Source organism: Lagopus leucura, unplaced genomic scaffold, assembly GCF_019238085.1.
Source record: "Lagopus leucura isolate 7727_CA_CO unplaced genomic scaffold, USGS_WTPT01 Super-Scaffold_100001, whole genome shotgun sequence".
NCBI lineage: Eukaryota > Metazoa > Chordata > Aves > Galliformes > Phasianidae > Lagopus > Lagopus leucura.
Genome location: NW_024962262.1, coordinates 71,816,305 through 71,887,846, shown reverse-complemented (window position 1 = coordinate 71,887,846; position 71,542 = coordinate 71,816,305). Strand labels below are relative to the sequence as shown.

The window sequence follows — 71,542 nt, the reverse complement described above, 5'->3', positions numbered from 1 at the left end:
TCCTCTCCTCTCCTCTCCTCTCCTCTCCTCTCCTCTCCTCTCCTCTCAACTCCTCTTTTGTGTGATTACTCCCTTTTAAGAACCATTTACTGTTTTCCCAAGTTAATCTCTCAACTTTTCTACTTTATTATTCCTTCTTATTTTCTTGTGGAAAATTGAAAATATCCATTTTGTTGGTCAGAATTTCTCCTCTGACATCAATACATTAAAACATACAAACAAACAAAATTACAGAATCATAGAATGGCCTGGGTTGAAAAGGACCACAATGATCATCCAGTTTCAACCCTCCTGCTGTGTGTAGGGTCGCCAACCACCAGACCAGGCTGCCCAGAGCCACATCCAGCCTGGCCTTGAATGCCTCCAGGGATGGGGCATCCACAGCCTCCTTGGGCAACCTGTTCCAGTGCCTCACCACCCTCTGAATGAAAATGTTCATATATACTGCTTTAAATTCATTGCTTTCAAAGGACTGACCAAACAGTACCTGCAATATCACTGATTTATAGATGGGATTTATAGATGATTTATACTGATTTATACTGATTTATAGATGGGGTTTATAGATGATTTATACTGATTTATAGATGAGAGAACTCAGAAACAGAACAATTTAGATATCTGTAATGCAACCTTCTGTTTATATGAATAATTTTATGATAACATTTGGTGCAGCTATGTAGATACGTGCAAAAGTGTTTGAGGAGTAGATGTTTATCACCTATAGCAGCTGCAACTGCTTCTTCGTCTTCCTTGAAAAAAAAAAAAAGGTCTATTGTGGGGAGTACACCATCTTTATAAATAATTCATCAAAAGAAGAAGAGGGAGAAAAGCAGTATAATCCAAAACTATGATAAAAATATTTTTACTCATTTGTAAAATTTCAGGCTATACTTTTTTTTTTTTTTTTTTTTTTCCATTTAATCATTTTTAAAAAACCAATTAAAAAAAAAGATTCCATATCTTTTTCACATTGAAAAGTCAAATCTTCTGAAATTTGGTAGCAGCAACGCATTCAAGATTACACGTGAGGTTTCACTGCATGATGTTTCAAAAGTTGAGAGATGTGTCTAATGTCAAAGATTTGCCTTGACTGGATGTTTTGCTCATAGCAAACTCAAAAATATTCACTACATTACAAATGAGAAATATAACTGACCTTTGGAAGGCCAACAGACATACTCCCAAATCAAACATATTTTTTAGATACATAGCACACATAGGAAAAACCTGAGTAACTGGCTTCTTATCCCAATTCTCCTGAAGCAAGTTTTTTTTTTTACCTAGACTTATATGAAATAAATGTAGGTTATAAACAACACAGGGAAGGCAGAAGCTTGCCAAAGCCTGATGAATAAGAAAAATGCTGCTTCTCTCCCTCCTGGACTTTCAGGAGTGTAGCAAATAACTCTTCCCAGCTACAGAAGGAAATAATAATTGCCATCTTAGAAAGAAGAACTGACATTACTATACGTACTGATAAGAACAGGTTTTTTTTCCTCTTTGGGTTAAATAAGAGGTAAAAGCAAATGAAACAGAGATCTAGCATTCTACAGAAGGAAAATGATTGGAAGCATAGTCTTCGTATCTTCTAACAAAGATCATCTGGACAAATTCTGAAATTAGAGCTGAATTTCTCTATAAAGTTGAAATCACTTCCAAACAACATACCCTTCTACAAAATATATGTGGGGTTTTTTAAGTATTTTTTCAATCCTAGACTAACAAAAACTTGGAGGGTTACCCTGCCTTAGATTTACAAGAGGCAATTACTGCTGTGACTAATTCCCTCTCTAAAGCAGAAGTGCTCTGAATGAAGGTGAAGGTACAACACTGGTGGTGTCAGTCAACAAGTATGTGTGTGTTTCTGAATAAATATTAAAATATGTGTATAAATAAAAAATCTATTTATTTATCTTTCATTTTTTTCTTCCTAGAATGCAAAGAAAGCTATGAATGTCTCCAAGTGAATAATCAGACTGACTATGAGTTTTCTTGAAAATGAGGAAATGTCATCACAATTTGCTTCTTGGTTTGTTCAAAAAAAATATATTTTTACTTCTAGTTTCCTGATGAGGAATCACACACAAAAAAAGATATCCGCACAGGGAAAATGATCTCACTTCTGCACACTTTGACATGCTAGTCATTCCCACTTGGTTCCTCTTGTTCAGTAGCTAATCCTTGCCCAACTTAGGAAAAATTAGTTGAATTAGACTTTATCAGCTACCAGATAGGGGTTTCCAGTAGAGAAATAGTTCATGTTTCTCTTTGACATTGTGCCACTCTACTTGTTGTAGCCAATCCACCCAACAGATACTCGTGGACAGTCTTACAGAAGTTCCTCAATCGCCACACTGTGGACAAGTCACCATGAATTAACATGCTTTGATTTAACGTAGACTTTAAGCAGCTGTCTTTATGTCAGACTTATTTCTCCAGCTCTCTTGTTTCTCCTCCGGATGTGTCATCTTCTCCAGCAGTGGTCAGATGAAAAGGAAGAATTAGGAAGAATTGCACAATTTGCTAGTAATGTAACGAGGATCACCCAGTAGCGGAATTAAAGGATGCTGTGCTCTGCAAGCCTTGCCTGGACATCTGTGCATGCTTTACTGAGGGCTCACCATGAGAATCAGGAGCAAGACCACCAGTGCTGCAAGCAGGAGCAGGATTTGGCCCCAGTGAGGTCACCTTTTCACAAGAGGACTGTAAGCAGGAGCACTATCAGGAAGAGCACCAAATCACGCTTTTGAGATCTATCTCATGTGCTAATCTTGTCTCTTCTAGAAACCCAGGAAAGTCATTTCTTTCCCCAGATTTAGTCATTACCTTCCTCATTTTACAGCACTTTTACAGTTCATGCTAGCCAGTGATGCAAACTCAACAGAGCTCCAGTCTGAAATGCTTCAATAACATTTTCTCTGAGTACTCAACTCTTGTCAGGCCAAGTCCCCTCCTACACAGAGCTCAGACAAGAACAGCTGTAGGAAACATCATTTTTCTGTCTTCTGTCATTTTGTGATGCTTGATTCAGATTAGCAACAAGTGTGCCTCTGCAAGGCATGTCCACTGGGTAGGGAGCAGCACTCTTCAAGCAGTGGGTACTGGAAAGCTCAGGAGGACTACCTGACCATCCTTCCCTGAGCTGCAGGCAGCGTATAAGGGTCATATTTCTCCATCAAAACTGGGGAACCACACAAACCCCATGGGTTGCCTGCATGGGTAAAACACAGGGACTCTAAAGCCTTGGAAACTGCCCAGAGACAGCCCCCAAAACCCTGGTGTTTCATGATAAAGCAGTGAAGTAGAGCACATCCAGCAGAAAAGCACCTCAAAATCAGGTGAACTGGAGGTTTCAGAAACTCATGAAGACCCTGCAGATAAGAAAGGCATGGATTGCTCCAGACCTTATTTCACAACATTTGTCTTATCTGGAGTTAAGTCTTAACACTAGATTATATCACTAGGCAGGACTAACTTCACTCTTATCTTCAAGTAAATGCTGCAGTATAGGCTCTCAGAAGAGTGCTGGTTTGTTCAACTTGCAGTGTTATGTGCACTCAACCTTTGATTCACTGTTTTCAGCAGCATTGTGATTCCTGCCCTGTCCTCCTTAGGGCCAGGAACCCTACAGATCTCCTCTACTGGAGAACACAAACTCCTTGGGAATAGATGACCCCCTGAAGCCCTGGAAATGCCAGGCAACTGTGCCAAATTGATGATCAAACTTGAGAAGGGGTAGAAGCAATGCTGCACAGGGTACCTATATCTCAGGAAGAAAGTCAAATCTAGCAGAGATTTCAAAGAGAATGAAGAATTGATTCTGTCCACTATGGATGCAAACCTAACTTTGGAATGATCCATGAACTCAGAAAAAAAAATACTGCTTTTTTTGTTGGTTTGGTTTGGTTTGGTTTTGCTAGGTTTGCACATAAATACTAAAAACTCTCTAAACAACAGCTCTAAAACAGAACTGGGATAATTCACCACAATCATCAACACTCAGGAAATAATACATATCTTCTAGTGGCACCTCAAGACACAAAATCCAGCTCTCCCTGGTGCCATAAATCACAGAAAGTGAATCTAGATGAAAAATATAGGCTGTTATTGTGTAGTTTCACTGCCAGGCTTCAGCAGAACTAAATCATCTTTCTGTAACCCAGAAAGCAACCTCAGCTAAACTAGCTAAAATAACTGAATGCAACCTAGCAGCAGAGAAGTGACTGAAGAAAGAATATAAAAGCCCCTGACAAGAGAAACCTAGGCTGTCACACAGCCCTTCAGCAGCAGGCTGATTGTAGACAGGACCCAAGCAGGGTCTCTGTGTCTTAAATAAGAGGCAGAAAGGGAAAGATGAAGCCTGCAATAGAGGCAAAGGGAAACAAGCGTGTGACAGCAGTGACAGAGGAGAGGCTGTTCAGGAGAGCTGTTTTCTGTCTGAGTGTTGAAAATATGAAGGAAGACAAGACAGAATCTTTTCAAGACACCTGGGAAAAATGACAGAATTTTAATTAAAGTATTTGTGTATCAGAATCACAGAATTACAGAACCATTATGGTTGGAAAGATCACTAAGATCACCTAGCTCAACCAGCAACGCATCCAGCACCGTGCCCACTAACCTCAGTGCCACATCTACACAGTTCTTGAACACAACCAGGGACAGTGACTTCACCACCTCCCCGGGCAGCCTGTGCCACTGCCTCACCAATCCTTATGAGAAGGAACTCTTCATAACTTCTAACCTGAACCTCCCTGGCACAACTTGAGGCCATTCCTTCTCATCCTATCACTGTTACCTGGGATAAGAGACTGACTCCTACCTTGCCACAACCTCCTTTCAGGTGGCTGTAGAGAGCAATGAGGTCTCCCCTGAGCCTCCTCTTCTCCAGAATGAACAACACCAGTTCCCTCAGCAGCACCCCAAAAGACTTGTGCTCCAGATCCCTCACGGCTCTGCTGCCCTTCTCTGAACACTCTCTAGGACCTCAATGTCTTTTTTGTAATGAGGGGCCCCAAACTGAACAAAATACTCAAGTAAGAGCCTAGGAAATATATATATGGCCCTAAAAAGTGGGAAACTTCTTGCTAGGTGTGCTGCCTCGCGCCAAATGAAGTCTCAGGAAATGGCAAACAGGCATGGGAAAAAAAAGGCCAGCATGAAGGCTTGGTGTCCTGGCAGCTACATCTGGCACCTCCTGTGGCCTTCTGCTTTTCCCCTTTTGACATCATGTGTGGCACTGTGTAGCACTGAGCTGAACTGGACTCCTCTTGAGTGCACATGGAGATGAGGCCATGTGCTACACCACAGCTCCAGAAACTGAGAGGATCCATGATCTCTACAGGAAGCTCCTTTTTCATTTCAGATACAGGTCAGTAATGGTACAGTAGAGTTGATAAGCAACCCTAGGTTTTATAATCTTGTTTTCACTTGCATGTGCATTCCTGATGTTCCTGCTGACAATGAGGACATAGGTGAAGAATTTCCACGCTGCCCTAGTGGCCTTAATGACTCTACAGAAGAGGCAAACTGCACTCAACTATTGGAAAGGGCATTCAGGGCTCACACCAATCTCACACCAGGGATGGAGCCAGACGTGATGGGGGGTTCAACATGCCACTTTTCTGAAAACTAAGTACATCCCAAGAAATCCAGGAGAAAAGACTTACTGGAGATGGATAATGTAGACAGAGGAGCTCAGAGGAAAATTCAAAGGTGTTTTCTTCGGAAAATGTGAACAGAAATATAGCTTATTCTTACTGCACTTGAAAGGAACCTAACCCCAGGGACAGAAATCTGAAGGATTAAGAAAGAAACTCAGCTAGGAAGAAGCTGGAAAGAGAAGTGATTATTTTATTCTGCACACTTCTGCCTGACTTTTGAATAGCTATGAAAAAAAAAATCTTCATTTCAAAACTTCCTGAGGCAGGAGCCACACCTTCTGTCACAGATAAATGCAGGCAGGTAATCCCATCAAAGCCAAATCCCATTGAGCTTGTTTGCTATACAGAGACCTGCTGATTCCAAGCCACTGTTTCCCTCTTCAGTTCATCACCTCTGCAACTTCTGGAGTGCACATGTATTATTACTACCACACAGATCCATGTCTAAGGCATAAAAGCCCCCTCCAGCCTTGCCCTATAGTTACCTATGGCAATGATTAAAACCTGATTTAATATGTCATAATGAAATGGAATATTTGCACTGAGTATCTGACATTAGGCAGCAGAAGCTCCAGTCAAGACTAGAGGATGTGATGTGACTTACTGACTGTCAGAAAGCTCTTGATGAGCCAAGAGTAACTGGGCTGGAAAACCTCTCTGCATCGTGAGGAGGAGGCACAAGTCAGCAGGCAAAGAAGTTCAGAGGTACCTGGAGTTTGTAGACTCTCAACTGCACAATTGTAAAGAGAGGGAAAGGCAGACAAACGGAGCTGCTAGTATAGTCCAAAAGCCAAGGGAGCTCCTCAGTAAGCTTAACTGACCTTAGTTCATTCATAAGCCAAGAGGAATAGTCAGGCAGGAGGTTGAGAAGGGGAAGGTAACATATTTATATTAAAGAAAAATGTATTAAGGCTCACAAGGTGCTAAGATATTAAGGGACTGGGACTATGCACCCTCCTCTAAGGCATGGGTGTCCAAACTTTTCACTTGTCTGGACCACATTGAGTGAAGAGGAATTGGGGCCAGGCTGGGCCCCACAGTGGGGCAGAACAACCACCATGACGGTGTGGAATAGTTGGCAGCTGCAGAATAGGCTGGGCTGGGCAGTGTACAACCCATGGGTCAAGGGTTGGGCATGCCTGCTCTAGAGTGACCTATTAAAAAAAAAGATGTCTGCATCACATCATTGTGTGTGGCAGTGTGCTGCTGTCACACACTCTGTACTGAGTAGCGCAAACTCTGTGTTGAAAGTCAGATTTGATGAGTGTGACTAGGCATCATTCAAATGAGCTATTAGGAAAAGGGATAGATATGATTTGTCTGGAAGATCACACAGAAAGACATGAGAAGAGCAGGGAAGATACAGTTTGAATATCACATCAGAGCTTTGTTGATTTGGTTCTACAAGTGTGCAAAACATTTCTTCAATGGCTAGCTTCCAAAACAAAGGCAGGGCTTCCATGTGTCCTACCTTTATATGACAACAGGTAAGATACCTGCAAGTCACACAGGGCTCCTTTCACAGCTGGTGGAGAGAAACTAGCAGGAGGCAATTCATCTGATCTGATATGTGCAATAGATGAGTCATGCTCTACAGGTGTCTGAACCTCCCCATTGACTGCAGATGGAGCCTAGATGACTAACTCTGACATAGTTACTGTGAACACTAATTTTCAATCAGATGGATACCTTCCTATCTCCCACCTCCCAAAATACTTCCTTCCCCCTAAGAGTCCATGTGCCTCATTCTTGAAGGTATGGTTGGTGCTGTAACTCTTTTTTAGAATTCAAATCACACCTGCTCTTCCAACCTGAAGATCAAGGCTTTCATTTGCATCTTCCTTCACCACCCTAAGGTGGCATGTGACAAGAGGACATCACTCCATCATGTCCATCATGTCACTCTCCCTGCTCCTAGCATGGCTGCTGAGCGCTGGCCATGCTTTCTCACGTTGAGCTCAGTGAAGCAAAGGGGCTCTGCAGAAAGTTGTCTCTTCTAGGTGATGGAATGGGCATCCAAATGGACCAAGAAATCATACAGACAAGCTCAGATAAACAAAAGTCCATTGTATCTTAGCAATCCAAACCTCTCTAAACTGTCAGACTCATCATCAATTTCAGTGCCTGGTTTAGCACAGTAGAGAAGTGAATACTTAGTTTTGAGAAGATATTGTCAAAGAAAAGACTGAAGAAAACAGATTGCTCAAATGAGACCTCCACAGTGTCCCCTGTACAGCACTTCAGCTACAAATACTAAAATACCTGGCTATTCTGAAATCTGCCACTTATTTGACTGTGACCAGAACTTCACCTCAGCCATCTCGTTGTTTTTGTGAACAGCCAATTGGCAAATATTAAAGTTTGAAGTCAGAGTATTTATTATCCTGTAAACACCATTTTGATAAAGCCATTCCCTTGCCCTTCCCTGTTCTTAGTTGAAAGACTACCTCTCTTTTACAACTCAGTAAAAATAAACCTGTATCAGATTCAATTTCTTTCATACCACTCCATCAGAATGTTTATTCTTCTTTATCACTGAGATCAATATTTATCCATGTGGGAGGAAACAGTTCTCTCTGTTCAGCAAGCTGTTATTGTGTTAAAGTTTAACGTCACTAAGGAGGCAGTAAATGACAACTAAGCCTACATCACCAAACAGGCTTTATTTATTTAATCAAATAATGTACTTTACTAAGAAAGCCAACCATACTGTTCCTAGGCGGGATCCTAAACACATTTTTCACAGTAATGAGCCTTTAATAGCTACCCTCGTTTTAATAACATATCTCTACCTTAAGCATGATTGGATGTGAGCTGGTCTTACGCTAACTTTCACACCACTGCGACAGGTAACTTTGTAGTGTTGATGCTGACACACAAAGACATACAAGAACTGGAATCAGAGCTGCCACCTATGTACAATATGCTTTCTTTCCAGCTTCACAGTTCCCCAACAGTCTTTTCAGCTTTGTAGTGTCCCAACAATCTTTAAAGATGAAGAGAATTAACAATTTTTTTTTATTTTTTTCTCATCCGAAGTTTTTCTTGACTCTGTACTGAGAGGAATATCTTCGAAACTCCCAGTACAGCACAATTCCCAGAAGGGTTTTGTTTATGAATTAATTCATGATTAATATTACTTTCTAATTTTAACAAGCATTCTACATAGTAATTATTAGCCACCACTAGGGAAACTCTGAAGTGGCTTGGAGTTCGAGTTCAGTTCAGATAAACACACAAAAGTTCAGATGCTTATCCAATTGCTTGCACTTCTTGAATCAGCAGGGCAAGTCTGGAAACCTATCAGGTTTCCCATCTCTATGCTCCCACATGTCAAGTCATGCCAAGAATGTTCCAGCTGCATTTTGTTTTTTTTTTTTGGTAGTGCTTCTGCATGCCTGGTTTTGGTCCTGAGCTGAGCTAAGAAATACAAAGGTTCATGACAGGGAAGGTGAGGCCCAAAAGGCAGTCCTGTTCCTCAGAAACCAGAGTGCTTTCAAGAACCAGCTGTACCATAGAATTGTAGAATCATACGATCATTTGAGTTGGAAGGGACCCTTAAGAGTCATATGGTCCAACCCCAAAGCAGTGAACAGGGACACCTACAGCTAGTCCAAGTTGCTCAGAACCCCATGCAGCCTGGTCTTTAATGCCTCCAGGGATGGGGCATCCACCACCTCTCTGGGCAGCACAAACTATCCCAAGACAAAGGGCCATCTTAAGAAATGGCCATACAGCTAATGGCCCCACAAAACCTTCCTCCAAAACAATCCCCAGAAAGGATGCCCATCTCTTGTACTGATCTGGAATGTCTAGGTACCTCTCTGCTCTTTGCACGTCTCTTCTCTGGTGTCATCAGCTTTCACTTTAATTCCACAGGTGTCAGAAATTGAGCTTAATCCTCTGGAGCGCTCCACCAGCCAACCATGCTCAGAGTACAGCTAACACGGACTCAGTTTCCTCATCAAAGGAATTTAAAAACATTTCTTTTAAATAGCACTATAGCAGGTGGAGGTGCACAGCTTGTTAGTGTTCAACCATGCCTTCCAAGGAAATGAAAGGGCTGGAAACAACACACTCTGCAGCCTGTGGGGAGTCGAATGTGCTTTCCGAAAGAGCACATTAATCTCCAGGTTGACTGAGGAACGCCATGCCCTCCTGTTAATGCTGCATCTGTGTGAATCCGGGAAGGCGTGTGCTATCAGGGCTAAGACATGCAAGCAAGCAGTGGAACAGCACTGTGGGGCAGAACGATTTATGAGACGAGGGTTCATAACTGCTTCTGAGTTCTCAAACCCTCATATAACCTCATGATACTACGAAGAAAAGAAAGATCTATCTGCAGTAGTATTGAGACAATTTCCAAAATGTTCTTGCTTAGTTTTTTTTTTTACAATTTGTTAGTATGAGGTCTTGCCTTGTCCCTGAAGATGTTCGTGGCCAGGTTGCATGGGGTCCTGGGATGTAGTGCATGGCAACCCTGCCCAGATCAGGGGGTTGGAACTAGATGATCTTTAAGGTCTTTTACAATCCAACCCATTCTATGATCCTATGTTTCCGTAATAATATGATTCTATATTTCTCTGGTTTTATTAGTCCTCAAAAAGCAGTTTATTCAGCCTCAGAAGTGATAGACTTACTGTGTTTTGATGGAAGACATTCAAGCAGCCACAGTGCAGGCTTGAAAATGTAAGGAAAACTGAATTACTGAGCCCTACACAGTCTCACCCATGAGTACAGTATGCAGATTGACTGCTACCTGTGATCTCCTCACTACTTCACCTACTGTGAATGACTGTTCTAATTTGTCTCAGAAAAGCTCAGGAAGGCCTTGGGAGAGGCAACACAAAGCAGGCCTGATGTGCATTACAATTGTTTCTAAAAGGAACTATGGAATTAAATATGGAATTGGTCAAAATTGCTTTGCATGTATTAGTAATCTGTGTGCACAGGTATGATTAATATCACTAGCCAGTTCAGTTTTCTCCTTTAAATTTCAAAACCTGAAAAAACTAGTTGGTGTCATGACATCTGTGAGAGAAAAGAGCAACCCAATAAACCTTGGCACATTTTGATGGGAACAGATTTTCCCTGAAGGAATACATATATAAACACAAATTGCAGAAGTAGGCACTATGGCTAGGCATGCTTGCCCATTCCATTTCTGCAGTAGCATGGATGGGATAAACATGCATTGCCTTGTGGAAGGTGTCTACCCACACTAACATCCCCCCCTGCCATGCACAGGAGATCACCGCCAACATTTGTAATCTCAATACAACCACCCCAGTGTTTGCTCGCTTCTCCACTCCCCTTCAAATTTCAGTTTCAGAAACCGAGAAATTGTGTGAAGGTTTTCATTTTCATATTGTTTTAAAGACGTGGGGTTTGGAGCTTTTAAGGCTTCAAAAAGTAGCTCAAAAGGATAAGACAAATTCATCATACAGGCTCTGAAAACAAATTCAAAAGCCTCAGCCTATGTAAGAAATAAAATACAATCTTAAGCTCAACTGTACTTCCAAGGAAATGCCATGTTTTTCTCTCTCTTTTTTTTTTTTTTTTATATAAAACATGGCCATGTTTGTTCTAATGATTTATCACATCCATCTCTTCAAATATATTAAAAAGCCTCTGAAAAAATGCTAAACAGAATGCATTATTTTGTCACAGTGAATTGCAAGCCACAACTCCTTAAGGAGGAAGAAAAAAGCTGCTTTCTTGAAAGACTGACCTATCTCATGTGACCTCTATTTTACTCCTAAGATAGAGAGAATAGAACATCTGCTTTCATGCAGATATCATTTCTTTCCCTCTCTGAGGCAAAGAAACCAGAGCAAGACAAATCAAGAGTGTGTCTTGCATTGTAACTGCATGGGCAACCTGTGGATTCACTCCATGTCAAGCAACCCACCAGTGGTGACATGGATGAAGCCATGGCGCTGAAGCACCATGTTATCCATAGCAACCTTTGGAACAGTTTGTCCAGTGAGGTCGTGGAGTCATTATCTCTAGAGGTTTTTCAGAAAAGGGTAGATGTCACACTGAATGACACTGTTTAGAGCAGTCACAGGTATGGGCCGACATTTCATCTACATAATCTTAGCAGTCTTTCCAACATTAATGATTCTGTGATTCAAGCTCAAAGAGGGTAGATTTAGGTTATATGGAGAAGATCTTACAGTGAAGGTGGTGAGGCACTGGAACAGATTACCTAGTGCTGTGGTTGATGCTCCATCGCTGGAGACTTTTAAGGCAAGGCTGGATAAGGCTTTGGGCAAGCTGATCTAGCTGTGGTGTCCCTGATTGTTGCAGGGGAGTTGGACTAGATGGCCTTCAGAGGTCCCTTCCAATACTAAGGATTCTATGATTCTATGATTCTCAGACATCAGCTTCCAATGTTGGGCTGCTGCTGGCATGCATGGAGCTTGCTCCATGGAAATGCAGTATGAGCACACACTGCTGTGTTGTGTGACTGTGAGGAGCAGCAACACAATTAGAAGCAGAAACAAGGAGGTGATGGGAAACGGAAAGATTAATCCCATTGCACTGCAACTTCTTTTTTATTTAGTGAAAAGGAAATACAATTAGGTGGAACACATTAAACATACCTACACAGATATCTGAGCATCTCCCCGGTGCATGAGAATTCATGCCTGCAGATGAAACAGGCAGGCTCCACTTCCTTAATCTAATTAGAAAACTAAACTTAAAATTATCCTCCTCCAGAGAGACATTTACACCTCCAAATATGTTCTGCAAAATAGAATATGAAGCTGAAAGGAAATCACTGAATTATTTATTATGGTTTTCTAATGTGCTGGGCTTACAGCTTCAGACAGTAAAAAATACAGTAGAAAATGACTGATTACAGTGTATACCGGAAATTTTGGGGAATTAAAAGAAAGCTGCTTTTGCATAATTGCACACTTCCATTTCTTGTGGAAAATTAAAAAGCCATTGCTTCTCACTAAAGATGACTATAATTGCAAATAAGGGATTTTGGAGGCGGGAGGGGGAAGAGCAAGGATAGAGAAGAGAAAGAACAGTGGCAAAGATTCACAATGTGCTTGTGGAGGCTAATGCATGAAATTAAGCAATGCTCAAAAACACAGCTGAGGTCCAGAGGAGCAAAAAGCTTGCCTTCCACAACTATGCCAGACAGTGGGCCACTTCCATGTGTATGCCTCTGCAACAAGGCGCTTCAAGTGTGGTGAGAGTGGGAGAAGGGAGTGAAGAACCATCAGCACTACTGATTCGGGGAGTTTGCATTAGCAACTTGCAGTTGTGAATTGGAGAATGCAGGGACACATTATATATTCTGCTGCACTCATAAGGGATGGTTTCTCTTCCTTCTTCAACAGAACAATTAGATACAATCTAAGGAGACTCAGAAAATCTCTCCTCTGGTCCTCTCAGGGACTTTCGTATCAGAAACAGAAATCAATCTTTGCTGTTTATAATATTGCTGTGTAGGGATTTCTTTAAGTCTTGTAGATGAATTAAGCATTACCGAATGTAATAAAGTCTAATGTTTACAGATACCAAATGCTTTAGTATATAAATGCACCTAACGAATTCATGCTTACACGTGTGTAAGTATATGCATATTAACACATGTATTTTTATATATTAGTGTACAATATAAATAAAGCAAATTTACGCATCCTAAACCTAAGGTTGTATTTATCTATGCTATCTATACTCAATTATTTTATGTTTACACATAACAGAAAAAAATAAGTCATTATTAAAATTGCTTGCTGCTTTCCAAATATCAACCTATAAAGAAATTTTGCATCTTTTTGTCAGGCTAGTACGTAAGACACAATCAATCATGTCATCAGTGTGCTAAAATGCACAACAATAGACTACAGAATTTGCACCTGGACACTTTATTGAAGGCAATGTTCCCAAGTGGCAGGCAGCCCTACGACTCACAAGCTGGAAATAGTCCCACTCAGGTTTCTGAAACAATCAGAGGAATTGCTCTCACAGCTTCTATCACATATGTTTTTTCCTGTACTTGTTTGACACGGTTTTGTTTTATAGTAAAAACTTTAGCATGTCTGTACAAAAAAAAAAATGCTTACAACTAAACCTTGGTGTCTCATCCACATAGCCAGGGGCTAGGATTCCCCTCAGAAACATTCTATTTCTTGGAGAGTATGTCACTGTTTAGGTAAATCTTCTGGCATGATGATGCATGTTTCAGTAGCCTGCCTTTCCCCCTGAATGGAGGTGGTAGAAAGATTCTCAGTGTTGCCCTGAAGATTTGGGCAGTTCAGGAGGAGTCTGCCAGCCCACTGGTTTTTCAGATTGCCCTGCATGGTTTGTGTGTTATGTTAGAGGTGCCTTCAGGGGAACTCACTGAAGTGCTGTCACAAACTACTCATAAATAGGAAGATGACTCCTGGATCCAATCCATTTTGGAAGACGCTCCAGCAGAAAAGTTGGGTAATCTTTACATGGATTTATCTCAGACAAACACACACGTTCACTGAGTCAGGAATCATTTCCAGACATGATCAAAAGTTTCTATGATGGCACATAGGTAACTGACTGCCTAGATGATCAAAACTATGGTTTACAATGTGCATTCTGGAAAGTTCTTCAAGACTGTCAGACATCAAACAAAAATTCAAACAATGAGTAAATAAATAAATGCTAGTTACACCCAGTAAAGTCAACCCTGTGCTCTGCACACCTGGAAATGCCCCCAAACAGCCATGCTCAGAGCAAGTCTGTTTGTTAGATGTCTCCTAGTTCTAAAGCTGCCAATGTTGACATATCTAAGCTAAAAGGAATTCACTGACCCTAGAGCATCATTTCTTCCTGGTTTCTACAGGGAGAGAGTAGATTTTGTAGCAGTCATAGGAGGAGGACCTGCATTTGGCTCAGTGAGGTTTCCAGTCCTACTCCCAAGATGAAGTGGCACAGGAACATGTGGAGAGATGTCCCAGCTGAAGCCTCCTTTCACCCACATGCAAGCTTGTCTCACCAAACTGTCTCTGCCATCCTCTCCCACCCAGAGCCAACAGTTGAGGATGGAAAGCCACCATCTGCAGGGCAAGGTGGAGGAACCAAAATTGCTCCCCCTGAAATACAGATGGAACAGAAAATGGTGCCATGGGGGAAGCAGAACAGGTCCCAAAGGAGTATGGGTAAAAGCATGAGGAGACGTTATTTCCTGATGTTTGAGAGCTGTGACACTGATGCATTTTCAACACAGAAACCCATACGTAAGTGAGTGACAAATCCACAAAGATAATCTCAATTTAAGTTAGTATAAAAACAGATTACATGGTGGTCAGGCAGTAAGTGCCAACATAATGGGAGGTTTTCACTTTGAGTCAGCAAGGAAATGTCATTTTTTCCCCTTTGTTCTACTTCCAGTCACCCAAAATCTTGCTGGCCCAACTTTCTGCCATAGAGTATGTAACTAAACAAAAGTTGTTTCTTAACTGTGGGAAAGGAGTGGAAAAATCTTCTTCCCCTCTGGACAAAGCAATTCACTCCCAGAGCCTTCTTGTCTTGGCTGGCTGAAGAGCTAACTCAGCACATCAAAGATAGACTCCCATCAAGTTTGCCTTTCGTTTTTCAAAGCTGTTATTCTGAAATGTCATTTAAGGGAACAGAGAGAATTTACATTGTCACGGGAAAATAATGGCACTGACCTCATCAAATCATGGCACCACTGTGGATTAAGCACAAGATAGTCCTATCAGCAATGGTAGTCCAAAACAGGATATGTTAATGTCAGAGTGGAACCCACACCTTTGATGATTATTATTTTTTTTAATTGATATCAGGGAGAAATAAAGAAGTTTCACTTCCATGCAAAAAGGAAAAAGAAAAAAAGCTTGTTCAAGAGATGATGCCACTGCTAATTCCAGTGAGAGTGTGACAGCCTGAATTACTGGGAGATGGCAAACAGAGCATTCTTTCGTTGTTTCCACAGTACAAGATGTGGATAGGAGGGGAAAGATATATAAATATTCTTTCACAAACTGCCTTGCTACACTGTGCAATTTATTACCATCGGATGTAATGGCAGCCAAAAATACACATGGAAAGATTAGTCCAATTCATGGAAGAGAAGTCCGCCGCAAGCTGTTAAACACAAAAACACAAACATGGTCTCTGGATAAGGAAATCCCAATGCAGCAGGCTTCCGGGAGCGGGAAGGATGCACTGGAAGAAAGGAGAGCATGTGCCTGCTCCAGCATCTAGTGTTGGATGGCTCCGGGGCAGAGCAGGTCTCTGGCAGCACAAATTTTCTTCTGCCACGGGAAAAATACTTAGATTAAAACTTGCAGTTACCCAGGAATCTGAGTCGTATTCAACACTTGTCAAGCTCCGAGTGAAAAATTTGTGCAAATGCTGAGGCAGTTTCCTTCAATTTCTATAACTGTTTTCAAAAATCTCATGTTTGCAGCAAGGGTGAAAAAATAAGCAGTGAAAGTGAGTGCAGTTCTCAGGGGAAGGTAGCCAGACTGGAACTTGGGCATACAAACACAACCACAGTGAATAAGTGGGGTCATCTGACCATCTTAAAAAGTCTGAAAAATCTAGGTACAATCAGAAATACATCATCTATACATGTTCATTAGCTGTTTGGAGGAATGTACAGGTGGATTTCTTGCTAAAGTCCAGTGCTGTTAGGTCTGTTGCAGCTTGGGAAAGGAGACACTATTTGCTCTTCTACTTTTCTTTCTAGCTTAACACTTGTTCTATCTATCTCTTGTCAACAAACATTTTTAGTATAAATTTTTAAATAATCAGAGATATAAATGTCAGAAAATTCCCAGAAAATAAGGCAACTGAAGCCAGTGTTTTACCATCCTATGTGTAAACAGTATCTTTCCAAACCAGACCATGGGAATTGACTTTATTGAGAGTTTTTACAAAAATTGTTTGTTAAGTGGAAACAGCTTAAAAAAGACAGAGATATGCTTAAAAAAGAAAGAGATATGTGCTTGTTATGTAACTTATTTGAATCTCTTTTTCTCCTTGCCAGGATCTGCTTGATAATGGTGTGAATTGTTTAGGCAAGCTCATGCAGCCTACAGACATATGTACATACAATCCTTAACAGAACTTTCTGTTCCTTGTTCCCAGGTACACACCATATCATGTTGGATATTTAAAAACCTGCTATAGCCTGTTAATGGAGTGTGGAAATAACCCTGGAGGATAAAGCACACAGAGTTTATTACATAAACGAAGAAATTTTGGCCAGGAGAAATTGTTGATCCTATTAAATATGTTTTAATGAAGTCAAGATTTAGGTGATTTTTATGATAATATCTTCATTCCAGTTGCTGTTCCAGCATGCCAAGTTCTGTGTCCCATTAGCCCATTCATTACCAAAGAACAAACTGTTATTGGTGGACTTCACTTTTAACTTCTATTTTTAAAGGGCAGGATGGGAAGTCACTTATGTTGACTCTTTCTTGATACTATTATTCCCCCAAAATCTGACTATAAAGGGAATTTCAGTGAAGCCATTAATAAGTGAAGCAATAATAAGTAGTTCTGAAAGAAAAGCTCATGGACTGTCCTTCATTGCAAAACCTATAGCCCAAATGCTGCCTTTCAGTGGAGGCCTACTTTGCTTGCATGTGAGTAACTTTTAAACCAATCTCAGTTGCTTTACAGGAAAAATAGGTTAAATTTTCAGCTAGCACACAGTTTCGCTTGCTAACAGAACAATTTGGGCAACTTTTTTTTTTTTTTTTTTTTTTTCTGGGTACTCCTCTAACCTGGGTGCTGAGATAATATTGTATTAAAATTAAAATTAAATTAAATTAAAATTAAAAATTCATGGTGTTGTTCAAATTAATGTAGAGATGCCCAGGCTAAGCCCTATAGCAGTCTTTGCACAATACATGCTTGAGTAGAAGACCAGCAGGTAATCAACAGCCCAAAATTCATTTCATGGAGGTGCTGCTTTTATCTACAATGAAGTAACATGAGACCAACATGAGACCAAACCAAGACAAGCAAAACCAAATTAAACCAAAACAAAACAAATTGAACTTTAGTTAATAACACTGAAGTTAAGTCAGCAATGAAGACACATCTTTTCTTTGACAGCAAACTGAAATAGTACAGCCCTTATGCCATGTCACTGGTCTTAGTACTAAAAGTTGCATTTCAGAATTTTTGGACTGTGCTTCAGATCTCAATTGTTTTATACTCTGCTCTGAAGCACATCAAGCCTCATGTTTTCTGCTGCAATTGACTTTGAGGAAATGTTAAAATGGGAATACTAAATGAATTGCATTGAAATCTTTGATTTTCCACTGAAAATAGTTCAGTGAATAACGTGGCTGAAAACTCATTAAATGTAGGCATCATCTGAATATCTTCATGTTTTTCGTAGTATTTGATGAGGTATTCAGTCATGATATTTATATTTTTTACTGAATATTCTTGATTACTACAATAATGAAATCATTTCAAAATCCTGGGGAGAACTGGAGGAAATTCCCCTGTACCTGTAAATGGATCCATGATGAAACTGGAGCAGTGTAAAACGTAGACTATCTTTCCAGTCATAATCTGGCATGAGTTTGACCCTCTTCATGTGAAGTTAAGATTTTCCATTTTATACTGATGTGCCTGCCACTGAGATGGGTCCCACGGCAGAGCTAATACATGAATACCAAGAGAGATCTCTCAGTCCCTCTCCCCCATACTCTTTTTCTGAAGTGAATTTCCTTAGGCTACACTAACATAATCCATGAATGCCTCTTGTAGAGAAAGGCTGAACAACTGGATGCTTTCATAAATTAACTAATCATATCACTGAAAGAAGAGTAATTTACAGAACCCTTTGCAGTTTGCTAAATTCTTTTATAATATTTTTTTTTCCAATATTTTTTCCCTCTTTGGCCTGGGGTGTTCTCATCCTCACACCTTATGAGGACCAAATAACCATAACCCCATATGTTGTTTCATATGGAAAGCATGTGGAGTTATATATTGCATAGGTGTCCTGAGGTAAACAAATAGCCAAGTACCAAAAAGCCATTATGAAAAATATAATAAAAACATTTAAGACTGGGTAAGATCAATTACACACTCATCAGTAAAACTAAAGACACTGAAGATTGCAAGAGCTCCAGGTACATGTCATAGGGCAGGTTGCCAAATGCTGTGAGTGTTTCATCTGAAGAAACTATAAGCTACATTAGAATCAGGGGAAAAAAAAAAAAAAAAAAGAAAAAAAAAAAGAAAAAAGAAAAGGAATGAAAGGAGCTACACTACAAGAGCTATTAAAAAAACTGTCCAAAGCACAATATAAATGCACATTTTCTTGTAGCTACAAGTTGCGATTCAGGCTTAACTTACACAGCTACATGGGATTCAACTCCATCAGCAGGACTGAAGTATATATGTATACATATGTACAAATAAAGATAGAGGTTTCTGAGTCCAAAGACTTGTGTAAGATTTGGTTTAAACATAATCTTTCAAAAGTGACTTTTGAAACTCGTCCTTTCCAGTGACAGCTGAAATTCAACACGTTACTTACAGACATAATGGTCTCAAAGCAATATGTTTCTAATGTAAGACTTGCTAAATTCAGAATGAAACTTCCTTCATCCATCATCACAACAAACGTATCAGGATATTGCTGCTACAACAACAAAGCCTCCTGTTTTTTAATGTATAAAAATAAACACTTCCTGACCAGCAAGCTCAATCCATTGTGTTTCAGGTCTAATTTTTAAGTCAGATGAAGTATAGAGACATGGAATGGGCACAACTGCATTCAATAAAGGAAACAATGAATAATGACAGGCTCTCACAATAGAATCTGACAGATCTTGCTTCTGCGGGTTTCTTATCATTCTCATCTGGCTGTCCCGCCCTTCTGCTGAAGATAGCCACCCCACGGCAGAGATGCAAGAAGCCATGTGTGCATCCCAGCAGCTTTGCTCTGGTCCACTGCCTGCAACTGCCAACAGGTTTCTTTCCCAGGAACGTGGGGTTGCACCAGTATTGTGAAGCAGAATAGACATGGGTTCATATTCCACTTTTGGCATTGTTTTGGGAGCAGTAACATCCGTCAGAAGGGTAGGAGCAAAACAGCTAGAGCAGGCAAGAACCTCTTAAACCACCGCAGCTGTTTTCTTAGGGAGTGTGCGTCACTCTTTAATATAGCCTTTGTGACTTGTCATTATACTTTGGTTTCACCCTACTCCTACTGAAAATCAGCAAAAACTTTGAAACTGATTTCAGAGGGAGCAGAAGTCAGGTCTTTGCTGTGAAGCAATAACACTAAAAATGTTGACTTCTTGCTGTTTCCCCTGCCTTCTTTCCCACACCTCAGCAGAAGCATCCTTCATGCTTGCTTATAATCCCCAATTGAGCAATGTTGACTATAGGAGCTAAAACCAGTTAACCTTAGAAGGCCTTATGGGCAGCTTTCAAGTGTCTATCGAGCACTCATTTCAGCACGAGCAGCAGCCAGCTGGTTCTGTGCTCTCTCAATCTGGTATTTGCAGAGCTCCTTTCTGCCAGATGACATTTAAGGCCTTGGATGGTTTCACACTATTCGCTTGGTTGGGTTTCAAGTTTACACATAAACAGCCACTACATGAAATGCCAGCAAACTTTGACTCAATTCCTCATCAGAAAACAATTTTGTACTCCCACACTGATTACACAAATGCATCTGACTCTCTAATAAACGAGCATTCAAAACTTGCTTTCTGTTAGAGGGCCAAGACCTGGCCAGCAGCAGAGCACCCCTTCTCAAACAAGAAGGTGCAGAAGGACCCTCAACACCCATTTTGTAACTGAAGTGCCCATTACCGTTCTTATCTTCTCTTGGGACCTAACCTTTTAGTAGCCTTACAGAGAAGGTGAGACCTCAATGACATGCTACCACGAAACACCTGCCATTCTGCCTTTTCCAACTCCTCCAGTTAATTTGTACACCAAATGACAAGTCAGAGACCTACGAACATTACCACATACTTTGATTGGTACAAATGTAATCACAGCTGAGGTAAAGCCAATCTAAAAATAAAGCTGTGCCTAAAAACGATAGGAGAGTTCATACCAGGAAAAAGCAAGTCCTGAACGCCGGGCATCAGTTTACATAGCCAGTGGTGTTCAGGCCTTCCTTGAGTGAGTGCAGTGCAACAGGAAGGAAGCCCAGGCTTCCAGCTCCTTTCTCAGCCTACACTATTCACCCTGGCAGCTCTTCGGGGGAGGGCATCCTTATGTGCTTATGTGGCTTATCAGACACAAGGGCAAAAGTTTCCATTGGGACCCTTTAGGTGACATTATCTTGTGAAAACAACTTGTGCCCAAACAGGCCCAACAGGCCAACCCTGTGGGGAGGGATTGCTTGGCTGAAGCACGAGGATGGCTGGCATGTAAGTTCACCCAGCACAGCACGCAAGGGGCTGGCTGCAGCAGCACCTGCAACCATGTACGTGACGTGATGCAAGCCCTTCTCCAAGCTGACACAGACCCAAATGCAGCCTGTCTGTCAGAACTTATCTGCCAGGTAGCATTAAGGAAAGTTAAGGCATAAAAGTGTCAAGGCACTGAGCTGAGGATGAAATATGTTCCAGATCCTGAAGAGCTAAAGACCTCAGAGGCTTCCTTCAGGATTGCATAGATCCAGTTAGCAAGAACTTTGTGTGTACTGTGTGAGGTAACCTGCTCATTTTTAGTCTTCACAGTCCTGCCAAAGAAACAGATCCACCAGATGTGACAAGTAATAATTTTTGGATGGGGGAAGCACAGATGAGCTCCATTTGGTGCAGCTGCAGACAGGATAAGGCATACATCCATAGCTTGCACTTCAGCTGAGGGTTTAGGATTTTCATTTTTCCCCACAAAAAATGTCAACGTATATGAGCCAGCCTAATTCTCACAGGTTTAGTTTGTTCTGATTTTCTCTGTTTACCTGGTTTTGACCAGCTCCAAGCCACAAAAGTCAGTTTCTCTTCCTACTCTGAATTTTCTTGCCACAAAGAAATAAACCATGCAAAACCAGCGGCTGGACTGGGAAGGAGAGAGTGAGGGGACTGGAATGGCCTCCTCTGTGATGCACAGGAATAATCTCCATGATTTTTATAACCTGAGTGTTTTACATAGGTGGGAGGAAACAGATTCTTCTAAAACCTAGTGCTATTTCAGTAGCACATTTTCAGTAGCCCATTCAGTAGCACATACCTCGTTAGGTACCAAATCTGTGATTCCCAGAAATAAGGAGTTTGTGCCCCTTCTCCAACTTCCAATTCCCTGTTAGCCCAGAGGAATGGCCTGAACTAGAAATATCCCTGGAGAGACAGAAACAGGAGAAAAAAAGATGAGCTGCTAAATCCCTCCAATTTCTACACTCGGGCAGCAAACACTAGGAGCTTTCCAGGCTGCCTTCACAAGTATCACTGACAAACGAACAAGAAGTTCAGACATGTCCCCTACATTTTACAGAGTACTCTAACAACACCACTAATAATTCTCAGAGGCTGCCACAGGGGAAAAAAAGAAAAAAGACTACTTTTGTCTATGAGCTAAACATCAAACTGAAGATCAGACTACATCTGTTCAACTCAATAGCTGAAGTCTTTCTGGCCCAGGAAGCTGAAAAGCTAGCCCTGTCCAGATGTTTCCACACCATGCTAGCTGTATCAGGCATTCACTGAGAGACACCTTTGAGAGGATTTCAAATACTCAGTAAAGTTTAGAGGCAGCAGGATCACATCACCCTTTTCCATGCAGCACTCCCAGCTCTGGCCTGGGAAGTGTTCAAGACAGCGCTTAACGCCATGGGTTAGAAAAAAAACAAAGAAGAATAACAGTCTGAATTGAAAACCAAGGAAGCTAGGCAGAAAACAATGACTGAAACTGGAACTTAGCCAGAACTGCCTGGCTGAACAATCTTAGCCTTGCACTCACACATAAAAAATGCCATCGGATAGTTATGAATGATGAGTGGCGAAGATCTCAATTTTCTGCAGAAGACTGCAGAGTCTTATTAGTGCTTTGATGGGACAGAGGTTCATTAATAGCTGAGAGAAAGACTGTCAACTGCTTAATCACCAAAATGCTTCCTGCAGCACCCACAGGCTGTGTGATGAAACTGCACCAAGTATTGATTAGTCCCAGCCCTACTAGGCATGCAAGATCAGATAAGGTCACAGCTCAAAGTGATTCACTGCTAACTTGGAAAAAACCTTCATACAAGGAGCAACACTCATTAGCTACACTACTTAATGGAAAATATGCATTCTAGAGGAAAAGAAAAACACTGCCAGGATTACTGTTCTAAATCCAGTTACACATTGCTCAGCATGAATGAGCATTTACACACAGCTTTAAAATAGTTTCTGTTGGAAAACTCAGTTCACATGGAAGATCTCAAAGATCTACTGTAGTAGGGTATGAGATGAAGGTCTCCAAAGTCTGATCAAACTCTTAAATATTCTTTAACAAATCAACGTATCACAAGTACAATTAGTAAATGCCATCGGATCATCCAGGTGCTTCTGTGAGTCTTTCATTCAAAAGCATCTGATACTGCTTACACTGATTCATCAATCTACCAGGCTTTTTCACTTGGGCTTTGTCTTCTCACAGGTTACAACCAATGAAGAACAGTGACTGATTAGAAAATTCCAACTTTAACTTCTATCTTACCCATACACAACATCCACCACCTACAACAACAAAAAATGTCGTGTTGAAAGTTTCTTGATGACAATCAAAGCAAGTGAAACGTGAAATAAAAATGCAATGAACTGAATCAGTCAGCAGAAATATAACAGCCTTTCAGTGCAGTACAGCTTGTATATATTCCAAAGAAAAGATGTATTAAGAATGTTTACAAGGTAGAAAAGTGAATGCTTAGTTCCAAATTTATTAGATGAGGAGGAATTCTCCAGGGTTAGAGCTTTTCTGCAACAGATGTTCTTCACTACACAACCAGGAATGCTTCTGAACTCAAGAAATGTGAAAGTCTCTCAGAGTTGTTCATTTTCTCCATTACATATCTTTCCCACTCTGCACTGTGACACCATCACTAGATTTTCACTGTTATTAATGATGGGGCACAAAAGCAGATACATTGCTCTACTTGAGTGGTGGGACCCTCCTCATTTAAGGATGGTTCCTTCCAATTAAGGCAAAGAGCCTGTCTTCTGCAGCTACTGCAGCCCCTTCATACTACTGAAGAACATAAAGGGGCTACTTTGCTACCTGGACATTCTTTGGCCACATAGGGAAACTTTGCACAGTGCATGTGTTTACATGCAAGGCATACCTGTGCCATTGGTTTTGCAGACCCAGCATAGACCTGTTTCCTAAGGAGAGGATTTGTGGATGAGGGAACATATATGTAGGCATCTTCGCAGAGCCTCCACGCAGACCACTACTCCTCAGCATTGTTCAAGGAGTCAAATCCTCTCACTGAGCAAGATGCAGACATGGGAATATCATCCCTTGGTATTATGCTTTCTGATGAGGATCCATGGAGCTCTGGGGAATAATGTGGCTCTCTTTGACTGAACTGTTCACATCAAATGGAGTCAGAATCCCAGAGGTCCCTTTTTGGGGTCAGTGGCTAGGGAAATTGGACTGTTTATTTTAGCCAAGCTCCTTTCCATAATGTACAGGAGAAGTACATGCCCTGAGGACAAGCTCCATGGCACACTGGGAGTCTACTCAGTATGATGATCTCTCTATGCTGACCATGGGCCATCACACTGAACAGTGAGCGTGTTGTGGATATCATCATATTTTGCTTGTTTTCTCACCATGTTTAACTCTTGAAAAGACAAGTGTTTCCACTGAAAGAATATTCTTTCATTTCTTTGTGATTCTGAAAGCAATGTCAAAACACACTAAAATGAGATAACTTTACCTGAAGACCTGAGTAAGTCCTGCTCTAGGCCACATTACATGAGGACGAATCAAAATTGCAAATAGCACCTCAGAAATAAATGTAGGCTTTGTCTGCAGGGCCAGAACTTCCACTGGTATGGTCCGACCGAATTGAGTGAGGAGAAGCTGACACAGCTATACTGTATGAAGGATGATAAAGTCTTGCTTTAATCTTAGGCTTTTGCATTTTTTACTACATTTCAGCAATTCTGTTTTCTGTTAAAAAAAAAAAAAAATGGTGTTGGAGAAAGCTGCACTCAGTTTCTGTAAGTGTCTGTAAGTTTCTGTAAGGTCTTTGCTACTGTAATAATTGCCAATGAGCACCAATTTGACTTTAAAAATAACAGCGAAGCAGCAGAGGCACAGCTGAGCAGAGCTTAACAACAATCACTGCACAGGAGTGCAAAGAGACAACTTTTCAAGGTGCCCACAAAAGCAAGGAGCATGAACCCCCTCCCTCTCCCCACTTCACAATCCTCCTGGAAGATCCAGGAGGGGAATCTTGTGGGTGCATACAGGGAGCATGGGCAGGAGGAGGACAGGCAGCGGGGTGGCTGTGCAGCCTGCTACCCCTTGTATGTCACCACCGTGGCCATAAATGGTGGTGCCAAAAAAAACCTGGTTTTGTCAGCAATAAGATGACCATATCAAATAGGAAGGAAGTTCAACAATTATTCCCATTGCTTAAGGTAGGGGCTGACAACATTGAAAGGACTGATAATTAAAAATACAGCAATGCTTTCCTGAAGTCTTTTGCAAACTTATTTCCTCTTTTGTGATTGGTATTCTACAAAGCGTAATTTTATCAGCACCTAAAAATATCTCCACGCTGTCTAGCGGCTGTTCCCCTTGCACAGAACACCAAATCGTGAGCTTTTGCATTCTGTTTGCTTTAACTGCATAAAGAGCTGAAGCAGGGATAGGAGTGAGGCATTCTGTCAAGGTCCCATGTCTGTGCATGTGCCTAGCATTAAGTGTGCAGAACTTTCACACCTCCAGGGATGGGGCATCCATAGCTTCTTTGGGCAACCCCTAAAGAGCCTCAGATGCCCTAGTCCTGGGATGGGAGTGGGTGGGGGAGGAGCTGATGCCCCCCAAGTAAAGCCCTTTCTCTGTAAGGCACTGTGATTGATACTGGATGGTATCATGACACGTTTATTTGGCAGGCGAATTGGGAAAGATGCAGATAACATCGCCCATCACCACCCGATGATGGCATTGAGCAAGACACCCGACCGCTGTCCAAGGAGGCTTGGGGCTGGCTCTTCTCCCTGAGGCTGGCTTGCTTAGGCAGCTCCTATTTGCATCCTCTGAGTCATGGATGTTTCCCGAAGTAGGGATCAGAGGCTGACACCAGGCAGGAGGGCTGCACTATCTAGTTCATCTACCTCAAAGCAAAGTGCTGGCAACCCTGGCTTGGAAGAAGTGTGCCTCTTTTGTAAGTCCAAGATGATGTAGGAGAGGCAGGAGGGGAGGTTTGTTCCAGTTTCTCCTCACTGTGTGCACTAGACGATGTATTCCCCCTGATTTCTCCAGCACGTGACACAGTCGCTCCAGCTGTGGCCAGTGAGCACATGATGACAGAGAGGTGAGTTTGCATGGCGTGGGTGTATGATTCCCTCACACCCTCCTGAAGTAAGTAATGAACAGGGAGCAGGCTACAGGAGGCATAGGGACCACAGAGTAAGTGCCCTGCTGAGACACGAGCACCAGCCCCAGCACGTTCAGGAGTGGTAAGGACTGTTACTCTGCCAGCAGCACCATCCTGACCACACAAATTAAGGATTATAAATCCAGATGATGAATGCTAAGAGAGGGAAATGTGTCAATAGCTCAAGGATTCGTGGGGATATCCTAAAATAACCATGTCCTGACAACTGCTGGGATGCCCGTCACCTCAGTAGCTGCCCACAACATCTGAAAACTTGAAAAAACAGATTTTGTACTTGCACCACCTCACTTAATTTATATTTACAAAATTAAATACCAAACTGATGTTCTGTCCATCTCTGCCTAGAAGATTAGCAATTATTCCATATTTTCAAGAAGCCGTATTACAAATAGTCAGTTCTAACTAATTGCTTTAATTATTCAACCCCTGATTTAAATGCAAGTTTTTCAGCATTACTGCTGGTTAGTTAATTAATTGTAATTATATACAGGTCACGTTCCAGATATATAATCTTTATAAATGATAGGCAGATGAGTAAGGATAGGAATCCAGATCGCCAAACACAAGTTCAGCCCCCAATTAAAGAACTGTGTGCATCCCAAATGTAAATGCTGCACACTAATTATTTCTATAAATAATAGTATCTGGAGAAGGAGCTGATGACAGAGCGTATCCCAATAATTAGGAATGACTCCAACTTTGTTTACTATTCCCTCGAGATGCATGCCTATTGCTTTGGTTTCTAAATTAGATGCTCATCCAGGTACCTTGGAGTGTGCTATCAAATATTCAAACTGTCCCTTCACATACCTGCTCCTCACAAGCCTGCCTCTCAGGGACGCCATGACTGGGGCTGAAGCAGTGTGCTGTCCCTGCAGAGGAACTGAAGCGTTAGCCAACAGCACAGCACATTAACAGCACATCTTAGAGCTTATTTCTTAACTACTTGTTCACCAAAAGCCATTTCTGACATGTTTTAATTCAAAAGAGTAAAGTAAAATGCACTTATTTCTTTAAGTAAAACATAGACTATGTGATTTGTTAAGGCAAGTTGAAAAACCATTGAGTTGATTCAGATATTTTCCTACTTTTTTCCTCTTGACTTTCCTCTTGAATTCTTCACCTCAAGTCCTACAGAAACTGCTGCCTCTGAAGTCATCCTAGTGGTTTGTCACTTCACCACCTTTTTTCCTCAAGGCTCTATATCACATTAGCCACAGGCATCCAGCCCTTACCAAGGACTTGACTCATGGCATTTAGTCCTTCCTACACACCAATCTTTGCACCTTCTCACCTGCTCCTGCAGCCCCCACTGTATTCCAGACCAAAATGACTTTGTTTCTTTTTCCACATGAAAAATACAAAGCATCTGGCTATCCACTGGGCTTCTTCCTGAGGGTGAACACACACACACGCAGAGTAAAAAAAAAACAAAACAAAACAAAAAGAAACAAGCAAACATTAAATAATGGAGTTAGACAACTAGTTGTTATCCTCTGTACATTAATTCACTTCTCCTTCAAAAATCTTGAATTGAAACCTACAAATCTTTAATTTAAACACTACAAAGTTCTAGCCATGCTTGTAGTCCACTGCCATCTTTAAGCTGGACGTCAGGTCTTTGGAAAAGGAATTGATTCCTTTGTTTGTACAAAATGTGACACAGATAACAGCTTCACGGAATCCCTAGGAGCAAAAGCAAGCCAGTAAAATGAAAACTGAGACCCAGAGGATGCAAACAAACACAGAGTGTAACTTTGAGGTTGATAAGGAAGATTAGGATTAAGAGCTCTACAAAGTTTGCTCTTAAATTTACTGTTTACAAAAGATGTCAGAAATCTGAGAAAAATAAAAAAAAAAAATTTGGAAGTCCGAAGACAAAAGATGTATAGATTCCAAGTTTTATTGCTAAGCACACATAATGGAATTAGAATCATTATCTGATGATCAGTCTTACAAATATCAGAAATCAGAATGCATCTTCTATCCTACCACTTCTGGTTAAGGAGTATACTCTTTGTAACAAACATATATATGATAAATTCTTCTTACTGAAATATTGAAAACATGGGAAGAAGTTGAGATGAAGGTTAGGGAGCACTGAAACCTGGAAGAAAGGCTATCGCAACAGGGAATGGAGTGCAGAAAGAACTCTGCCACTTTCCTCGCTTCCACCATGGGGTTCCCAAACTACTCAAAGAAATTGCACACAATAAACAAACCAAAAAAAAAAAAAAAAAAAAAAAAAAGAACAGTGAATGTAGGTATTTAACTCCCTGAATTGAAACAAGATATGCAATTCACTCTCTAGGGATGGATAGGTGCCCATTTACTATTCTTGCTCATTCATTCCTGCTCAGATTTGGCAAACCTAAGTATCAATGGCAGTGGCCATTTGCCAAATAGGTTCCCAAATGAAACTGCCAACTCACTAATTATTAGCATTTGAATAGTCTTCAGCCAGTAATGACATTCAGCCACCGTTGATCTTGTTTGGACAGGAGCGTGTCCATTTGCCATCTTCCCATGAGGTCTGGGAGGCACCCAACCCCACGACTTGTAGGTCTGGCAAACGATTTAAGGTTGATCCTTGCAATTCAGCTCTTCAGTCAACAATGAAACAGCAACAAAAGCCCAAGTCTCCTTTCACATGTCATCAAATATTCCCATAAGAGAGCTGGCTCAGACAGAGCTTCAGTAGTGATGAGAAGCCACTAAGTAGAAATAAAATACTATACTTTACCAAAGCAACAAGTAGTTCTGCAAAGAGGAGAACAAATGATGCCCTGCTGCTGTGATTCGTGTTGTAGGTTGACTTATCTCACATCTAATAAGCTACAAGCTCTTATCTTAAGCCTCATAAGGTGTGAGCTCTGATCAAAGGTCCTCCTTAATAGCATTTCTTTCTTGTGTGATTCTCTGGGAACAAACACAGTTGAGCCCATGTTTCTGCCTTTATCTCCACAGGGGCACTAGCTCTGGTGTCTTTTATCTACTCTGCTGCCTTTTATTTCTGAGAAGTATATGCACTTTATTTCCCGTAGGAACACGAGCTCCCTTCCAGGGTTGATTAAAGCTGACCAAAGGGTTCAAAAGTTGTTGGGGGGAAACAGGAAGCCAGAACAAAAAAATGGCTGAGTGACTGCGTGACTCTCATTTCCTTGAGCAAATCTCAAGCTACTATATATTATTGCAAAGAAAGAACGAACCTAAATAAAAAATATTTGATAAACAAACTACGAGGACATATTCCTTACAAGGGAAAATAAAGGTATACATGTAGAAACATGAAATAGATAAACTAGAAAAACTAAATTCATATTGGTATTCTCAGAATCCCTGAAAACAGCAAAAGGAGTGAAGTAGGCTCATTGAGAATCTCTTTATCCCTTTATCAATAACTAAACTTTCCACTGGAGCACAAAACAAAACAGGATACAGAGGGCCAAAGAAAGTGAGGGAAACTTTAATTGTTAAGTGTCTGATATGGGAAGCAGGCATAGCACTTATGGGGCAATTTATACATAATTCTCAACTCTTTTATATATATATGTATATATGTATAAATGTATATACATGTATACAATTGGAGGCACATAGGAGGCCCATACTGCACAAATGTTGGCCTTTGCAGTTGAGAGTCCAGCAAGGTCCTTTTGGGAAGCATCCTCACAGTGCAGATTTGCCTGTGCTTGGAGGCTGCCAGCAGCAGCAGCTTGACCAGAACAAGGCAGGGCTGCAAGCTGCACAAGCGCTGGGAAGGCACGAAGAGCCCAACAGAAGGGAAAGGGCATTTAAAGATGATTGCTGACCTCCAACCCTGGTACAGGATGAGTGTGATTTCCCAGAAACTCTGGGTTCCTGAGGGAGCCCAGGAGGAATTTAAAGAAGGTGGGTCCACAATCTTTGTCTTCTAAAACCCGTTTAGTTTGCTTCCTGCATGACCAAAGCATGTGTTCCCCTGAGATAAGCGCTCCACACCGCAGTTAGCTATTCCTTGGTTGACTTAGGAACATTAAAAGCAATACAGATTATGCTTACAGAAACCCAATGGAAATCAACGGAGTTCACCACCCAGATGGGACCCAAGAGCACAGCTTCCATACCAAGAGTTCAGTCTCCATACAAGCACAAAGTTATAGCTATATTGTGGATAACAATCCCTTGGATGACAGAGATGAGAAAGCAAATGAATAATTACCATAGAGGTCACAGTAGAATATATACACTTATTTAAAGTCCTTTGTGCAATCATCAGCCCTGTTAAAAACAAAACAAACAAAAAAAAGAAACAAGTGCTTTGTACAGGGATGAAGGAAAGATACTACAAAATACTACAAAAAAAAAAAAGAGAGAAAATTTGTAATCAAGCGGACGATTTATTTCTCTTCCAATTAAAAGATTTCTAATGCTGGGGAAAGGCAGTGAAATAACAAATTCCTATGGTTGCTTCTCTGGGCAATTCACTTCACACCTGCATCAATCCAGAAATCTCAGTGCTGTCAGCAGGACCAACCCCTTAATGATGGGAACACTCAGCCGTAGGAGGAGAATAGGGCATCTGGCCCAGAGTGGGGGAAAAGCTGCACAGAGATTTGTGCATAGAGAAACTGTCTACAGTACACTCTCACAAGATGATTCCTTTGCTTGGTATGTCCAGAGCTCCACCAAAATCCACTTTTATAAAAAGACAATTTAAAATAAATACATTTAAAAAAATTAAAAAATAAAAGCCAGAAGCAAAAAGAATGCAAAGGTTTGATCAATCACAGCTAGCTTTGCTTTGTTTTTAAAGTTGGTTTTTTGTTTTTGTTTTTTGTTTTTGTTCCAAAATGCAATTCATTGAGTAGTTTTGAGACCAATTTTTGTTGTTTCTGTGGGAAAACTGCCCAAGCTCCAACAGAATCTCATGGATTTCAGCCTAGTTCTGTGTCAGCCTGGCACAGAGGAAATGGGTTTTATGCTGTATGCTATGAAGTGCCTGCAGAGAACTCCCAGCACCTGGGCTTCATATGTGACCAGACAGCCACAGCCACGTGGGACACGGCCACTCCATGTGAGAACATCTGTTTCACTGGGATGCTGCTCAAAGAGCTAGGGGACCACCATGCCCAAGCTTCTGCCATGAACAGAACTGCACGTGGGATGAGTAGCCTGGCCCCAGCCTGACACTGCTGCAGGATATCAGCTTTCCCCACACCCTATAATCAGTCTCCCCTAGAAGCTAAATATTTTGAACTCCAAGTGGGGAATTTTCTAACTAGGGTTAATCAGTGCAACTAAGCTCATTTTTTGTTCTGCTAGTAATAACCAACCAGTATGATTTTCAAGATTCCTGGTGTATGGCATATGCCGTATGTCCTCCACAAACATCAAACATACTCCCACCCATCCCTTCCATATTTCTACTTCATTTACTGTTATGACACAGATATTCTTTAATGAATCTTAATGACTCACCTCAAATGTTGTTTTTTTGCATTCTGATAGCACAGGGCGGGATGACGAATATAATACTATATGCAACACCTAGACAGCATGAGCAATTCAGCGTTTGCTTAAGCCATATTAGACACTGATAACAGACACAGGCATTGCACCTGCTCCACTGTACAAAGCACAAAACAAAATAAAATGACACCACAGGACAGATACAGCAACTGCTGCTTCTATTTGTATAAAGCAAACTTGTCTTGTCAGAGTTCCAGAGAACGTATGTTGTGGCTATTATGAGCCTTTCTTCTCTTATAAAAATGACTAATTTGACATTGTGCCCTTGGGGAAGAAAAAGCAAAAGTTAGCCGGCTTGGCTAGGACTAAGTAGTGCTTCACAGTGAAGATGTCTGCTAGTCAAAGGTGGGTGGCTTCCAAGACTACTCATGTACACAGTGACGGACACAATAACATATATACTCCCTTACAGCTAAAGCTGGTACTCCCTTTCTCTTCCTGCTTCTTTGAGATTTAGGTTAAATTACTTGAGATAGAAGGCCAAACAATCTTTTAACAGGAGAGTATTAAAACGGGATATAGGTTTTGCATAGGTGCTAGTTAAGGCCACACAATAGGTATCTTCCCATCAAGATGAGATCCTCAGCACTGAGCAGGCTGGATGACCTCAACTACAGTGTTCTGTGTCTAAATTTTTGCTGAGGTCAAGAAAGAGGATAGCATCTTCTTCTGTAGGTCCCGGCATGTGGTACCAGCCAGGCTCAGATCCATAATTTTAAAATATTGTGTAAAACAAGCTATCTCTCTTATCCGCTAATCACAATAAGACACACCGCTGCTCTTTCTGTAAGAATGTGTGCAGACATTAAGCATGCAGCAAGAGGACATATGGATGCAATCATTGCATTTTCTTGTCAGAAAGAAGCAATCAGTTAGACATGATCCCATGCTCCCTTTCTGTTCCACAAATTCTGCCGGCACCTAGCTCTTCACTTGTATTGTCGCTGTATAACAGCAAGTCGATGAAATAAAAAAGCAAACTGTTAGGATTTGCTCTGGAAGATAGGAGATGAGAAAGAAGCAGGCTGAGAGACGGTAATAGGTAACATAAAACCTAGTAATGGTCCTTCATATTCTGTAGCACAAACATCATTAGCAATTAACCTGAAACAAACTTAAGTTTGTAAAATGCTTGTGGCATCTTACTGCTACCAGCACGCAGCTTTACAGCCACTGACAAACAATGCAAAACTCTGATATTTTTGGGGATGGGGAAGGAGAAGAGGAATCATGTCAACCGCAACACAAAGTACTGCCCTAGAGAAGTACTTTTGTCTACCCAGATGGGAGAGAAAATGTGGTGATGCAGGTCACCTCCCAGTTATTCGTGAGCTGAACAAGAGGACTGTAAGCCTAGACACAAGCAAGGTAGTTTTTAAATGAAACCAGCAGTATGCATAGTGCAGGGAAAAAAGAAAAGCTCTGATGCCAAAGGATGCTAAAGTGTATTTTTTTAAGTACAGTCATCCAAAAGTAATTATTAGCTCTTCAGTTTCTGAATACACTTGGCCTTAAAGTATTAACATGTGCTTTTTATTTTATGCCTCAAATTGCATGAAATGAATTCAATCCACACTAAATGGTATGAGCAATCTCTTAAGCACTAGCTAGTTCAGTGACTGATCTTCTGCTTTAGTATGAAGGGTAAAGGTTTATTTTTTTCTGTCATATGATCCATCATCATACAGTTCATGTGTTAGGAATCTCTCTCTGTCCACTGGCAACATTACTTGAAGCATGCTTGTAACATTTTCACTCAGTTAAGAAATGAGAAGCAGGAGAAACACTTGCGAAGCTGGCAGTTCATTTAATTTCCTTCAGTTTTATGCAACATGAAATGCAGCAATTTTTGTTACTGCTCAAACATGCTGACAGAACTTTGACATAGTATTTTTTTTTTCTCCGCAGTAATTACTAGTGTTGGTTTGCATGTGCTAAGAATAATGACACACATGAATAACTTGCTACACTTTATGACTCACGGAGATGCCTTCGCAGAAATGATCTTGGTCACAGTGTGTTTGCCAGGCACTGCGTGGAGAGCTTTTCAGTGGGGATGGTTAGTGGTGTTTTATTTTATCAGCTTCTCCCTCATCAGGTGAAGAATGCACTACCTATATAAAGACTGCTCGAAACTGCCCTTCCCCCAGCCCTGCATAAATATTTTGGTTTAGCTCCATTTGAATCACAGAGCCAGGGAGTTTCATCCTTTGTTTCAACCATAACAGTGTGTTGTTTGAAGTCACTCTTTCAAACTGAGATAACCAGGTCTCTGCTTTCCAAAGCCTCACTTCCCGAGACCCTTGAGGCTGTGATCTTACACATGCTCCCTGCTGGCATTCCATTGGTAACTGTTTTTGGGGGAGGCACACGCAGGCAGCCCCCCCTTCCCAGTGCAGGGGGAAGGTGTTGTTCACCTTACTGGCTGCAGTGGGACACGGTGGCCAGGCACCAAACATAGCCCTGTATTGGGCACCCATGCTCCAGGGCACCCGGAGATGCTTCAGCCCACGCAGCTGGGCAGGAGGAGGAGGAGGCACACACGTGCGCCAGAAACACTCAGGCAGGGGAGCTGAGCCAAAATGCAGATGAGTGCACAGCACATACTTTGAAAGCACGACAGGGTTTTCACTCCTGAGTGTCCTCTCCAGTGTCGCAAGAGAAATTCTGGAGGAGTAAGTCATACCTTCGCTGGAGCGCTGGCTGCAATGCAGCTCTGCCACATACCTGCCACCTCTCGTTCCCTCCTTGTGCTTTAAACCTCTACATTTTTAGGATCTTATTCCCACTCTGTTTTGGCAGCAGTGAGAATACTTCCCTGGGATGCCCAAACAGTCAGCTATTCCTCCTCCAGTGAACTCCCAAATGAGCACTGCAGCACCTTGGAGGGACAAATCATACCCTTGGATAATGGTCCATTGTGTTCAGCACAAGATGTCACGTACCTTAATATTTTTAAAAATGCTAACACGTTTCTTTAATTCAGTATGAGAGAGCATTTCTTGGCCTAATTCTGAGACATCATTGCTGAAAACAACAGAAAGCATCAGTGGGTCTTCAACAAAACATCTCCAAATTTTACAGCCTGGTGCTGACACCACGACTGTGCATTAGGTTATGCAGAACTCCTGTCATCTCTCATTGTCAGTATGTCAACATGCACACAAAAGCACAGATAAGGACTAAAGCGATTGTGAGGACGATTAAGCTTCCTAAAAGAGAATTAAACACATAGGTACACTATGGAATTATTTCAAGACAAAACAAAAAATATTCTTCTTATCTTTAACTCTCTAGCTTAAATATTTTGAAAAAGTGTAGTACAGTGGTATTATAGAGAGAACAATAGAGAATAATTCAGGTTGGAAAGGAGCTCTGCAGGTCTTTGTCCCAATCTGCTCAAAGAAGGGCTACCTACAGGGCTCAGCCAGGCTGCTCAGAGCTTTGACCAGCCCAGCCCAGAGACCTTCAAGGACACAGCTTTCCCTTGCTCTGGGAGCATTAATTTCTGTATATCCAACTGGCATGCTCTCTGCTGCAGCTGTGCTCCTCTAAGAAAAGTCTGGCTCCTTCTTTGCTGAAACTTCCATTGAGTAGTTGAAAGCAGCAACAAGATTCCACATTAGCCTGCTCTTGTCCACACCAGTGGAACCCAGATCCTGCACTTGTAAAGGAGTAACAGAGAACTTTACGCTAAGTGGTAATGAAATTAAATAGTGTATATAATAAGAATGACTTTAAAAATTAGAAATTGAATAGAGGAAAATACAGCCAAGTTAATCATTTTGCTCTGGATCCGGAACATCAATTTAGCAAGAAATAAGTAACACCCAGCCTTTCATCTTATCTTTTTGACAGATGTTTCCCCTGTATAAAGGGTGGCACAATTGTTTTTGTCAGTATTATAATTAAAATTGCTATCCAGCCAACACAAAGTTTTTAATGGTTTCCCTTGAGATTATAACAGATGTTGCCTTATTAGATAAGAACTCTCCCTAAGTGAGAAATGTTACTGGCATAAAACTTTCCATTCAATCTCAACGTGTGCTGTCATGATTCACCTGGTAACATTTGGCCATAAGGAATGAAGTACCAGCCACCGTCCTGAAGAGAGAGGAAAAGGCATCCTGAAGGTTTTGGAAGAAGTACTAGTAAACCAAGTGTTGTGGTTTGATCTTTGCTACGGCCAGAAGTAGATGGAGAGCATAGAAGGAAGTGGCCTTGTCAGCTGCACCTCCACCAGCCAGACACTACAGGTTCTTATCAGTATAAATAACCATCATTTAATCATTTGGCAGAGGGTCTTTGGAAATCTGGTGAGTAGCAGTTTTCTGGTTCCTGTTACAAGAAAAGATACAACGGCATGGTAAGTTGAAATGGCAGCTAGTTTAAATAAAGCAACATGCAACGGTGAACTCCAAGAACGCTTTGCAAAGGCAGCTTAGGTCCGTGACTCTCACTGAAGAGCTGGAGAAGTGGAGGGTGGAAGTGCTGAGGTGCTGTGGTGCTCAGCCTGTGTGTTGGTGGCACGGGGCTCCATGGGACCCTCCCAGGGCTACCAACTTTGTGTGAGGTCTGAGAAGCTGCTTAGCCGACTGTAGTGTTTGGGTGTTACTGTCATCAAAAAGTCCCCAAGACATCTACAGAACATGCAACATGGCAGAACTGCTGAGTTCCTTTAAGTAATAAGTGTCCCAGTGTATTATGAAATATACTAGTCATACAGATACTTGGGATTTCATGGGTTGATTCTCCTAATCTTAGCCCTCCCAAGGACAGGTATTAATTAAGCATACAAAAATATTTGCCAAGCGCTGGCACAGCTGCCTGGAGAGGCTGTGGTGCCCCATCCCTGGAGGCGCTCAAGGCCAGGTTGGATGGGGCCCTGGGCAGCCTGAGCTGGTGGGGGGCAGCCCTGCCCAAGGCACGGGTGGGGGTGGGCAGGCTTTGAGGTAACTTCCAACCCAAACAGTTTTGTGATGCTGCGACCTCTTGTACAGCAAAGGGAAGAAAGCTGCCTTTCTGAACGACACCAAAGATCCTATCCTCTTCCCATGCTCCCCAGCGAATCCCGCAGGCCCTACTCTGAGCACAGCGTTAAACCAAACACTCCTCCCGTTGCCCGGAGGGAACCTCACTCTTGTGCTGACAGACTGACAGACAGACCTACACACATACGCACACAATCAGCGGGGGATTCACAAGCCCCCGGGGCAACCTCACCAGACCCAGCGAGGCCCCCGCAGGGCCGAATCCCGCCCCGCCGCCCGCCGCCCTAGATGAGCGCCGAGGCAGGCCGCACGCAGAGGCCGGCCTCCGGGGGGGCGGTCCCGCCGCCGACCCCGCCCCTGCCCGCTGAAAGCGCCCGGCAGGCCGGGCGGCGCGGCACAGCGCGGCACAGCGCGGCAAAGGGTGGCACGGCCCTACGAAGCGGCCAGCGGCACGGCCGGCAGCGCCCACGCAGGCGCCCGCCTCCCGCCCGCCCCTTTTCTCCTCCTCCGGGACTCTCCGCTGGGATCGAGTCGGCTGTGCCGCTGTTGTTGTCGGTCGGTTGTGCCACATCGAGGATATTTTGGCTCCCGCAGAGGCAGCGGCGCTTTCTTTTAGCCGTTTTCTGGGGAGAATTGCGTGTGCGCGGCGCCGCTGCGAAGCGGAGGACCAGGTGAGCCGGGCTGCTCGCCCCTTGCCGTCCCATCTCACCCCCGGGCGGCGGCGGGGACCTGGCGGCGGTGGGGGGAAGGGGTTAATGGGCGGAGGGCGCTCTGGACTGGCTGCCGAGGGACCCCGAGGGCTGAGCTGTGCCATCGCTGCGCCCAACTTTGAGGTGGGAGAAGAGCGCGCGTGGGGAGGCGAAGCGGTTCTCTGTCTCCGGGCCCCCGGGAGCTGCTGTGTCCGAACCGATCGGGAGCGAAATCCGTCTGTCGGCTTTCAGGACTTGCCGTGGGATCGTGGCGTGCCGGCTGTGGGTGCGCACCTGGTCCTCGCTGAAAAGGAGTCGATCAGAATTCAGGAGTATTAGTTAATAAGTGCCTGATCCTGTTGACCCTGTTCTGGTTCACCCACTCAGCTATGCGGGGGAGGCGAGGAAGGTGTCCTGCCGGCTAAACCAATTACAGCTGGCAGGGAGCAGTCATCGGCGTTGCTGAGGAGCTGGAAGCCAGGCCCAGGCGCACCGTGTGTCTTGTCTGAACTCAACTCAAAACCAGCTGCAGCTCTCTGCATCGCTGGAGCTGCTCGGTCCTCTCGGTGCAGTGGTGCCTCCTCAGGTGTTTGGGGCTGGTGGTGCTGAGGGAGGGAGAAAACTGGAGCGAAACAGCTCTTCCTGTGTTGTTGGTAGAGCAGAGAGCTGCATGCCTTGTGAGAAACCTGATGGGAAGGCCACAGAATGAACAGTCTGACATAGAAATACAAGGAGCCAGGTTAAGGAGCAACACTGGGTGGTGAGGGCTTCTTGGAGATCTCTTATCTCAGCACCCAAAGCACTTCTGAGGAAACAGAAAAATCAGGAAGGGAAGAAGCTCCTAATCACAGAATTGTAGGGCTTGGAAGGGACCTCTGGAGATCATCTAGCCCAGCTCCCTGCTAAAGCAGGTTCCCTTCAGCAGGTTGCACAGGAGAGTGTTCAGATGGGTCTTGAATATGTCCAGAGAGGGAGACTCAATCAATGGGAACGTCCCAAAGAGGAGTCCTGTGAAGGCCTGGCTATCACCTGAATTGTCAGAAATTCTATCCCCCACTGGAGATTGGACCTAGGATTACTGAAAATGTGCGTAGTGTCTTCTTGAATGCCTTCCAATTGTTGAGGCTTGCAGCTAGTTTTCCTATGTACCTGTACAGGTTATGAAGGCCATTAAAAATTCCATATGCATAGGTTTTTTTGTTTGTTTCTTTTTTTAAAAAAAAAAAAAGCCCATTTGAATTAAGGATGAACGGTTGTTTAGACTGGTGAATTTAATGAGAAAAATGAGGATGCTTGCTGAGTGAGACTCATGCTGTGTGAAATTCTTTGGTGCTCAATGAGATGTGTAATTTAGATCAAATATTAGTGCATGCTATTTGAGGTAAAACCCATCATTCCGTGGATTGCACTTTTGGGTAACATTAACGAAGGATAAGTGGACTATTCCTTTTATATTGGTCTGATTTATGTTGCTTCAGTGATAAGCCCCATACATCTAATAACTGTGAAGTTGAAATGGGCCTCTCAGGTTGAGGACTCTTGACTTTTAAGTGATTGCAAACACAGGAGGATGAAAGGCATCTGTGGCTGTTGGGTATTTTTCTTCTGCTAGGTGGACAGATGTTGAATGTGTTGTCATTTTAGCAGCTCTACTTGTTTTGTGGCTTTGGTTTATTTGTTGTATTGTTGTTTTTTTTTTTTTTAAGCTCTAATTTGCCATTTTTTTTTTTTTCAAGTTCAGGATTGTACGTTGATTTTTGTGTGTATTGAAATGGCTTAAGAGAAATGGCTTGTATTTAGTAATCACAGTTTTGTGGCAATAATAGTGCCCTCAGTTGCTTTGTGTAAATTGGAGTACGCGTTTTCAGACAGTTTCTGTGGAACAAAACAATGCAGCACAATGCAGTGACAAAGTAGAAGGAAAATTGTTGAGACAACTTGCCACAGTCTAGCCTGATGAGGTATCATTTACCGACACCTGAATTACAGCATCGTGATAAACTTGAACAATGGCAGTAAAATCTGCATTATTCATTGTGTTTGATCTCTCATGGGATAAGGATCTTATCACTGTGTTCCTTGAATCATATATAAGAGAACATGTTATACAGCCCTCACACAACCCTGCTTCTGGTGGCACAGGGAACTTGATAGCCTTGACTTGAGCAGCATGAAAGTGCTGTTGGTGGTCTCAGCGCTGAGAAGGGTGTTTTATTGCGTGAACCCTTTTTGACTAGTATGCCTTTAGTAGGCTCAAGTTTAAGTGTACTAATCCAGAGCTCATAAAATAGGCAAAATAATGCGTGTCAGAGATGCTGATCTAATGAAGGAAGCAGGTTGTTGGTATCTGGAGCTCGTTTTCAGAGATAATTCATGAGATGAGTGAGCAAGGCAAATGTCAGTCTGAAGGTGCTACAGTGAGCACTGCTGCTTCTCTTCAGTACTTCAAAGGCAAAGTCCAAAGTGAATTGTGGTGTGTAAGCATGAATATAGTAAGTGAAGGTAGACAGCACTTCATGTTTAAAATAATGGGTGGAAGGCACAAAATAACTGCAAGCAATAGGTACTTGATGGACAAAGGACTTACGAAGGCTTTCATGCTCATCTAATGGGATGAGCTACTGAAAGCACTCACTTAGGGTACCAGAAGTTAATCATCCTCTTGTGCACTCGTTTCACAAGACTGTGCTGATTCCTGGGAGAAGTCTTCCAGGAAAAGCTGTGTAAGCAAGATGAGAATTTTGCTGTATATGATTGGGATGCAAACAACATGGGGCGGTGGGGGTGGGGCCCCCCCAACAGAAACAGCTTTGCCTTTACCACACTCAGAGCTGTTCTGCGGTCTGTGCTAAAGCAGTAAGATGCCTCTTAACATCCTTGCTTTCTCAGTAGCAGTGCATCTCACATAATCCTTCTTGTTTTTCAGATGAGTGAATTTGCAATCAGAAACATGGATCAAGTAGCTCCTGTCTCCAGTATGTACAGAGGAATGCTCAAGGTGAGCTCTCCTGAGTGAGCAGCTTCTAAACCCCTCTGATCTCATCAAATTTTTCCTAAATAAAGGTCCCAGGACTGGCAGCATGGTTGACCTTTATATGTCTATTTCGAGGAGAGTAGTGAAGTGCTGTTCTGATGCGACTAGTGAAGTGCTGTTCTGATGCGACTAGTGAAGTGCTGTTCTGATGCGACTAGTTAAGTCTAATTTGTTCAAGAGCATTTTATGAAAAAAGGAGGTTATTCTCTTATTACATGCAACTAAGTCCAGCACTTAGGAAGAGACCAAGGCTAGTTATTCATTATATTTTTATCGGTAGATAAGCTGTCTCTGTTACCTTGCTTTGAAATGAACTTACAAACTGAAGAGAAATCAGAAGCAAACTACAAAGATTCCATTTATTAAGTGCTTCTGTCCTCTTATTCACACCAATTACTTTTTTTATCCCAATGTCATTTTTTTAACACAGCATTTATTAATGTGAACTAGGCAAGGGTTAGGAGGACACTTTCAATTCTCATTAACTTTGAGCAATGTACATGTTTTGAAGAATCATTTAGTGAATCTTTAGTATTCTGACTCCTGATGTTTTATGGCCACTCTTACCTTTTTCTGTTGCCCAAACAACAACAGTAGGGTACAAAAGAGATCCCCTAACTTGACAGCTGTGTACTCCTGGATGCAGTAGCTGTTTTTAAGCAGATGTTCAGTTGTGATATAATTAAGTCAAAATCAATATGTAGATTCTACTACTCTGTAGCTGCTCTTTTTTTTTTTTTTTTTTTTTTTGTTATTTTGTTCTGTGGTAATTAGTCTTAACATATGTTGAAAGGCCACATAAAGTGGTTGCATGGCTGATAGGGCAAGCAGAGTTTATTTCTACATTACTTTGTTTTTTCTTTCCTTCCCTTTGGTTACCATTAAAACAAGAACCTATTTAAACACTAACCCTTTTTGAAATATGAAACTAGTGCAGTATAGATTTTACTCATTCACATGCCACAGCATTTTTTCCAGTGACTCAGGATAAGGGTCAGCTATTTACACAAAATGCAGGAGTTTCCAGATTATGTTGAAAGAACTTGCCCTTTCTTCTAGGTACTAGCGATGAGTCAGTGCTTTTATCTCGTAGCATACCAAGTATTCTTTATTAACAGTTGCCCAATGTGCCAGTAGCTTGTTTTGTGTGGCTGTGAGCTTTTTTTCCATGGGTTGGCACTGACTCTTTCCAGTACCTGTGGTGGGCACCTGGACTGATTATACAGAATTTGTCTCCACCGTCTGGCTCCCAGTGGGGATTCCTGAAGCCAGTTAACCCCTAGGGACATATTATGTTCTTCCACAGCTTTTTCTTGTTTTTTTGTCAAAGCCTCATAGAGACACCAAAAGAAAAGTTAGTGGGTACATGGAAATACCCTTGCAGTTGCAGAAACACGATTCAGATTGCTTTTGCCTCATAACTGAATACAGCCCTAAAGCGTGTTTGTACTTTGCTTTGGCATAAGCTGGTATGCCACTGCATGTATGAAAGAAGGAAGTGTTTGCAAGATGCCTTAGTCTCCACATCTCTGAGCTGCAATAGCTGCTGTTTGTGCTATAGCTTTTCAGAACAGTTTTCTATCTTCAGATGCTTTTAAAATCTCAGGGGCATCTTTTTACCTTGTTTTGCTTCTGGATATGACAGGTACTGTTTCCTTGTGACTAAAGGGCAAGCTGCATAAGTTGTTTTTAAAGTTATTTTCTACTCTTTTGTATTTTCCTCCCTTCCCCTTACGAGGCTGGAGAGCTCTAGTGGTTGTAATCTGTGTTTCTAGGATGCACGCTTGTCAAATATGTCAAGGCAAGAAACTTAAGTTTTTAAAATGCATCTGTATCAGTATCTGTAAGGCTGCCATATATGAGTAGAATTTGTTTTTATCTGGACTATTTTCATTATGCTCATGTTTGTCCCTTTCTGTACAATTTAATTAGCAGTATTTCACTGAATGCTTGAAGACTGCAGAATGTAGTGGCTGGCAAATCATGTAACTCACAAGCGTAGAAGTCCTTAAGTCTTCTAAAGATGGCTGTATTGCTTGAAGATACAAGCAATGATGTACTTCAGGCTAGATTTTGTTGTTTTTTTTTTTTTTTTTCTCCTGAAAATTACATACACCTATTGTAGGCCATGCACTACCAATTGGTTCTCCAGCACTTATCCTTCTGCCATCAAAATCCCGAGCTATCAGTGAATTTCACAGAAGAAATGCTAAGATTTCTTCAGAGCATATCTGAGTGTGTGTGTGTGTGTGTGTGTGTGTGTGTGTAGATATATTTGCATTCTCTATTGTTAAAAGTATCAATCACAGGAAACCTAAGAATATCCTTCCTTGGCTTTACCTGACTTGTAGAATGGGCTGCACAGTTAGCACTGTGTTGTGAGCATTGGCTTCTTGTACGTGAATACAAAACAGCCGTGTTGCAATTGTGTTCAAGTATTTCAAAGGTAGGGGTTAGTTGATTCGAGGCAGTGGTTGTGCATGATCTCAAAGTTTAGGAAGTGGTTGGGTTTGGTTTCCTAGCAGCACTGCTCTAGAAAAAAAATCTAATGTTGGGGCTTCTGTTATTCTGTTGCTTTGCAGCGGCAACCAGCGTTTGACACCTTCGATAGCTCCAACTCCCTGTTTGCTGGCTATTTTTTATCGCTAAATGAAGATCAAACACTCCAGGAAGTGCCGACGGGATTTGATTCTACTTCTTACGGTAACTTTTAACTCTGTTCCTTGGTCCAATCCGTAGGTCAGAAAGAAATATGTGGAGTCTGAGTGCCAGATAATTTCCCTAAAAACAAACAAAAAATAACACTTTGTTTTATTACGTGGACTTCTGTGTACATATTTGATTTAAACCGTGTGAGTTGCTCTGTTGGTAGTTGCTGTTATCTGCTCTGAAAAAGACTGGGAACTGGGACTGAGCAGTTTGAGATAGACTGACACTCCACGGAAGAGGCCTTAACTGTTATTAAAGTAGATCTAGTTCAAGCCCGTTTAAAATATTTAAATTTAAACAAAAAATTATAACTGTATAAACTTAAAAATTAACTATGGTTGAGACACTGCAAATATTTGGCAAGCTCCTATTTTGACCCTCTGGCATTAAATCCTAGAACACAGGAATGCTTGTTTCCTTTCCTACTTCTCTTTTCCTTAGGAGTTTTAGTCCTTACCTTAAAAAACAGAGGATGTTTACATATGTGTGTGTGTATAGGACAGTACCTGCCAACAGTTCTGTGTAAATCCTAGCCTGAACTCCCTGGCTATTATTCTAAGTGCCCCGCCCCGGGCGCCGGGCCCCCCCCCCAAAAAAAAAGTCAGTATGTCAGTATTCTACCGAATGCTGCCTTTATTTCCTACTTGGAAAATGGATTTGGGGGAAAAAAAAATGCCCTAAAACCTATGGGAAAAACTGCCAGTCCTTTGTTATGCTGTGATTCTAATCAGTCACCTTCTCTGGTCAGCAAAGCAGTTCTTAACTGATATTTAGGATGGGTGTGGTGCAAACAGAAGTAAAAACATGGCTGGCATGAGCTCTGCTTGTTGGATCAAGTGGAGCCTGTCAGGACCTAGGGAAACAAGAAGAGCCACACACCTTCCTGAACGGACTTGAAGTCTGGCTTTACATACCTTATCACCGTTATATGCTTCTCAAATAGCAGAATTTTCAAGTGCTACCTGTGTGCTAGTGTTCAGAAGCTCCCAAATATTATTCAGGGGTACCATAGTGAGGTGGTTCAGGTGTCCATAAATTATTCCTAGATTAGCAGTGTCAATCACAAACAAAATACCATTGAAAGATTATTATTATTTTTTTTTTTAATCTGAAACATTCAGGTGGTCTGGTTGACTTTTTTTCATCATCTTGTGAGCACTTTCAGAATAATCTGAGGCATCTTCCCATGAGAATTCTCCAACAAGATGGAGTGGAAACAAAATTTGTCTATAAAATAAATCTGGGCAGCCTGATCTGGTGGTTGGTGACCCTATGTGTAGCAGGAGGTTGAAACTAGATGATCTTTGAGGTCCTTCTGAACCCAGGCCATTCTATGATTCTACCCGTAATAGTAATCATTTTGTCATTTCAAATCTAGCTTGACTATAACTAATTAACAAGCATAAAAATCAATCGTGTGGATTAGTAATTTATGGATGATGTTGTTTTTGGATTTCATTGTATTATTTTAGGTGCTGAGTGACAGCTTGTGACCAGTCACAGCTGTTTGGTTGAGGTGATTTGAGGGATACATGGGAAGGTTGGAAACAGTCCACTGGATCACATCGTTGAGTAGTGCATGCTAGTTCTTCATAACCCTATTATCAGTTGCATAGCTCTCAGACTAAATTAAGGCTGTCTGGAGTTACAATAAAGAAGTCTGGGGTCAAATTATAGATGAGAAAATAGGGATAAGCAGTCGCATATTTCCTTTAAAGAAAAAAATACAGTAAAAGTTCACTACAACAAGGGCATGTCGTGCAAGTACGAAGAATCAGTAATGATTTATGTGATGAACAGCAGTGAAGCTTTAATTTAGCATGATGCAATTTTAGCAACCCAGCACTACGAAGACTGTAGTGTTGAAAATATGTTAAGATAATCTGAAAACAGATCTACCTTGTTTGTTTTAAAATACCTAGTTTCTAGCAGCCTTTTATTATTCTTCAAATGGCATAGCAAAAACCTGTCACTTCTTTGACTGGCCTAAAAGCTAATGCATCTCCTTTTTCCCCTCCTCCCCCTATTCTTTCTTGTAGAGTCCAACAACTGTGAATTGCCTCTGTTAACCCCGTGCAGTAAGGCTGTGATGAGTCAAGCCCTGAAAGATACTTTCAGTGGTTTCACAAAGGAACAGTGTCGGCTGGGTATACCAAATAGTAAGTGTTTTCTATTTATAAGGTCTTTTTTTGATGCTAAGGAGGGCACTGAATAGCGGTTCTTTCAAAAGAGAAAGAATGATGTCAGTAGGGAATACAAGAATGGATCCTATGTGAATCTGGCACAGCTTGACTTGGAAGGAGTGAACTTGCTGGTATTAAAAATGGGTGCATAGACAGCTCATATTTTGGCAGCATAAGAGAGTCGCCGAAGCTGAGGACATCTCTGATTAGAAGTGAATGCAGAAAGAAAATAGAGAGCTGCTTTTCTTTAAGTTCAAGAATACATTCATTCTGAAGCTTAAACTTCAGAAGTAACTGGGTTAAAAGTTTCTTTCATTCACTGCCTTTTAATGAAGACTATTTCAGGAGCTGACAAATGTTAGGATTTCTCTCAAATGCTGGATGCTTTCTGTCTTTCAGATCCCTGGCTGTGGACTGAACAGCAAGTTTGCCAGTGGCTTTCGTGGGCTACCAACGAATTTAGCTTGGCAAATGTGAACATCCATCAGTTTCTTATGAGTGGCCAAGACCTCTGCAACTTGGGCAAGGAACGCTTCCTGGAACTTGCGCCTGACTATGTGGGTGACATTCTGTGGGAACACCTGGAGCAGATGATAAAAGGTATCTATGGAGCCAGAAAAAGCTAAGGCTTTTCTGACAGAAGCAGAAATAGGATTCTTTCAAAAGCTAATGTCACTGTGAAGCATTTTTGTTACGTATCAAAAGTCAAGATGAAGTGTAAAGCGTGGGTAATGAAAGCATTATCAGAAGTAGTACTGCATCCATCATAAGAAAAGTGCAAATGCAGGTATCTGCTGAAGTCATTCTGTGTTCAGGCAAAGTACCTCTTGCATTTGTGTTCTATTTGCATTAATAATTGAAATAATGAGATTAAGGCTACTGTAATATTCATTTATTAAAAATACATGTAGTCAACCAGAAGTAAGGCAGAACTTGCATATGGAGTTTTAGCAGCATCATCAGTGTTCACCCATGTGCTCCCTTGCTTTTGGAGCATAACACTCTATAGTTGCAAATGTTAAGATCTGGACCTTTAAATTAATGTTGTTTCATTGTTAAAATACCATTCATATGGAGGTTTTCAAGTGTGCTGGAAGTTATGAGGTTTCTTCTGATGTTTGTTTTTCTGTGGGATTTTGGGGACATTTTAGGGGTATTTTTTCCCCTCTGAAAGATTTTGATGCAGTGCACTAGTAAAGCCTATGTAAATGATGACCCTAAAACGCTTGAGTCTGAATCTTTTCTTATACGTGTCAGATCCTCAGAATTGTAAAACCAAGCTTTCTTTTTTCTCTACCTCTCAGACAGCCAAGAAAAAGCACAGGATCAATATGTGGAGAGCTCTCATCTCACCTCAGTTCCTCACTGGGTCAATAATAACTCCTTAAGTAAGTATCTTAAGAAATTTGACACTTCAGATATTGTAAGTTTATTCTAAGAATGTCACAGATCCATTTTTTGAAAAAGCACCAGAACACTTACTGTGCATCAGGAGAACACTTCAATTGCTGCAGTTCTTTTTCCTACTATTGTTTGTCATCTAACTCATACCAGAAATCTTTTGAAGAATAAAGGGTATGGGAAAAAAAAAAAAAGCCAACAAATTTCCTCTTGGAATGCCAAAGCCTACATCTGTGGAGCAGAGTGACCACTCCCACCTCTAGCAAACAGCCAAAAAGCAGCAGCAGGAGCTATGTTTAGCTTTTCTGAGGGCTGTGGAAGCGTAACAGAACTTTTGACAGTGTATGGTATAACCATAGAGACCAAGTGCTAGATCCTTCAGATTGTGCTTTTGGTGCCATGTTTTACTGAAACCACAGTTTGATCTCTAGATTAGCCTTATTGCATCACTTAATGATGAGGGCCTGCCTCAAAACCACTTAAGTTTCTCCAGCTTTTTCTGCAGCCCTGCAGTGTCTTTCAAGAACAAACAATATACGTATTTGTGGTGTGAAGATACAGATGGAGATTAACAGAGTCTGACTTGGAGACCAGTAAATGGGAGTCTCATCACTGATGTCAGTAGCCTTTCTAGGAGGTCCACAGCATCTAATAAACCTCTGTCAGATTTCTAAAGAGGAAAACTACTTAGTGGCACAGCTTTTGTGGGGTTCTTGAGGTGTATTAGTCTGTTCAAGGAGAAAACCACTTAATTCATTCTTTCATATTTTTTTTCTTTCAGCTGTTAATGTGGATCAGACCCCCTATGGTATGCAGATGCCTGGGTACCCTAAAGCCCTCAGTTATCCCAAACCCAATCTCCTGAGTGATATCTGCCAGACTTCCACAGGACCAAATCTCCTTAATCCAGAACAAGACTTTTCGTTGTTCCCTAAAACCCAAGTAGATGCAGTTAGTGTGAACTACTGTGGAGTAAATCAAGATTTCACAAGAAGTAATCTGAACTTGCTGATAGATAATTCTGGTGAGTTACTGTCTGTATGACAATAATGGATTCAAGGCAGTATTCTTTGTCTTTTCCTCCCTTGCATAGTTTATATACAAGCTTGAAAAGAGAAGGAAAAACATTTTTCTCTTTTTTTTTTTTCTTATGAAGGTAAACTTAGAGAACATGAATCTAGTGAAAGTGGTGCAGAAAGCTATGAAAGCTCAGATTCGATGCTGCAGTCCTGGAACAGCCAGTCATCACTAGTGGATTTACAGCGTGTGCCATCCTATGAGAGTTTTGAAGATGACTGTAGCCAGTCCTTGTGTATGAGCAAACCTACAATGTCTTTTAAGGACTATATTCAAGATCGAAGCGATCCTGTAGAGCAAGGGAAACCAGTTATACCAGCAGCGATTCTAGCTGGCTTTACTGGTAAGTCGTGAAGCAAAATGGTCACTACTCATGCTACAAAATATTTTCTATAAATGCATATCAGTGCTGATAGAGTTGTGTAGTTGTGAAGTATGCCTTGTAGTGTGGTCAAAGTCCACAACTCTTGAAGATTTCCAATTTTAAGTGTACATAGGAGAAGTCTTATGGGACTATCTGTCTAAAGCAAGAAAACATGGGTACATCAGAATGCTGTGAATATCAAATGCACCTTCTGATTATTTTGAAAGAAGGAAAGCTTGGACAAAGCCTTCCCCAGTTCTGGATTCCTGCAGATGATGGCTTGCCTGTTAGGACCTTGTTCCTGCAGTCCTTGCTAAAATCAGATTTTCCTCTAGAAAGTCTGCCAAGCCAAGGGAGTGGAAGGGAGGGATGAGGAATCTACTTGCAAACAATGGAAGACATAGCTTGCATCAGATCCAATGTTTCCATGAAAAATGTTAATTTTTAACCTATCTATGAACAGACTTGTAGAGGAAAAATCTTAACAATAAAGCTTTTTTCCTTCTATTTAAAAACAAACAAACAAAAAGACTAATCACCAGATTGACCTTGTGATCTGAATATGGTTGCATATATTAATGGTGATATGAGCTTGCAGAACTATTAATTACGACTTCTCCCCACCCCTGCTCTCTTAACAGGCAGTGGACCTATACAGCTATGGCAATTCCTGCTGGAGTTACTGACTGACAAGTCCTGCCAGTCATTTATTAGTTGGACTGGAGATGGATGGGAATTTAAACTTGCTGACCCAGATGAGGTATGTGTTTAATTGTGGTGTACAGAAAGATTTTAGGGTCTCATCTGTTATCTCTGGGCTTCCTCTAGACTATAAAGCATTTGTGAGATCAGACACTTGCTGAAATCTCTTCATCTGCAAATACTTTACTGCGTGGTCAGGACTGCTGTGGGATGTGCTCCCCCTCTCCTGGGATATCAGCATTTGCTTATAGTAATGAGAACACATTGTGTAGCTTGAAACTTAAAGCATACGAAGTTAGATGTTTTGACAGGCTAAGCAATACTGTAGGCTTGCTTACTGAATACAGTTGAATCAGCAATGTCTGGGATTGCACGAATTCCCAGGGGAAAAGCACTGAAGGTATTACAGCTCTTCTAGTAAACAGCCAATGTGATAGTGCTGCATTTTAAACTTGTTGGGAAATTATGGCTTTAGTCATGAAAAATTAGGAGACCATAACTTTGTTTCCTGACTGCTGCTACCAGTAGGAAAGTTACTGCATTAGGAGATACGATTTAAAGTCCCCTGAATCCTGTTTTATTTCAAGAAGGGAAGGGGAATCATCAACTCCAAGGAACTTCTTAGAATTAAACTTCCGTTTAAAAAGCTGTCCCTTCTTCTCAATAGCAAGTTGAATCTTTGTGTCTTGTTTGAGAGAGGTGACTACATTTCACTCAAGCTTGATCTTCTTAAAGATATTTGTGCCCATCCTCTGCAAGGAAGTGTTCTTGCTGTCATTTGCAACCACCACTTTGTCCTGTATGACCTACTTTGTCGTGTAGCTCATACTTGTCTCGGGGTTTGAGCCACCGACTCCTGTGTTGTTCAAGTTTGGGACACCCAAACAAGTAAACTGCTTTGACTGAAATGGGCTTTTTAATAACTGCCTTTATCAGCTGCTGACCAGAAAAGTGTGACTTGAACAAACCCTTTACATTTGTTTTCTTTTTGCACTGGCAGGTGGCACGGAGGTGGGGAAGGAGGAAAAACAAGCCAAAAATGAACTATGAGAAACTCAGCCGAGGGCTGCGCTACTACTACGACAAGAACATTATCCACAAGACCTCGGGGAAGCGCTACGTTTATCGCTTTGTGTGCGACCTGCAGAACTTGCTGGGATACACGGCGGAGGAGCTGCATGCCATGCTGGGGGTGCAGCCCGACACTGAGGACTGAGCCCAACCATCTGGTGCTGCACGAGCAGGGAGCGCTTGTTGGGACTGTGACCAGGAGCCGTCTGCAGTCAGTCCTTCTGGCTGTTCGGATGGGTGCAACTGTGATGAAATAAGGACCTTGACTGATTTTGTAACCAGGGAAAGTTGGAAGGAAGTGGCCTTATTTCATCAGTGGCTTCAGATGTTGCTGTGTCAGGCACTTGAGCAGCATGGAAGTCGATACAGATCACAGCTCTGTCACGACGACACAAAAATGCTTTAGGGTTGAGCGTTTTGACCGCCTATTCTGCCATATAAAATGTTTTGGCTACTTACACTGCCATGTAATGATGGGTTGGCTTTAAAACCAAAGGTTGGATGAGGAAACTGGTGATGGAGCTGAACAATTGCTCAGATTCTTTTTTCACATGCCATCATCCTTGCTTCCATCTCCTATCATGCAATTATTTAAGAAAAACTAATTTATTTTGAAAGAGTGGTAAGAAGAATTGATACTAATGTTTTGTTCTCAAGCATGGTTTTTTTTAATTATTATTATTATTACTCCAGAAATGTGCTGCATAGGTACATCAACACTCTGTGTCCAAAACCAGATGTAGCAACTCTGTCAAAAACAGAAAAAACCCTCATGAGAAAGGAAGGAAAATCATACCATTTCAATATTCAGTTTTGTATATATTCTGTGATTCTTTTTGCAACTACGTAATGTTCCTATTTAACAGATCTGTATAGTGTAAATTAAACTAATTGTATGTGTGTTGTTTTTTTTTTTTTTTTTTAAATAGGACGAATGTAAATCTATTGAATGGCTATTTCATGTTTGTCTAGGATATACAACCTTCTGCAAATATTTAATTGGCCTCAGAGACAACATAAGTACTGAGTATGCATGCATATGGTATGCCAATGCCATGACACTGGGGGGTGGGTGCGGTGGGAAGCTGGCTCAGTGTTTTGTTAAGACTGAAGCTGGCATTTCTTTGTGCATTTTGGCATTTTTACATGAAACTAATATTATATTCTGGGACATTAAGGGCCTATTTGTGGTTTCTTCTTTAACTGAAAATGAAAATACTAATATGGATAAAATTAACTTTTTCCTTTACAAATGGCATATGTTTTTCAACTTCTATGCATGTCCTTTTAAAAAAAAAAAAAAAAAAAAATTTATATACAAGCCTTATTTTTTCAGTTGACTTGTCTCTTCTTCCTGCAGTTTATCCTGTATGATTAAGATATGAATTCTATTTTTGGAATAACTGTGACTCCTTTTCAGAGAACAGGAGGGATTTATGTAGCAGCTATTTTTACTGCACAAAAAGAAAAAAGAAAAAAAACACCATAAAACAATTCACTGGAAAAATGTACTTTGTAAGAAAGCTTTATTTTTTATCTGAGCTTGGTGTACATTTAAATGTTGTAAAGTGTGAGAGGTTTAAAAATGAGTCCTTATTAAAACCTCTTGAACCAGGGAGAGGAAGGTACTGTGCTTCTTTACCTCAATATTACAAAGTGTAAGGGAGGATGGGGGGAGGAAATCCTCCAGCCTGGATCTCTGTGGATTTATATGGGGGGAAAAATAGTGAAAATTGGGCAGCAGGAAGCTTCTTAAAGAAAAATCTGTAAGACTCTGGCAGGCTAATGGCCTTGGACAAGTTAAAGGCATGCCAGTGTTCTCTGTTTAGGTATAAATTGGAAGCTAATGTCTTTGTTCTGTGTGTTTGAAAGAGAACTGGTGGTTCTGAGCTGTGTTGCGTATTAATGTGTAACTATGGGTAAATATAGGAGAGAGCAGGTGTGTGAAGACTGCTGGTGCTTGACCTGTTCTTGCTTCTGTCTCACACAGTGAGCCTACTGTTGTAGCTATCTTGATCTTGTGTTCTTCTCCATCCCCCCATGTTACAGAAAAGCAGGAAATAAGAAACCATTCACTTTAAATCATCTATTAAAGAAATAGGAAAATGCGATGTTAATTGCTTTTTAAAGAGGGACTTTCCCTAGGTTTCTTCATCTTTCTATCAAAATGTGGCAGTACCTTGATCTGGCTTTCAGTACTGTCATCCTGGTGTAGCAGCACGTTAACAACTTGGAGAAAATGGACGTATTTTTATTTTTTAAGAGTATGCCCTTCTAAATGTCTGGAGCTGAAAGGGTAGACCTGCATCTTGCACTGTAGCTGCAGTCATACCTGTACATTTGCAGGTAGCTTCTGTTAGTCTTACTCTTATGATCCCTGAGAAGGAAAAGGAGCCTCCTGCATCCTTCCTCCTTCACCCCAACCACTGCTGCTGGCTTAGGTACAACCCAGTGAGTGCTGACCACAGATGGTCTCATTCTGATGGTGAAGAGGATGAAAGGGCGTAAAGCAATCTGCAATTCCGTGAGCTGAGACAGAACATGGCAAAAAGAGAAAACAAAAAAGAAGTTTTTCTTGTGCTTCGAGTAATATTCCTAAAAAGATATTGCTACGCTTTAGCTGCTTGAATGATCTGCTTTGGTCATCTAAGTCGGCTCTTTTGAGATGAGGCACATTATTTTTCAGGAAATAATGTATAGTCTACAATGGTTTTTTTTTTCTTCCCTGGGTGTCTTTCAACTGGGCTACTAACCTGTAATCTTTCTCTCAGTCTGTAGAAGTTTCATTTTCAATCTGTTTTCCTAAATACAGAACTGTTTTTCATTTACACTGAAAGATAATTTGCTTCTTACTTGCATAGTCAATGCTAGCTTAAACCTAGAGACTGGAGGGAAGTTATTTGCTTTGCTCACTTAGCAGAAAAAGCAGAAGAACCAACCATGCTGCCACACAACCTGCACTGCATCTTCAGAAGCAAAATCTGCTATCCTGCCTTGGGTTGGGTCAGTGCAGTGGTACAAGCTGCAACTCAGTGTGACCCAGAAGACAATCATTAAAGGGTATTTTGTCAGAGCACACAGAAAACACTGCTCTGTTTTCTCAGCCACCCAGAGTCAAAGAGGCTGTTGAAAGTCTGGCTAAATTCTTCATCTTCTCCTGGACATGCCTCCCTGCCCTTCCTACTGCCAGCTTTCCTCTTGAGATGGCAGCCAAAATAAAGTGTTGCAGTTGGCACCTACCCATAGTTGGCCTGTCACCTCCAATAACAAAGTTTGATTTCAAAGCCCTGTCTGCTCCTTTATATATATATATATGGAAAAATAAAAATAGAATTTCATTCTTTAAAAAAAAAAGAAAAAAAAAGACACCACCTCCTCTGGCTTGGGAAGTCTGGTAAGCCACAAGGGCTTGATGTCCAACAGGCTATTTTGGGAAATATTTATCTACTGTGCCCTATTTGTAGGCTCAACTTTTGACCACAATCAGGTACAGGATAAGAGCATTAGAAACAGGACAGATGATGGATCACTCAGCCCAGTCCTATATTCTGCAAGTGGGAGATGGAATGAGCAACCTTGTTCCTTCCCCGTGTACTGCTCCAACGCCCTGTGTTTGGTGTGCAGGGGGGAACACCCTGCTCACATCCTTTACTACCTACTTAAGAATTTCTTGCCTTGCTTGAGCTGTAAGGAGACCTCTTGACCTTTCTCTGCTGACTTGTCCTCAAGCAGGGAAGACCAGCCCCTCACACAGGGGCTCACGTAAGAGTACACCGAGATTTCAACAGCAGCAAAATAAAACTCTCTCCTCAGTACACTTCCTCATGATGGAAGGCCTTTTTTTGGATTTTTTGGTCTTCCCTGCACACTGAGGTGATCACTTCAGAGAGCTATCAGTGATGACTCTGATCTGTTTCCTGATAACTACCATTTTCAAGGTTGGCATCATCTAGTGTTTATCTAGGTTATTTTTCTTTGAGTGTGTTACCTTACATTAATCTACACTGACTTTCATCTGCCACATTTTGTCCACTAGCTTGTGAGGCCTTTCTGGAGTTTCATGCTGTCTCTGTGACATTTGACCACTCAAACTACTCAGCATTATCTGCAAACCTGTAGATTTCAGCAACTGCTCATTAGTCCAGGATTAGCCATGATTTCTGCCCCTGGTCGGAGCTAAGGTGGCTATTCTTATGCTAAGTGCCAAGAGGGCTAATGGAAGATTCAGCACTGTTTCTCAAGTTTGAGATCCTTAAGGTGTCAAGCAAGGTTTAGCAGCCAGCTTGCTGCTCTGGACTTCAGGAGAGCAAACTTCAACCTCTTCAGGACACTGCTTGACAGGGTGACTTAGCATAAAGCCCTGGGGGGAAGAGGGGCCCAAGAAAGTTGGTAAGTATTCAAAGACCATCTCATCCAAAGCCAGAAACAGTGCATCCTGAGAGAAAGGAAGGTAAGCAAGAATGCCAGGATGCCTCTGCATCAACAACATGCTCCTGGACATACTAAAGTGCAAAAAAGAAAGTCTATAGGGAGTGGAAGTGGGAATGGGTTACCTGGGAGGACTACAAAGAAGTTGTCTGAGCAGCCAGGAATCAGAAGAGGAAAGCTAAAACCCAGATAGAATTAAATCAGCCAGGGACATAAAGGGGAACGAGAAGAAATTCTACACGTTTATCAGTGATAAAAGGAAGGCCAGGGAAGATGTGGGCCCTCTCTAGAAGGAAACTGTAGACCTGGTCACAAGGGATATAGAGAAAGCTGATGTACTCAATGACTTCTCTGCCTCAGTCTTCACCAGCAAGGGCTCTAGCCACACTGCTCAAGCTGCAGAAAACAAAGGTAAGAATCTGGAGAAGGAAGATCTGCCTGCTGTAAGTGAAGATCAGAATCAAGACCATATAAAGAACCTCTCACCTCTGTACCTGGCAAGATCATGGAGCAGATCCTTCTGAAGGCCCTACTAAGGCACCTGGAAAATAGAGATGAGGCCATTGGTGGTAACCAACATGGATTCACCAAGGGCAAGTCATGCCTGACAAACTTGGTGGCCTTTTGTGATGGAGTTATAGTGTCAGTGGGTAAAGAAAGAGTAACGGACATCATCTACTTGGACTTGTGCAAAGCATTTGATGCTGTCCCACATGACACTCTGGTCACCAAATTGGAGAAAAATGGATTTGATGGATGGACTACTCAATGGATAAGGAATTGGCTAGATGGTCACACTCCGTGTCCAAGTGGAGACCAGTGACAAGTGGTATTCCTCAGGGATTGGTACTGGTACTGGTGTTATTTAACATCTTTGAAGGTCACAATGGACAGTGTTATCCAGCGCACCTTCATGAAGTTTGCAGACAACACCAAGCTGAGCAGTGCAGTTGACACTCTAGAGGGAAGGGATGCCATCCAGAGGGATCTGGACAGGCTTGAGAGGTGGGTCCAAACTAACCTCATGAAGTTCAGCAAGGCCAAGTACAAGATCCAGCAGCTGGGTTGTGGCCATCCAAGCAGAGATACATACTGGGTGGAGAATGACTTGAGAGCAGCCTTGAGGAGAAGGATTTTTGGGTGTTGGTTGGTGAAAGGCTCTACATGAGCAGTCAGTGTTTGCTTGAAGGCCAGTGGGCCAACTGTATCCTGGGATGCATCAAGAGAAGTAGGTTGAGGGAGATGATTCTGCCCTTCTACCCCACTTGGAGTACTGGGCCCAGTTCTGGAAACCCCAGCACAAGAAGGACATCGAGCTGTTGGAGTGGGTCCAGAGGAGAGCCACAAAGATGATCAGAGAGCTGGAGCACCTCTCCTGTGAGGACAGGCTGAGAGAGTTGGGGCGCTTCAGCATGGAGAAGAGAAGGTTCTTGTGGGACTTCACAGCAGCCTTCCAGTACCTGAAGGGGGCCTACAGAAAAACTTGGGTGGGACTTTGTATAAGGGCAGGTAGTGACAGGATGAGGGAAAATGGCTTTAAACTGGAAGAGGGTAGATTTAGACTATATATCCTGAAGAAATTCTTTACTGTGCGGGTGGTGAGACACTGGAACAGGTTGCTCCGTGAGGTTGTGGATGTCCCTTCCCTGGAAGCACTCAAGGGCAGGCTGGATGGGGCTTTGAGCAACCTGGTGTAGAGGGAGTGTCCTTGCCTATAGGAGGGCAATTGGAAGTAGATGATCTTAAAGGTCCCTTCCAGCCCAAACCTTTCAATGATTCTATGATTCTATGACACTATAATTATGTGTGCTGCTACTGGCCCTGAGGCATTGTTCTGCTAAATCTTTTGTAGGATTTCCCTCACCATGAATAGGTTATGGGCCACCATTCTTGTGATGTGGGACCGCACCTGGAACCTCTCATATCCTTATTGAATTAGCCTCTTGGAATTGAAGAGGAAGCAAGAACTAAAAAGGCATATACACACTCATAGAATCGTAAAATATCCCAGGTTGGAAGGGATCCATAAAGTTCGAGTTCAACTCCTGGCTCCACAAGGAGTCGTCCAAAAATCAGACCATATACCAGAGCATATGTTCAGAGCGCTAGTTAGTATTTTTGATGCCCTCTTCAAGGATGGTCCAAATTTTGATGGTAAGGAATTGCCAGATGTCAGCTATCTCAGTCTGTCTTGTCTCATGCTTCTTTTTTTGGCCTGTGTGAAGCTGAACACCAGTTCAACCGCATGTGGTCACACAGCCATGTGACTCAAACAGGCTTCATATGCTAGACATGTGAACAGTCAACATGCTAAAGAGGGAATAAAAGACGTCCCTGTAAGCAAGAAGAATTAAAAACTCAGCCCACTGTGTACAATATTTGAGAAAAATCTCTAGTATCTCATTTGTAATGGGTGCCATGTGATGTGTATTTTGAAACCACACAATACAGAAAGATATGAAAAATAAGTAAAATACACTGGCTAACGTAATATGCTCTGTGAAAACAGATTTTCAAGTGATTAGTGTCATTTACGAATGGAAGAGTTTGACAACAATTCTGTGTTTTTGGGATGAAGCGTAAGATCTCACTACTTTTCTCCCTTCTGTTTCTAAGTCTTTTGGTAATTTACACTGATGTAAATAATAGAATCATAGAATAATAAAGGTTGGAAAGATCATTAAGATCATTAAGTCCAATCACCAGCCCATCCCCACCATGCCCTCTGACCATGTCCCTCAGTGCCACCTCCACACAGCTCTTGAACACCTCCAGGGACAGTGATTCCACCACCTCCCAGAGCAGCCTGTTCCAAGAAAATGATGAATTTAACAAAATATAATATTTAACAAGCATAACAAGCATAATGAAATCACCACATGAGCAGAAAAGTAGGATGTACTAACAAAATGTCCCACTCTCTCATGTAAAAGGTTTGCAGTGACTTTTTGCATCACATCCTAAAATGGGAGTATAAATGTATCATAATGCCATTCCTCTGAAGCATGAATATCCAAAAAGGACTTCTTTATTGTTTTCTTTCACTGTAAGGAGAACAAGGAGAGCCAGAACTGAAAACAGTTTTGGCTGTGTAATATGTAATATTCCAGTTCTTGGGCCGTGGTGTGAAAACTGGAGCTGAGAAGGAGGTGGATAAATAGAGCAGAAAGTGAATGATGGGGAAATGGAAGGATCCAACACACTGAGCAGTGAATCCCTTCCAGCTCAACATCACTGTGCACTGGGGCCCTCCTAGCCCAATCCGGATACTTATACATGGGCCTGAAGGCAACACAAGCTGATGCCATACCTGACCTTCCTGGAAAACTGGGGCTGAGATTGCCATGCTTAAGTTTGGTCAAAGGGGACACTGGTGGAGAGGTGGTTCCCACTCACCTTGGTGTACAACCTGCTCACCTGCATAGAAAGGTCTGGGGTCAGACTGCTGTGCCACAGGAGCATTTCCAGTGCCCATTTCCCATCTTTGAAATCCAAGCAAAGCCATGTCATTATGAAGAAAAGGAGGAAGGAACTATCTATGAGGTAGTAACAAGTTAAAACACCATTTCAGGCAATTGTCCCCTCTTTCAGATGGATGCCTACTTTTTAGGCTAAAGAGATGTATGTATTCCTTCTTGTGTTTCTTTGACTTGATAAATCTTGAATCAATAGTCTCTTTTTTTTCCCCCTTAATCTTTTTTTTTTCCTTTTTTTTTTCTTTATTTTTGACAGAGGGCAAAGATGCAGTTCTTCCATTTAGCTTCCTCCCATTTGCAGGGAGATTTTATTCTGTTACAGCGCACCAGTTCCCTTGAGGAAGAAGAGATATTCCAAAAGAAATTATCCCTCCTGCATGCCTTTGAACAGATCTGTTTGTTTGTTTTCCCCATCCTGAGTGCCAGCCCCTAGGAGAGTGCCAACCAAGAACTCAGGTATCGCCTTGAAGTTAGGACCAGGTCCCAAAACTGTGTTCTCATGCTCTACCCTCTGCAGAGCCAGCACTAACTCAAGCTAACACTGCCACTGGTAAACAAACAGGGACGATTTCTTGCATAAGGATGAACTGTTTTTGAACAGTTTCCCCAATGTCCTGGACACAACGCTCCTTTTCTTTCTCACTAGGACTCTACATCTGCTGGCTTCCCTTTTTTTTTTTTTTTCTTTTAAACAAGTATATGCATTGTTGCTTATGCAGGGAAAATTCCACTTTCTCCTGCAGGAGCTTTGCCAGCAACTGAAGGCTCAGAATGGATCTTTTCCATAGGCAGCCCCCCCCAAAACTCAAGGCTCTCTCCCCTCTTTCATACACATGAATTTTATTTCCCTTTTTTGAGCAATCTATGGCATCTCCAACTAGAGCCCGGTGCCACAGCTGAGTTCCCATCTGATGACTTGCACATGGCAAAGGAAGGACACTCCCCCAAGCATGGTTCACGGCTAAGAAGGAACAGCTAGAGTTGCCAGAATGATCTTTCCTGGTGTAGTCCTCCCTGTTTCTCTGCCTGATCCAATTTTAAGTGATTCAGAAATGGGAAAATTTGTCATTTCCCTTGAAGGAGCTTTGTTCAGACCTTACCGATACTCATTCAAATGCTGTTAACATTCATGGTGCCTGCTGCAATGCCGTTACCAACGTGTAACCACTGACTGTTCTCCAGTGGGTCAGTACAACTAGATCTCAGTGGAGGTACTACCACTCGTGTATTTACCCAACTTTGAAGACCGCAGTCTAAAATGACACTGCTAGCAGTAACACCAGTGCTTGAGCAATTTTGGCCACTGCCATGTGACTTTTCCCAGATCGGCCATGAGCAATTGTTCATTCAGAAAAACATCAGTGGAGACCACAGAGGTCCAGATATGCTCCATCTTCCCTTCCTAAATGAGTGAATCTTTCCACTAGTTTCAGCACAGAGATGTTTACGAGGAGCCAGAGCCGCAACGATGCCAGTTCTCTTCAGAGCACAGCAACAGAACAGCTTCTCAGGGCAGTGCTTTCCACTGCAGTATGATTGGACCCAAAGCATTTGTATTTTATTGCATCCATTTTTCTCCAAGAAATATTAAAATGCTTTCTCTATGTAAAGGGAGGAGGGGAAAAAAACCACAAGCTTCCTTGCCATCCCTAAGCAACCCATCAAATAAGGCAATAAACCATTAGTAGACAGAACAGTTTTAACAGGACCCACAGCAGATTCAGGCTGTCAGGGGAAGAATAGGAATGGAAATGATTCCGAAAATTATTAGTAGTACCTTAACAGCAGCCCTTTAATATCTCCCATGGTATTCACAGTCATTAGCACAGCCAAGATGCTGTTCCGTGCCAATTACTGTCCCAATTTTCTTCATACCAGAAAGGGATACGCAGTGAATCCAGCTGAAGTAAGGTTTCCCTGAGTTTCTGCTGTCCTGCTCTCTCTCTGCTCTCACACCACAGTGGTAGGTGGAAACTCTCCCAGCTCCTCCCTGGAGAATGGAAGGCATTCTCCAGGTTATGGCTGTGACAAGGAACAGGTCACGACAGCAATGTTTCTGCAGCTTCTTTACTGCAGGGATTGACTTCTCTACTTTGTGGAAAGCGCAGTGGATGTTGTTTGCCTTGACTTCAGCAAGGAGTTAGATAGGGTTGGACTCGATGATCTGGGGTTGGACTCGATGATCTCAGGAGGTCCCTTCCAACCCCTACAATTCTGTGATTCTGTGATTCTGTGATATCATCTCCCACAACATCCTTGTTATGAAACTTAGAAAGTGTGGGATAGATGAGTAGATGGTGAGGTGGATTAAGAACTGGCTGACTGACAGAGCTCAGAGGTCTGGTTGGAGGCCTGTAACTAGCAGTGCTCCCCAGGTGTTGGTGTTGGGTCTGGTCTTGTTCGAGACCTTCACTAACATCCTGGATGAGGGGATAAAATCCACCCTTAGCAAGTTTGCTGGTGACACAAAGCTGGGAGGAGTGGCTGATACACTGGAAGGCCGTGCTACCATTCAATAAGATCTGGACAAGCTGGAGAGGTGGGCAGGGAGAAAGCTGATGAAGTTTAACAAGACCAAGTACAGAGTCTTGCACCTGGAGAGGAATAACTGCATGTATCAGTACAGCTTAAGGGATGACCTGCTGGACAGGAGCTCTGTGGAGGAGGACCTGGGTATTCTAGTGGACGACAGGTTGGCCATGAGCCAGCAGTGTGCCCTTGTGGCCAAGAAGGCCAAAGGTATCTTGGGGTGCATTAAAAACAGCGTGGCCAGCAGGTCGAGGGAGGTGATCCTCACCCTCTACTCTGCCCTGGTAAGGCCACACGTAGAATACTTGTGTCCAGTTCTTGGCTTCCCAATTCAAAAAAGACAGAGATCTCCTGGAAGGAGTCCAGTGGAGGGCCACAAAGATAATAAAGGGCCTGGAGCATCTCCTGTATGTAAAGGCTGAGTAACCTGGGTCTGTTCTGCCTGTGGAAAAAGAGACTGGGGTGGTGGTGGGGTCTGATTAATATTTATAAATGTTAGAAAGGAGGTGGGAGGCAAATTCATGAGGATAAGCTCTTTTTGGTGGTGCATAGTGATAGGACAAGGAGTAATGGCCTAAAATTTGAACATAGGGTGTTCCATACAAACATGCAGAAGAACTTTTTTACGGTAAAGATGATGGAGCACTGGAACAGGTTGCCCAGAGAGGTTGTGAAGTCTCCTTATATGGAGATTTTCAAGACCCATCTGGACTCCTACCTGTACAAAGGTAGGGTTGCTTTTTTTTTGTCCTGCTTGCTTTAGCAGGAAGGTTGGACTCAATGATCTCTTGAGGTCCCTTCCAGTCCCTGCAATTCTGTAATTCTGTGATTATCACTAACAGAGCTGCAGGGGACAATCAGGAGCCATTAACAACATGCATACAACCCAAACCCTCTGGGTCTGTCAGGTTTTGTTTTTACCTTTTCTCTCATCCTGTGTTGTCACAAAGTACTTATGACAGACATGCCTTCTCTGCAAGCTCATGTAGCCTTGGAGATGCCCTGCTTCAAGTAGACACTGCGCTACAAACACTGCCAGCCTCAGTTACTGCATGTCTTGGTCTTTTGTTTGCAACAACCCAACACATCCTTCACTCTGATATTGCAAGGTCATGCCATGACAACAAGAACAGCTATTTTTGTTGGCTGCCTGTCTTCTGAAAGCACCTTCCTTCACCCAACTGTGTGAGCAAGTCTGTTGTATGGAGTCAAGGGACTGCAAAATTTGTGCCTTGACACCTTCTCAAAGATGTGGGATGTCCTCAAGGGACAGGAGTGACCATGGTCCAGCATGGCAGAGGGGCCACACAACAGTCACTGTGCTGCTGGAGCTGTGGGGCTCCCAACCAGATGTACAAGGCCTAGTAGTAAAGTCAGCACTTCTGGGCCCTTAGAAACAGAGTTGACTCTTAAATTGCTCACAGTTGCCAGTATAGATAGGCTCTTCCATCCTGCTAGCAAGCCTTACATCTTCAGGTGTTAAAATAAGGCATGGAATAGTGTTTTCCACCTGTTATAGTTATTTAGTGTTTGTGTTATAGTGTTTAGTGTAATAATAGTGCTATTCCACCTCCACCTTATCTCTGGGTAGAACATCTCCCTGATGGGGCTGCTGCTACCCGGCTTGTCTTCTCCCATAATACTTTTTCCTTAGTTCCATACATCAGGGAAGGGGCCTGGAATGCAGGCAGAGAGCAGGCTGGGACCCCACTTGTCCCTCATTCCCACACATGTGTGGCTGATGAAATGCCATTCACCACAGAGCAACAAGAACAGCACCTGCCAGCTCCGCGTGCAAAAACAGAGGAACCGAAAGTTGTACCCAGATGAAGACATGGGGTGATAACTATGTGAACACAGATTTTTTTCATCCAGTTACGAAACGCCTCCTGACCTGCTAGGAAGGAGTTGTAACATTGCAGTACAGACTGTGCGCTGGATATTGCTGCTCAGCTATTATAAAACAAGGAAAGTTGCAACATGCAACCACATTTACAAAGTGTAGGAGAAGGTTACATCATGGTATTGTAAATGTCCCTACTATTTTGGCTCTGACGGGCTTGCATGTCAGGAATAAGTGCTGGCTTCGTAAAGTAATCACGTATGTCAGCATTCAGAAGGCATTCAGCAGCATCACAAAGCAGAAGCTGCTTTTCATATTTTCAGTTTTTCTACTTGTTTTAATACTGTTCTGTCTTGCCTCTTTCCTGTAATCTTGTTTCAAAACGCTTTCCCAACAGATTTGCTTTTTCCTTTCTTTGTTTGTGCCTCCCCTCTGCCAATTTTGCCTGAAATGAAAACTTGAAAACAGACCTTTACGTACATTATTAATGAAGTGTTTTATCTGATTGAAAATAAGTGTTATATTTGGGGATAGGGAAATGACACTCAAAAACACAGTTTTAGTTTTGGCATTCTAAACAAGGAATGTTGTATCTTTATTGCCCTGTTATTTGAATGAATTGGGAGAGCATGAAAACCAAGACAAGGTGTTTTAGATAGTTCCCTTGCTGGAAATGGGGTGTATTTGCATGCAATGCACAAAGCAGTTTAAGTGTTACGTTTTAAAATACATATTTATGGAATAAAATTACTTGCATCATCATGTCTTCATTTCTAATGTGATTCTCTTTTGTACTGATGGAAAAGACAAGCAAGAACAAGGCAGCATAGCTCAGCCCATGAAAGTCCTGACAGCATATCCGTTCCTCAGCTGAGTTCCTCTTTCTCATCTCTCCTAATATAATATTGGTCATTGTTAAAGGCTCCAAGTCTGGACAAGTCCTGAATTTCTATGGAGGAAAACAAACAAACACTGATAAACCTAATTTAGAGAAGCAGTCTGTTCTCTGGTTGTTTGTTTATTTAAAAGAAAACAAGCGGCTATGTAGCATTTCACAAGAAAATCTGAAGGGGTAACAGGCAGGAGGATTTCAACTGTTTTTTTTTTTCTTAGATCCGGCAAGTGCTTTTTATCAGATTTAGTGAAACAGGTTTTGATTATTTTCTTAGTGTTCTTTTATTTGTAAATTCAGATAGAAACATAAAGAAATCTAATTATTGTCCATGACTTTGATCACAGAATAAAAATTAATACCAACAGAAAAAATCATCTGGATTTGTATGCAAAGATGAGAGTAGATTTCCTGCTGAAACTGCAAACATTTTAGTTGTTGTCCACATTTTGAAAATTTATCACCTTGGAAAACATATCCCATTCCTGACGTGATACACAGTGTGACCAAATGCACTTACTACTCACAAAACACTTGTGAGATTAACTCCTCCCTGTTCTGGAAAATGTTGGAAACAAAATCTGAAGATGTATGACAACTCCATCTCCCCTGGGGCTAGACTGGGACTGGACCTCCAGAGCTGGCAGCACATGCCTATGCAGGGGGAGCAAATGAGGGACCAACTTGAGCTGTGGTACAGTAGCCTACAAGGTTCAGAGACTGGGAACACAATAACCTGAAGCTCCTGCTCACCCTTGGTCCTTATCTGACCAAGGGCTTTGACCTTCATACCTTGCTGGGAGTCCAGTAGCAAAGAAGATAGCTTCCTTAGATCTCTGCTTTGGGTTTCATGACTGCTCCAGTTACTGACTCCCAGAACAACACTCAGAAGTAATTCCCACAGGCCACATAAAGCTATACTCCAAGAATGGGCCTTAAAATGGGATAGAACTGCTGAAACTGTGCAACGCTGTCGTCTGGTAAATGGCAGCATGTGTGACCCAACACCTGCATTTCCGTAACTGAGCCTTCTAAGATGGAGTTTGGTAACAGACTGCTTACGATGCCTGTAGCAGTCACTTTTTAGTGCCTTCTGCATTTCTCTCTAAGGAAGGAAGCAAACAGTGCAAAACAGTCAGCCTCGTGGAACATTTCTGAGACCTGATAGCCATCAAAGAAGATAACAGACCGAACAGATTATTGATACAGAGACAACTGGTAAGATGGAAAAAATAAACTGTGTATTGAGACAGGTATGAAAATCATAAAGCCTGGGGCAAGAAAATATATAGGCTAGTGAAGGAGAAACTGATAATGATTATGTCTCTTTCAACCAGATGTGCATATCATCACAGTACGACACTTGACTGGAGACCTAACACCGTCTTTGGGTGTGTAGGTAGGAGAACACCAAAATTAAAAACAGAAAGCTGATGTGTCTTCTGAGTTTAAAGTTTCTAAAGCACCAGACTTCTTGTCTCACAAGACCCCCAGTATCTTCAAGTCTTACAGTCCAAGAATCAAGTCTGATCTTATTCCTCTACAGCCTGTCTCTGCCTCAACCATTTCCTCAGTGTACTCTGAGAATGCAACCCCTGCCTGATGGTTGGCTCATGGCATGTCCTCTCATTACTACACAGTGCTACAGCTTGAAGACACACTTTCTACATGATGAACTATTCTCCACAAACATTTACACATACTCTTTTCTAGTTCCTTTCCAGCCTTCCACCACTGTGCTCACTGCCAAACAGCTGGCAAAAGATCCAACTGCTTCAGGGACCCCATTATCTGCCCTAGCAATGCTGCCATCTCTTGTCTCCCTGCCTTGCCCCCAGCCATGGTTACCATTTGTACATCATGAAATGTAATGGTGTCCCATACTTTCCCTAGGCTCCCCAAGTATGGCAGCTAATTCTAAAGGGGGGTGGTTTGGAAAGCAATTCTGAATTGTGGCTCCTAACATGCATATTGCCCATGACCAAATGCAGTGAACAGGTGATGCTGTGTGCTAGTTACCCTTTTGGACTGCACAGACCACCCTATGTATGTATCATGGCTGAGCCTTCAGTTGGATCCAATGGGGTACTGTTACACGGAAATTCACAGCAAGACTTAGCAGGACCATTAGGGTACAAGGGGCTTCTGGTGCAACAATTAAATTTAATAATTGTATAAAAGTGTATCAGTTCTGCACAGCTTTCTAGGAAAAACAAACAGACAAACAAAAAAAAACAACAAACTTTTAAACAGAAACTAGTATTTTCTTTGAAGAACTTCGAAAACTCAGTCTAACTTTCTTAACATAAAAAAGGTAGAGCAATGGGTCAGTAATGTGTCCTTGGAAAAAGCAAATTATTCATCTATTTATCTAATATTCATCTGAGACAGATGAATACACAAGACTCAGTGTCTCAAAACTAAAGCCAGATATGAGTGAACTACAAAAAATAAGCACATTTCTCATAATGAAGGGAATTAACCAATGTAAAACATCTTGTGTGGTGTGCTAGATTCCTGATTTCAAGAAATGTCATCATCAACACACAGAAAGGGTTGTTGCTTTTATTTTTTTGCTGATGCACTTACGTTTACATGAACATCATTTCAATGAAAATGCAGTTCAAGGAAATCCAAGAGGTGACATGACATTTCAGAGGTCAAACACTGTCACAGATCAGGTTGGTCCCATAACCCTCTCAGTGGGAAACCTCACAGTTCCTATCTTGCGCTGTGATTCTCTCTAAGCTTTAACCTTTTACAGAGTGGCAATGGAACAATTTACAATCCTTCAACAGGAACTTGCAGCTGGGGGACTGTGCAATAGAAAGAAAAGAAGAAATACCTCCTCATCCTTTCTTTTGCTGTCTTCTCCTTGTGCCCATTACAGCCTCTCTGATCTCTCTAAATTCTCCTTGCTTTGCTCACCAAATGAAGGCTTTAATTTGGTATGCCATTTAATGGAGCTTTGTTTGTACAAATGCCTGGAAAGACTTTCTATAAACCATTTCTACCAAGCATTCAAAGTAATGCTCTAACATGCAGGCAGCCTCTCAGTGTTGCTCAACATCGTTTGATGTGTCATTAAAGAGGCATTGCAGTTTAATCCTCATTCTTTCCATGCTCTCAAAAGAATGACATTTCAAGAAAAGGGGCCGGTTTTGTTTCTGGAAGTGGTTGTACTCTTTGGTTTCCTGCTGAGTGTCACGGCAGTCTCACAATTAACAGGTGCTATTTTGAGGTTGTATAACTCTGCCTGCAGCGCTGTATTTCTGTATTTTGGGTGTGCATCACATAGCTGCAGCACAACCATTGGATGTGGGAATGCTCCTCACGCTTCAGAAATGTGAGACCATGGGTGAATTCTCTCACCTTCTACACACCGGCCGCAGTGGGGAGGAACAGCTAGAGATCAGGAGCCATTGCACGACCAGCTTAAAAACAAGCTGCATGACGTACACTTGTTACAGCCAATAATTTATTGTGGACAAAATTGAAAATGGGATAATGAAAGCCACTAGTTAATTAAAAATAAATAAATAAATAAAAAGGAAGAAAAAAGGGGAAGAAAAAAAAGAAAAAAAAAAAGATGTTGACAGGGTTTGGCCTGCCAGTGCTGTACTCTACACTAGTGTCCAGTCTGAGACCACATCTGGACAAGCAGTATGGAGACAATAATTAAGATATCCAATCACAGATCAAGCCCTCTTTTTTCTCATAGTGGAAGAGGAGACATACCATCATGGGTGGCATTTCCTGGGAGCATAGTTGCATGGACCTTCTGCTTGGAATTCATCTGGACAACACAGAGCAACCAGCAGAAGCCATGACACACATGTAGAAATGTTACCTGGTTTAATTCTTCCACTACTTTTCCAAAGTTGGGGCAGCAAGGCATAGCAGGAGTATCTGAGCAGCACTCAAATCTGAATCCTATGTTAAAAGGGTGGGAAATATTTTCTATCACAAGACTGAAGGATGCAGCAAGGTAATAAGATTTGGTGTCCCATGAAAATCCACTTTTCTCAGAAAATGTGTGTGTGTCTGAACATCTATGTCTCTGAATTGGGTATAGATCACCTCTCTGATGCATCATTCATGGACAACTGTCAGCTAGGCATTCAAAAGGCTGAAAACCCCCTCAAGACAGGGGAATAAATTGTAATCAACTGTAGTTACAAAGATTAGACACACATTTTTTACAGATGTATCTGTCAGACCAGCACACAACGCACATCACAAGCTCTTCTAGTGGCAAAGATATGTTCAATTCAGAGGACAAGCTAAAAAAAAAAAAAAGCAGCATGTGGGTTGCATGGTCTGTTTCCTTTCAGTTAAGGATCACAAATCAAATGGATTATGAAGTCACAAATCCTTACAACAAAGCAAAGCAAAGACATATTTGCCCATACTCTGCATTGCTTGTTTCAGAGCTCTTGACATTGAAAATTATTGCAGCTATTTGAGGGGGAACCTTTGTTCTTTTCTCTTGACCACAAATCCAAATGGTCCAGAGTGAGACACTTGACTGAAATTCTGCTGAAGACAAATAAGTTATCATTTCAAGTCCTATGACCAGAGTATTTTGTCTTGAAATAACATGCAACCCAACAGCCTAGGAGATGGGCCATCAATGTGATGTCTCAAGGAAAGTTACCTCTCATAAAATTGCTTAAACTGGCTTCAGTGTCCAAAGAGGAGAAACAAACAGAAAACAAACAAACAACTGTACAGAAATCCTTTAGTAAGCAAGCCTCTTTTCTTTCACCATGTTCCTCATAAAGAGTGGAAATCTTTTACACCCATGAGGCACACTGTTCATCTTATGGAGGGTTATGGTGGCTTTCTTTTGACATAACCTAGTGATAACTCCTTTCTCACTGTGATACCTGAAAATGAAAGAACACACATAGGGGAACTCTTCGTAAGTCTGCCCTCAGGTGAAACTAGACTGTGACTCACCATTCAGGTAGACAGTTCAGGTGGAACCCAAGAACATCTGAAGGGTCAATCAGTTATCAGAAACCACAGTCATAAAAATACTGTGAACACTTTTGTCATTAAAATGAAACAGTAAGTCTTGCAAACCTTTCAGCAACAACTACCCCTTGAGAAATCCAATCCAGCTTTAAGTAATGCCAGGCTAGGGAGTCTACCCCAGCTGGATTTGCTCCCCTGCCACTTCAGTCTGAGCACTTCCAAGAGGCATTGCATGGGCACAGAGGACAAAGCTGAAACTGCTCCAAGACTGCCTTAGAGTAGAACTACTCTTACAAAAAATTAGTTACAAATGTCAAGCTGTGGGAAGTGAAGTGAGGAGGAGAACAACAATAAGAGCTAATACTTTATGTTTCTCATGCGTGCAATTGGCATGAATAGCTATTACTAGGAGTTGCTTCCATATAGTGTGGCACGGCCATGCAGTTACAAATGCATGACTTTAGAGAGCATGTGGAGTTCTTTAGAAGTTATTACTTTGGAAGTAAAATAAATTTACACTGCTTGAAATTTATCTGTAAAAATAATGAAATCTGAAGAAGAGGCAGACCCTTTCCTTTTGAAAACTTCAATTTGTTGTACTTTCACAGACCCATGTGGAAGTGAAGATAAATGTTCCTGCATTTAGTGCTTTGTGAATTGTGTTGACACATGAGCTGGAGGCAAAACACAGTATGCAGTTTAGCTGCAGCAGTTAGATGTAGATATGATACATAATCATTATGGGGCAGATCTTAAGTCCCAGTCAGGGAATCCTACGTTGCTTTTGGTTAATTTCTGTTTTGTCTTACAAAATGATGGCCATTAAACAGTACAGTTTGCTGACTAAAGCAGTGGTTTTGAACAGTGAACCCTTCCAGCAGCTTGCCATAAAGTCATTGTGTAAAACTCTTGAATTTCCCAGTCGAAATCTCTTGATGTCAAGCAGTCCAGATGCTCTGGGTTGCCAGTAGGAAAGTATGACAGGAGGTCTGTGGATTGCTTAGTATGTTCTCTTGGTACCACTTCCAATAAAACAATTCAGAAATAATAATAAACTCTACTTAGAAACTATTCAGGATTGGAAAGAAGTTGCCCCATGCTCTTACTAAAAACTGTCTGTGGACCTCACTGTTCTGATGGAACAGAAGTATATGGTTTCTTGCATAAATTCAGTGAAGATAAGTTTGTGTGTTCCTCTATCCACGCTAATTTCCATAGCCATTTATTCCTTACAGGAATGAAGAGAGTACTTGCAGTCATCTACACTTAAATTATTCTATATTAGACATACATAGAGTCAAACTGGTTCTTTCTTAACCTCTGTGTTTATGAGTATCCAGCAGTATGATGGAAGAGTGAAGCAGTGGAATATTCCTTTTTTTTAAAAAAGAGTCTTGAGATACCTCTTGGGGATATACTGGCCATAGAGAAGTGACTAACAGAGAACAGCAACTCTCTTTGCCAAGGGAAGAGTGTTAGTTCATAAAGGCAATTCAGTAATGCCAGGTATGCATACTGCAGTGAGATCACAGCAAGCAAAATCACACTCAGTGCAACCCATGAGAACACACATCACTAACAACCTGCCTTTCACACAGATTCTGTGAACTGTGGGTGTTTAGCCCTTTTAGATGGATGAGCCAAATATGCCATCTAAAAATGAATAGTTTTTGTGATTCAATAGTATTCCTGTATCAGAAGCAGTCCAGGCAGCACTGATTATCTGCAAACATTTATGCAGTACACCACAAGAAGGATGAGCAAATGGCTTTGGAAATTTGATTTAAATTCTCCATACACTGCCCATCAGCTGAAAATTTAGTTCCTGTACTGCACACAAGATGCAACGTTATGACAAACCGAATATCTTTATGTGTGATCAGGCCCTCCCACACAACCAGTTATGTTAGTAAAGTAGAAGAAGACCTAAATTCAATGTTTGACTAGCACTATCCCCAAATAATTTTGGGGCATGACTTGCTAGAGCATTTCAGGGGTCACTCCCAAAAGGTGTACTTGCACACAGCAACCTTGCTTTGGACAGTGAAATAGTTTACCACCTTGTCTGATCTGTGTCTGCAGGTGTCAGCCCTTGGCAATGATCCTGGTCATATTTCTTTTATCAGAATAGATCAAGTCAAAGTTTCTCTTTCATTAAAACCATTTTGGAAGCGAGTTCAATTCTTTCATCCATTTGGCACTAATATCAAACATGGTATATCAAGTTGCCTTGAAAGAAAAAGAGTAGTTAAAACAAAAGTTTATGGCAACTGAGTTTGCACGGTTAATCCCTCAAGCAAAGCCAGGCTCATTCAATGTACTGCCAAAACACGATGTTTCCATGTTAGCCAAAAATGTGATTTGGCACTGAAATACAACCAACCTATGCAAGGTCCTACAGAAAATGGAAAACCTCTTCCCATGTTTTATTTTTTTAATCAAAATCAGATGCTTATTATTTAGCCATTGCAGAAGAGTATAGGAATGACTGAACACAAGAACTTGATCTTTAACAAAAATAATAAGCACATCTCATAGCATTGACAACAACAAAAAGATACACTGTATGCACGTATGTACATACACATGTCACATATTTATACACTACATGGTTATTTTAAATTCAGTTAGGATGCCAAATCAAGACTTTCAAACCACATTCATATTCCATACGCCAAAGAAATCAGTAGGAATGACACATATGATGTGAATGTAGACCTATACAAGCACTGCTAGAAGCAATCCTTTATAAAAGGATTATATATTATTAAACCTTTATAAATCACAGTGAGTTCAATGGATTAACAGTTGGGAGAATCTTGGACTGAAGACTGCTACATTTCTAACGTGGAGGCACGACACCTCCAAGAGATACTAGCTCCATAAAATACTGTGTTTGGACAAACTCAAAGTTCATATCACAAAGAGAGCTCCCTGAAGGTCAGAATGTATCCTAACACCAAGTATCAGGAGCAAAAGCACACGCAAAGGTGTATATGAGAGATCAGCCTAAAGTAATTTTGGAAAACAAATCTACTGATGTCCTGGCAGAAGAGATGTAAACTTATCTGTGAAAATCTATTAGTAGGACCTATAAAATTGGTGCAGGGAATATAGTGTAAACGCATCTACAGTAGTACACAGGCTTATAGTTAGGATGAGATTATCAAATACTGTGTGAGATTTTAGTCCTGGGAAGGTTAGTCTCATCCTAATTATGAGAAAAATCTCATAATTCTATATTCAAAATAGTTTGTAAGGGTTAGAAAGTGAGAGAGAAAGATGGGGGGAGAGAGAGAGGAAGAAAGAAAAAGAAAGAAAAGAAAGAAAGGAAAGAAAGGAGAAAGAAAGGAAGAAAGGAAGAAAGAGAGAGAAAAGGAAGGAAGGAAGGAAGGAAGGAAGGAAGGAAGGA

At 41.8% G+C, this 71,542-nt stretch overlaps 1 protein-coding gene across 1 annotated transcript; it reads left to right on the top strand.

Annotated features, from left to right (window-relative positions):
- The first annotated feature begins 37,221 nt into the window (after positions 1–37,221).
- Positions 37,222–51,600, top strand: ETS2 (ETS proto-oncogene 2, transcription factor). Its single transcript, XM_042868218.1, has 10 exons — positions 37,222–37,423; positions 40,368–40,439; positions 43,058–43,178; positions 45,224–45,343; positions 45,767–45,967; positions 46,672–46,755; positions 47,550–47,792; positions 47,925–48,188; positions 48,851–48,969; positions 49,912–51,600. The coding sequence occupies exons 2-10, from the start codon at positions 40,368–40,370 to the stop codon at positions 50,125–50,127; spliced, it is 1,440 nt and encodes a 479-aa protein (XP_042724152.1). The 5' UTR covers positions 37,222–37,423; the 3' UTR covers positions 50,128–51,600.
- Positions 51,601–71,542: the final 19,942 nt, after the last annotated feature.

Coding starts and splice junctions, on each gene's coding strand:
- ETS2 (XM_042868218.1), top strand. CDS start 40,368: ATGAGTGAATTTGCAATCAGAAACATGGATCAAGTAGCTCCTGTCTCC. Junction 45,344..45,766: donor TCGGCTGGGTATACCAAATA/GTAAGTGTTTTC, acceptor TCTGTCTTTCAG/ATCCCTGGCTGTGGACTGAA. Junction 48,189..48,850: donor GATTCTAGCTGGCTTTACTG/GTAAGTCGTGAA, acceptor CTCTCTTAACAG/GCAGTGGACCTATACAGCTA.